General features: G+C 35.0%; 7 protein-coding genes across 9 annotated transcripts in view; 5 read left to right on the plus strand and 2 right to left on the minus strand.

Moving 5' to 3' along the window:
* The window catches only part of LOC132063773 (protein REDUCED CHLOROPLAST COVERAGE 1-like), a 15,123-nt gene extending 13,427 nt beyond the window's left edge, over positions 1–1,696 (minus strand). Inside the window, exons 1-3 of the mRNA XM_059456486.1 lie at positions 1,399–1,696; positions 888–995; positions 704–765 (exon numbers count right to left, since the gene is read on the minus strand). Coding sequence (XP_059312469.1) covers positions 704–765; positions 888–951 — 126 coding nt within the window. The 5' untranslated portion in view covers positions 952–995; positions 1,399–1,696. The remainder of the gene's footprint in view (positions 1–703; positions 766–887; positions 996–1,398) is intronic.
* A 17,716-nt stretch (positions 1,697–19,412) lies between these two features.
* LOC132063775 (histone-lysine N-methyltransferase ATX5-like) lies at positions 19,413–32,300 on the plus strand. 3 transcript variants are annotated; one of them, XM_059456490.1, is made up of 23 exons: positions 19,413–20,801; positions 21,261–21,316; positions 21,389–21,587; positions 21,872–22,003; positions 22,227–22,295; positions 22,398–22,466; positions 22,569–22,660; positions 22,806–22,895; positions 23,357–23,492; positions 24,449–24,521; positions 24,631–24,730; positions 24,843–24,967; positions 25,056–25,201; positions 25,374–25,478; positions 27,736–27,800; positions 28,057–28,276; positions 30,187–30,273; positions 30,371–30,427; positions 30,761–30,850; positions 30,955–31,041; positions 31,367–31,441; positions 31,614–31,714; positions 31,850–32,300. In XM_059456490.1, exons 1-23 carry the CDS (start codon positions 20,037–20,039, stop codon positions 31,938–31,940), a joined length of 3,030 nt encoding a protein of 1,009 aa, XP_059312473.1. In that variant the 5' UTR covers positions 19,413–20,036; the 3' UTR covers positions 31,941–32,300. The 3 variants fall into 3 exon arrangements, with proteins under 3 accessions (XP_059312473.1, XP_059312471.1, XP_059312472.1); XM_059456488.1 differs by having other exon boundaries at positions 19,414–20,801; positions 22,794–22,895; XM_059456489.1 differs by having other exon boundaries at positions 19,414–20,801; positions 21,875–22,003; positions 22,794–22,895.
* A 299-nt stretch (positions 32,301–32,599) lies between these two features.
* Positions 32,600–33,148, minus strand: LOC132062020 (putative B3 domain-containing protein At3g49610). The gene has a single exon (XM_059454676.1). The coding sequence runs from the start codon at positions 33,146–33,148 to the stop codon at positions 32,600–32,602; it is 549 nt and encodes a 182-aa protein (XP_059310659.1).
* A 3,980-nt stretch (positions 33,149–37,128) lies between these two features.
* On the plus strand, positions 37,129–40,934 carry LOC132063779 (probable F-box protein At3g61730). The gene is made up of 8 exons (XM_059456492.1): positions 37,129–37,354; positions 38,871–39,070; positions 39,173–39,217; positions 39,344–39,508; positions 39,584–39,631; positions 39,920–40,090; positions 40,384–40,491; positions 40,575–40,934. The coding sequence occupies exons 1-8, from the start codon at positions 37,260–37,262 to the stop codon at positions 40,655–40,657; spliced, it is 915 nt and encodes a 304-aa protein (XP_059312475.1). The 5' UTR covers positions 37,129–37,259; the 3' UTR covers positions 40,658–40,934.
* Positions 40,935–41,112: 178 nt separating this feature from the next.
* On the plus strand, positions 41,113–45,921 carry LOC132063776 (putative RING-H2 finger protein ATL21A). The gene is made up of 2 exons (XM_059456491.1): positions 41,113–41,942; positions 45,272–45,921. The coding sequence occupies exons 1-2, from the start codon at positions 41,252–41,254 to the stop codon at positions 45,697–45,699; spliced, it is 1,119 nt and encodes a 372-aa protein (XP_059312474.1). The 5' UTR covers positions 41,113–41,251; the 3' UTR covers positions 45,700–45,921.
* A 1,293-nt stretch (positions 45,922–47,214) lies between these two features.
* On the plus strand, positions 47,215–50,317 carry LOC132062593 (putative RING-H2 finger protein ATL21A). The gene is made up of 2 exons (XM_059455132.1): positions 47,215–48,008; positions 49,596–50,317. Exons 1-2 carry the CDS (start codon positions 47,315–47,317, stop codon positions 50,030–50,032), a joined length of 1,131 nt encoding a protein of 376 aa, XP_059311115.1. The 5' UTR covers positions 47,215–47,314; the 3' UTR covers positions 50,033–50,317.
* A 20,859-nt stretch (positions 50,318–71,176) lies between these two features.
* LOC132062021 (putative RING-H2 finger protein ATL21A) overlaps positions 71,177–71,578 on the plus strand; it is a 1,711-nt gene continuing 1,309 nt past the window's right edge. Inside the window, exon 1 of the mRNA XM_059454677.1 lies at positions 71,177–71,578. This exon is cut by the window's right edge and continues 279 nt beyond it. Within this exon, the coding sequence (XP_059310660.1) occupies positions 71,386–71,578 (193 nt within the window). The 5' untranslated portion in view covers positions 71,177–71,385.

A 71,578-nucleotide genomic window follows, 5' to 3' on the forward strand; every position in this document is an offset into this window, starting at 1 on the left:
ACAAAAACCGTTAAAATTATTTAACAAGATATTTTGAAGAAAACAAATATTAATAATAATATATTTAACCTAATAGCAATAGTCGTGTAGCAATGTTGTAGAAAAATCAATGTTAAATGAAAAGGTTAACAATAAAATAAAAGTTGAGCATACCGTATCCATACGCCACTTCATGAATTTATGTTATGTCAATTCACAGAATATTTTATCATCATAAAACACTATTTATTGCGTATACGTTGTTATGACTGATATATGACTCTTGTTTCTACGACTTCTCTTTGTGTATTGACCATATGACCCTTTGTTTATCAACCATTCAATTTCGTAAATTAATCTATATAAAAAGTGAGATTTGAAGAGTTGTGCTTATGCAAGTAACCAATGAAATCTTGAGATGGGTAAGCGACTGTTTGAAAAATATTAGAACTTTAGCTCTTCATATTTTTCTTTTGGAATATATATTGATAAATTAGAAAGCCAAGCTGTCAGAGGCTGAATCTGCTTTTCTTGGAAAACAATAAACTTGGTTGAACATCAACCAAAAACTAACACAAAAGTACTCGAATAAGATAAAGAATTCGAAAAAAAAAAAAAAAAAAAAAAGGACCCAGCTATTAAACAAATTAATGACACGGGCAACTGTAGATATCGTTAAACCTTGTGTTTCATAAGCAATAAAATTGTTTAGCAAATGACAAACCTTTAAAATAACTTGAGTCTCGTCTGGAAGGTTTATCGTAATATCCATTACAACTGGAAGAACTGAGTAGCAAAAAAGAAAATACATATTAGCAAGCAATAAAGATTAATTATCTTCATATAGGCTAAAATGTACACATGCAAATTAAATTCAAATTGTTCTCGCAGAAAAAAAGAATTAATACCCTTCTCTTCTTTCTTTTTCTTGTCTCCCTTGGTCTTGCCACGACCATTCTTGTTGGGTGCCATTTTCCAACTCAAATTTTCGAACTTTCAGATTCTTTAAATGTTACCTATAGAAATGCCACCACAAAATTTCACATAAGACTATTGCAGTACCAATGAGGCGGAGCTAGCGTTTTGGTTACGGGTTTGCTCAACCAGTAATCTTGGTCCAAACCTTATAACTGTATCAAAAAAAAATTATTGAATATGTATGTATTATTAATTTAAAACCTAAAATCTTGAAAGAAGTAGAACCCGAACCCGAAAGTGTCAATATCATGGCTCCGTCTCTGCAATTGTTTTCTTCATTCTTAAATCCAATTAACCAATTAAATACACATAGTCCTTATTTTGGATTAAATAAATCGAAAGAAATGTTTAGAAGTAGAAGCAAGAATTAGCGAATAAATAAAGTATTATATTCTGCTTGTAATTTTGCATGTATGCACGAGCAAAATAGCTGAGAATTACCTGATAGGAAAGCTGAAGTTTCGACAAGTGCACCGCTTAATCAAGAAAGGGGTATTTAATGCTTCATTCAATAACTATGAAAATGAAGTAGACAGCACACACCTGCGATAAATGTGTAGTATAATTAAGTTATTAATATGAAGTATGTGTATCAGTAGCTAGGGATATTGATAGCTCTGGGAATTTTATAGAGAGGGGTTTAAGATAAGGAACAGTACATTCACTAGAGGTTTTGAATATGGAAATGAAATCTCAGCCAGTAGAGGAGAAAGAAAGAAAGAAGGGGGGAAACAATTGTGTGGGGGATATAGAGAGAGATGAATGTGTATGATAAGGAAGGAAGGGTTGAGATTTAATTTCAGAATTATAATGACATATTATGGCAGTTTCTGTAGATTTTATTAGAGTACAAATTTTTTAAAATGAAATAAGGGCTGGTGATATTCCAACTTGCTAGCTGCAACATTTGAGACAGAGAGAAGAAAAGGCATGGACCACTTAGATATTCATCTTTTCACATAGACTTGTGTGTAATTTCCTTCCTATCACTTACTACCCAATTCATCCTATGTGAAAAAAATGACGACTACTAATATTTTGATAAAATGATGAATATTGAGCATGAGGATTTTTCATAGTTATCTAAATAATGTTACCATATTACTATCTATGATTGATCAAAATATACACATAATCTTTCTGTTACAAATAATTTTTTTGTTTTTGTAAGGTGATAGGTGGCAATTGAAACTGATGAGCTTTATGTATGGTATAATAAATAAATTATTTTTGTCACGTAAAAGTAAATGCATTAACTACTACAACAGTAAAAGCAAGAAACTTCACTGATTGTAATAATAAAGTCATAAAATTATTTTTTTTAACAATAGGATAATTGAACTTTACAATTATAACAGTAAAGTTACCAAGATTTACCACTATACTGATAAACCCCATCAAGATGACCTAAGGGTAGAGATATCAAATGGGCTTGACCCAACCTAGCCCTTGATTTGATGGAGCTAAGCTAAGATTTTCGAGCTCTTTTGACCAATGTTTTTTAGCCCTATCCAAGTAAGCTCGCTAGTCTTTGAGGCAGATTAACGCCCGAGAGATTGGAAAAAAAAAATTGTTGATCCAAGAATATAAAAATTGTGGTGTATTACTCTCTATGTGGGATAACAATTATGGATTACTAATTCGAGATAAACCAAGAAATGATACATTTATCCTTCTCTAAAGTTCTTCTACAGGTATCTTTTAAGAAAGGTTGAAATTGAAAATAAACAAATATCTACCAATAAAAGTATATCCACTCTCATCTTTGTTTAATCTTCATATTAAATAATCATAGTATACCTTGTTCACTAACCAAACGATCCTTATTGTTGTAGTTGTAAAGTTTTATGACTTTATCGGCGGAGTAATTGGTAAAGTTCTGAAATCTTAATGTGATCGAAATTATTATTTTTTTTGTGACATTTTTATGATTGTACTCATTTAAAAATAAGCAACACTCAGCATACATTAAATTAACCCTTAAACTTTAAATTAATTTTAATTCGGTTCTCGAATGGCACTTCAGTTCGAATAAACGGGGAAACTTATATTAAAAGTAAGTTTAAAATCACGTTCTGTAAAATGCCCCAAAAAAAAAAATAATAATAAAGCCGGCACTCTCAATCATGGCAAATTGGCAATCCCTCGAGATGGTCCTAGAATCAGAGTTTCTATCGTTTTTTCATGTCAGAGTTTTTCTGTTTTCTTTTATATGCTAATCCTATAACAACCCATATTCCCTACCCCCTTATTTTCTTTTTAATTTTTATTTTTCTTTTGGTTTTAATCCCTTCTAATCTAGGAGGAAATTAATTACTTGCAAAACGAAACTTTTCTTTCATGGTGAAGAGTCACTATATGATATGTTGCTTCTCAAACTGTCTATTCGAAATGGAATGGGATAGCATAGAGAACAAAAAGCTAGTGCTACATGTTGGTTTATTTGGAGATAAACTTGTGGAGAAACAAGCTTAACGTGCATCTATGACCAGCTGCTCGATTTCTTCATTTATAATACTTTGTATTATTGCAAAAATTAACCGCCATATATTTACTAAAATAAAATTAAAAATGAAAGAGATGTGTGATGGATAATGTAACACGCACCACCCGTTTGGAGCTGTTAGCTCATAATTCAACCAAATTTGCCAGTTAGTGCAAATGTTTGTCAAATAGACCAAGTAAATTCAAAGTTGGAAGGCCTACTAGTGTGATTTTCACACAAAAGACAATTTATATAACCTGTCATTTCCCTCTAAACTTTGGTTACTTGTATATTACGAATTATGCTACTTAATTATTTTGCGAGTTGCTTTTCGCAAGTTTATTTCTCTATGAATTTTCTTCCGGATCAAAATTGTGAAAGAATAAAATTTGATTAAACAAAGTTCTTTTCTTCATCTTATTGTTTAATGTATGTAAAATCATCCACCTCCTCTGTATTTTCTCATTATTTCCCCTCCTAGTCCTGGCTATGCGAGGTGTATAAAGTTTGAGGAGGTTAAGGGGGCAGTTCGTAAGATAAGAGGGGAAAGAGCAACTAAGTCAGACAAGATTCTTGCGGAATTTAGAATTGCAACAACTACAAAAACAAGGGCGACATTCAAAACTGCAATAATTACAAGGGTATAAAACTACTTTGCCACACTATGAAAATCTGGGAGAGGGTGATTGATATGAGGATGAGGAAGAAGTCCATCTTCGAAAACCAATTCAGATTCGTATTAGGGAATCATGATACGATATCGGAAAGCTCAATGTTGATAATGACCCGAGTTGGAGCTCATCCTCAATACCATACACTTTAGGGGGCAATTCACGGAGCTTATGGAACCTCTCGAGCATTCAAGGGAGATCAAATGCACATCTTCAAGCTACATACTCCTTAATCATAAAGATGGAGCTCTTGAAGATAACGGAAGGTCAATGTATGGCGGCCTTCAAGATATGGGAGATAGCTTGGATGGCCAAGACCGCTACATTTGAAGAAGAGCCTATCCTTGATAATGGCTAGATCTTAAATGTGGCAAGTTGTTGCAAATGTCAAATGTGGCTAGTAGTTCAATATTGAGGGTAGGACATGTAAAGGCAAAAACTATACATAGTTGCCTTAGTCCATGTTCATTAGTTAGTTTGGAGATTGATGAAACTCTTAAGTGTGTAGTTTCTCCCTCATGGAGCTTAGGTTAATGTTTAGTCATTAGTGGGTGGATTCCCATATCTCTTAGCTTTGAATCTCTCTTGGATAACCTTGGATTAGATTTTCATGTATGAGTTCAAGTCGTCATACCCCTTGGATTAATTCATATATTTGTTTGTTGACTGATAGGTGTTGGTAACTAATCCAATGTTGATTAATCAAAACAGTTAGTTGAATTAGATCATTTCTTTCTTCTGGCTCATCTCCCATTTCTTCTATCTCATCTCTTGATTTCTACTATCGTTTAATTTTCGCATGTTTGATTGTTGTTTTCATACTTTCCTAGTTGGGATCGTATTAGATCGACAACATAAACTATTCATTTTTAAAGGATATTGTTGGATTAGTATATGGAGAGGAAAAAAGACTTACATATGATGTTCATTGATCTGGAAAAGGCATATGATAAAGTTCCGTTAAAGGTTCCATGGAGATGCTTGGAGTCTAAAGGTATACATGTGGTATACACTAAAGTGATTAAGGACATGTACAGTGGAGCTAAACTTGAGCAAGGACAACAGGGTGGAGACTCGGAAGACTTTCCAGTTGAGATGGGTTTCACTTTGAGGATCGCTCTCAACTCATTTTTGTTTGCCTTAGTGATGGATGAATTGACACGACATATTCAAGAGGAAGTACCATAGTGTATATTATGCTGATGACATATTATTGATCGATGAGACACGTGATGGGGTTAACAATATACTGGAGATTTGGAGACAAGCCCTAGAGTCTATAGATTTACGGCTGAGCAGGACTAAAACAAAGTACATGGAGTGAAAGTTCAGAGTCGCATCACAGGAGGCGAATGAGAAAGTGAGGATTGATACGCAAGTCATCCCAATAGAGGAAGCTTCAAGTATCTTGGCTCTATAATCTAAGGAGTCGTCTGGACATGATCTGAAATCATGGATGAGATCATGATGATTTGAATTTGAAGTTTTGTTTGGACATGCAATTTGGATTTCTTAAGTTTTATTTTTTCTTATAGACATAAAAACCCCACAAGTTGTGAAAACCATCAAAACTTTCCCAATTCTTATACAATCTTACCAAATGAGCAAGTCATAGTTCATAACAAAATTAACACGTTACTGGAAGGCCTTTCTAAAAAATACAACATCAATTGATCAAACTTTAGTTCAATAAAATGAAAATTTGAACATCAGTTGTAGTTGTAGTGTAACTACTCCTTAATATAATCCTCCCACACGGTTGGTAAGAGTAATTTGTTATAAATATACTACCAACTTGTAGATCTTTTAATAATTAATATAAAATGGATGTTAAACATGATTGGTAAATATATATATATATATATATATATACCAACTTATGGATCTATTTTTACAAACTATAAACTTATGGGTCAACTTTTACATTTAAAATTTTTAAAATCCCAAATCATGTCTTTTTGGATGATTTGGGATTTTGTCACGCCCCGAACCATGTCTTGGGCGTAACACAGCACTCGGTGCCTGACTGCATGTGACCGAGCGAACCACATGGCTTCGAATCAACATGGGGAATGATCATGCGGAATATAACTTTTTTAAAACATGGATAGTCTGAATAACATGAGTTATCTTAATACTAATGAAAATACTATTTAAACATGATGCTTAAATAATCTGAAAATATAATAAATGTTAAGCCAATACTGGCTATACGACTCTGAACATCTGACATGGCACAAATGACTAGTCTATGAAACCTCTGACATGAGTCTGACTGCTAAAATGTTTACCGAGACAAGGCCCCCAGCATACCTTAACTGCAAAACTAACATGAAATATAAATACTGACTAAACCCCGAATGAGATGGGGCTCACCAAAAAGCTGATACGAGCAGTGTCCTAATGAGCTAATCCGTTGTCCTGTAAATCTGCATCGTGAAATGCAGGGCCCTAGGCGAATAAAAGGGGACGTCAGTACATTCGAATTGTACTTGTATGTAAAGCAACTGAATGAAATAAGCATGACACATGAAAATAATAGAACTAAAATTGAAACTGTATATGTAAGCTGAACATGATATATATATATATATATACACACACACACTAGGGGCGAATGGCCCGTACCAGCACGAGCCCAATATGAAACTGGTAACAATCGACTTTATTTGGAAAAAAAATTGAGTATTATAAAATTAGATAAATTGTGCAAAAGTTGATACCAAATTAAAAAGTGAACAATTCATGTATGTGTTTAAAACTTAGAAATTCTAATCACTTTTGGTTGTGAAATGCAGACATATTAAAATTGAAAAGATAAGTTTACATATTAACAAAATGTGGTGCATAAACTTGAAGGTCAACCAAGATATGTAGTTGTTAGCCTCATCTATCGTGGTCTTGGGCAAGAAGATTACGACCCGTTACATGACGCACTTAAGTGTTCGTAAGAATACTTGAAGGAAAAAACCGTAGCAAAATGTCACGTAGTAAAAGAAGAATCCAAAAATCACCTGGTAATAAAGAAAATGGTAATTTAAATAGAAACCTTTAAATTTTTGATGTACTACCACAAATAACTTTTTGTATAGAAGAGTTGTACCTTTTCTCTCTTTAATTACGCACAAAAAAGCTTTCATTCTTCAAGTTGGGGCTTTAAAGTTTTTTTTTTTTTTTTTTTTTTTTTTTACAAAATTTTAAGATTAACATTTTATATTTAAAAATAATAAAGCAACTAATTGATAAAATAGCAAACATTATCCACAAACACAAAGGCGTTATTATTTTAAATTCTAACTTAATATAAAATGAGTATCTTTGAAATAAAGTTTGTCAATTAAAATAAAGTTTAAAATGAGTATTTTGAGTATCTTTACCATGAGTCCAATAAAGTTTAGTTATATTAATGTATCAATATAATTAAAAAGCAATAAGTAATGACACGTGTATGTATGTGTGTATATATATAGAAATGCTGTCCACTAATTGATGTATAAAGAGTAAAATACTTAATTTTAAAATAGCCCTTAACCTTTCTGCAAATGGCAATTAAGCACACAAGTTGTAATTGATGTATAAAGATTAAAATACTTAATTTCAAAATAGCCCTTAAACTTTTTGCAAATGACAATTAAGCACACATGTTGAAACCCTCTTTTATTATATATAGAATATATATAACATGTGTAAACGCATTTTTAGTAGAGAGAGCATTAATATAACCGACAACGTGAATCACCATGTGGATACGTGAAGTATGGTACATAGCCCAACCAGCAGAGCAATCTCATACCTTGCCAGAGGTATGAGACATAAACATGACATGAAAGGATCCAATCAATAAAACATGAAGGAATCGTCCTAACTGGGCGGAGCGACCTTTATCCTACGGTGGCAAGCGTAGTTTTAGGCTATCTGAGCCTTCTCGTTAATCTATGCAGGTCCCAACAATATGAACATGAAAATAGGTGGCATATGAGCCCATGGTTTTCTTAAACACGATTTGTAGACATGAATTGTAAGTATAATATAACATGAATATATAATTACATAATATACTTGTATGAAAACATGGAGTCATGTAGGATTTTCATGAAAATAAGCATAATGGTTCATATCTTACATTTAAGAACCCATGGAATGCAAAGTATGGATTTTCATGGATTATGGACAGATTTTCAATAACCAAAATGGAATATCAAGAACACAATAACGAATTATTAATACAAACATGGTATATCATGGTACATGTACTTAGAGTTATCATGAACATGTCTAAAACCCTAATTTTTTATGAACTTTCATATAATCATGGAAGAACATGGCGTGGAAAAAAATAATGATGTTCCCACACGTAGATAGAATTCCTACATACCTTAATCGCTCCAAAACTTGAGAAACTCTGAATCTTTGAAGAAGAATTCCAAAATCATGAACCTTGAACCTCGAGATGGGTTTTCTCGAAAACCCTAGGTTTGGAATGATGAACTCTCATTAGATTACGTGAATACATGTTAGAATTGATTTGGAAGGGCTTGGAATGGCTTGCCTTAATGCCTTGGATTGATGGGTGAAGAGGAACTTCGTTCTAGGGCTTGGAGAATGTGAAAAGTGAAAAAAAGAACTTAACATGACGTATTTATACTTAACTGAGTTGGGGGATTATACGGTCAACTTATATAGTCAGTATTTTGATATATGGTCCGTATAAACTGACCTTATTTAACAATGATAGAGAATTTCAAAAACTGTGATTTTCTACGCAATAATTATGGACCGAGATACGGTCCGTATTTCGTTATACGGCCACCAAGTATGGTCCGTATTTAATCATTTAAATAAATTGGCAAATTCTAGAAACTACAGTTCTTTCCATGCTAAAATACGGACAACGAGTACGGTCCGTACTTCATAATAAGGTCCATATAACTGATCGTATCCAACTAAATAGAGAGTTGGATTTTCTGGGAAATAAAATACGGACAAGTATACGGTCCGTATCTATAATTACGGTCCATAATTATTGGATGTAATAGTGACTTTTCTGAACTGAACTGATTTTTTAATCCCAACATTTCCCAACTAATTTTCTAAATCTAGAATCATGAACATAGTTTAGTTTAAAAGTACGAGGTGTTACCGGTTTCATCTCATAAGATGAAATCGCATGTCCAAACGCTGATTTCATCTCATAAGATGAAATTGCATGTCCAAACACCTACTAAGAAAATGGAGAGATCAACGAGGATGTCACGCACTATATTGGAGCGGAATGCATGAAAGGTAGGCTCGCATTCAGTGTTCTATATGATAAGAATATGTCACCGAGACTTAAAGGTAAGTTCTATAGAGTGGTTGTAAGATTGGCTATATTGTAGGGGGTTGAATATTAGCCAGTCCAAAACTCTCACATTCAGAAGATAAAGACATCGGAAATTAGGATACTTAGATTAGGGGTAGGTGTTCAGTTCTTCGGTTCGGCTATTTCGGTTTCTGTTTTTTGAAGGTGGACACCGAACCCAACTAGTTCGATTCGGTTTCGATTTTTTGAAATTCGGTTCGGTTCGGTTTCGGTTTTTTCAATTCGATTTTTTTGATATGATATTAGAAGCGATTCCATTTACACTAATTCATATTCTCGAAAGCAATAAAACATAAAACTGATAAATTGAAATCAAAATCAAACATACAGGATACACAAGAACAGAAAACCATAACCATGATATAGTATTACTAGGTGTTATATACATACAGTAAGAATAACTAAGAAAACTCATAAAGAATATACATTAGTCCTAAAGACACATCCTAGTCACCTTTCTTTGTTAAGGATATTTGATTTTTTCAACTGAAGTGGAAAATTAGGGATACAAAAGCAAAAGAGGGCCTGTTACAATTGGGTTTTGTTTGGGCTTAAACTTAATGGGCCTGGACTATTTTTTTTTTTTTTTTTGGATAATGTATTAAATTTCGGTGGCGTTCAGTCCTTCGGTTCGGCTATTTCAGTTTCGATTTTTTAAAGGTGGACATCGAACACCGAACCAAACTAGTTCAGTTCGATTCTTTCGATTTTGATTTTTTGAAGTTCGGTTCGATTTTTTAGTTTTCAGTATTTATGCCCAGTCCTAGCTTAGATGGATGTGTAAGCGTACTAGAAGAGACAAGATTACAAACGAAGATATGGGGAAAAGTGGAAGTCGCCTCCGTGGTGGATAAGATGCGAAAATCAAGGCTGAGATGGTTCGACATGTGAAGAGAAGGAGCATAGATGCCCATATAGGGGAGCGAGAGGTTGGCGGTAATAGGTTTGAGGAGAGGTAGAGATCGACCGAGAAAGAATCAGTGAGAGGTGATTATATTAGTATATTAGACAAGACATGACACATCTTTAGCTCACCGAGACATGACTCTAGCTAGATAGGAGAGCATAGAGGTCGAGAATTAGGGTACACGATTAGTAGGTAGTTAAATATTTATTCTCTTAGAGTAGGATTCTAGTCTGAAGCACCTACTAGTTCCCTTACCACCACCACCACCATCATCATCATTATTATTATTATTATTAGCATTATTCCATTCTTCAATTTTATTACTACTGTTGTTTCCTTACTTTGGTTATTTTACTATTTTTACTGTCAATACTTTTTTTTCTTCATTATTTTCATCATATCTTTCTACTCGGGCATTTCTTTCAAAATTGTTCTAAAAATGATTATCTTGACCGAGCCGAATGTCTATCGGAAACAACGTCTCTACCCTACGAAGGTAGAGGTAAGGTCTGCGTATACTCATCCTTCCCAAACCCCATTTGTGAGATTATATTGGGTATGTTGTTGTTTTACATTGTTGTAGTCCTGGCAATGCGACATCATTATATTTGACGACCCTTTTTTCATGAAAGTTGCATTCAAATTATAAATAAATACGAGTTTAAATATAACTAACACTATAATAATAATAATTATTATAAGTATTTTGATTTAACTCTTACATCGTGAAGTACGTAAAAAATACATAACCATTTCATAATTAACCCAATTTAACCATTAAACTTCTCCGCCGAAACAAACTCTAATTAAATAATGCATCATATAGTCAAAAATGAGCTGAAGACTACAAGGGAAGTAGCTGACTGCAGTCCCTGAGCCTGCAAGCCCAAAGTTTGACTTGAACCTACCTTTGCTAAGAGAAGAGAGAGAAGGGAAAGACAAATGGCAGAAAGATGTCCTTCCAACCGTGGAATTGAACACAACCAAAGTCAGCTAGTGGGCACCAGCAACATGCAATTTTATCATGTCATTAAACCACTAAACATTTAAATCAAAATTGGTAATTGTATTAGATTATGTTAGACACTATAATACCCAAAAGAGTAGGATTTACAAATTATAACAATATATACTGGTGTTTTAGGAGCCAAACCAGATTCTTTTTACCTGTACTTTTTTTCACACATAACGTAACATATGTATAGTAGTATGAAAATACACTATTTATATTACTAGTACTTTTTGATGTAATTCTAAAATATATAAATTTTTTTTATCTAAAAAATGAATGTCCCAACTTACATCGACAATGAAATAATGCATTCAAGACATTTTTTGTTCCTGAACGGATCACTAATTACTATCTATACGATGGATACTCCAATTATGTGTTTCAAGGAAATTCCGTCCAGAAAAAAGGCTATGTTTATCTTTTTCTTTTTAATGCTCCGTCCAGAAGAAAAAGAGTCTATGGCTATCATCAATATTAAAAAGCGGAAGCCTTTTGTATTTAAATGGATAAACATACTGTTAGGGTCTAATTTGAGAAACGGATAAACATAGCCTTTTGCAATTTAAATAGAAGACAGTGACTTTGCAAAAAAGTTTGTGCATTATTTTCAGATCTTTTTTGTGTAAAAATAAATATCTCTTATAAAATGAACATAAAATTCAAAACATATTTGTAAAGAATTACAAAATTAAGTGACCCATCCAATCCATGTATCATTTGTGTAAGCTAAAACTACTTTCAACAAAATAATGCATTCAAGACATTTATGTCATGGTAGATCATTAAGTAGCCAAAAGATAAATTTAATTGAGCCTTCAGTTGTATATCTTCACTCGTTATTCTTTATGGGAATTATTTTACTCCCTCCGTTCACTTTTTCTTGTCCACTATGGACTTTGCAACTTGTTAAGAAATAATAAATAAAGTGTGTAATTTATCATGATATCCATATTAATTAGTGCATATTTTTAATGGACTTGAAAGATGATTTGAAAAGAGTAATTAATATTATGGGAAAAATAGAAAAAAAGAAATTGTCTTTTCTTGATATGCTAAAAGTGATAAGTAAAAGTGAATATTTATTTTTAGTATAGCGCATAAGTAAAAGTGAACGGAGGGAGTAGTTTGGATATCTAAACTCAGATGTCATGGTTGGAGTTTGTAAAACCAATAAAATCATGTGACAAATTATTGGAATTTTTTTTCTCTCTCTCTCTAAAGTGTTCCATATGTAGTCAGATTTTCTGAAGGGAAGTGGGAAATGAAAAAAAATGAATCTTAATGGAGTTAGCCAATAAGAAAGTACAAAAAGATAAATGATGGGAGTGTGGATTTCTGCTCTAGCCTGCTGATTACACAGCAGCCAAGAAACTGTTATCCATTCTCCAGACTTAAAACAATTTTTGGCCCTTCATAACTGTTGGTGCCGGTATTATATTAGTAGTTCTATCTAAAGGTGTCAACCGGTTCGGGCTAACCGGTTTTAACCGGTAACCGGACCGGTTAATAGGAACCGATAAACGGGTTAACCGGTTCCGTTAAGTTTAATTGTATCTTGAGTCAGGATTCCAATATTTTAGGAGCGGAACCGGTTAAACGGCTAAGAAAGGAGCCAGGCACGTTTAACCGTGAAAATTAAAAAAAAAAAAAAAAAAAAAGAGCCGTTGGGCCAGTAGTTAATGGACCGTTGGACGGTCCATTTGCAAAAATGGCCGTTGCTAAACGGCTATTTGATAATTTTGGCCCCCAAATTTTTTTTAACACTTTAACCCATCCCCCACCCCTATATAAACCCTTCTTCATTTTCATTTTAATTCACACCAATTCACTCTTCTTCATCTTTCTCTCAAATCTCAATCTCTCAATTATAATTATTTTGCAATAACTAGCCACAAAGTCTTATTATAGTTTCAACTTTCAATTATTAATTTTGCAATTATAATATTGTTGGTGGAGTTGGTGATTTTGCAACAATCCGAAGTAGCTTTGGTGGATTTGCAATTCCTGCCTTGACTTTGCCGGAAATTAATGATTTGGTACCTTCGTTAACTCTATCTTTATTTTTTCGCAATTTAATTCTAGCAATTTAATTTACGCAATTTAATTTGTTGTAATTTATTTTCTCGCGATTTATTTGATTGTGATTTAAATTAATTCTATTTAATAATGTCAAAGAGATTAAGCACGTGGTGCCGTAGTAGTAGTCGTATTGTTAGGCGCGCTTAATGAGGAAACATTTGTGGAAGAAACACCTAATGTAGGTATTGATGTTGGTGGAAATAATCCACTTGGGTCAGGGCAATGCAACAACATTTTACCGACACTTTTAATGAAGACTTAAATGATGATGATGAAACACAACCCCTCGAAAATCCCATGTGAGATACATGTCCCGCACAATCACATACACACAAGACAAACCGCCTAGAACTCGTAAACCATGACAAAATTTGGAAATTTATGACTAAGAATATGGAAAGCCAATCACTACATGTAACATATGTGGACAAGTATTTAGTTTTAAGTGCTGGTAAGGATGGTGGAATGGGTACACTAAATTCTCATACGAGAACCAAACATATGGATGCTGGGAGAGCAAACGGGTTCAAATGTGGGGGATTCAAATGACGATAGACCCACGAACCGGTAGAAATTTTAAGTATGACAAGAAAAAAGAACGCGTAGAAATAGCTAAAATGGTAGCTTATGATTGTTTACCATTTTCCTTTCCCCTCGGGTTTGGGGTTTGTTACTTACATTCAACGTTGTTATAATCCGTTATTTGAGGGTATTCCTAGAAGTACTTGTAGAGCCAATGTTATAGATTTGTTTAAAAAATATAGATTTTATTTGCGCCACGTATTTAATTCTTTAAATTGTAATGTTTGTCTTACGCGATTTGGGTCTTAGTATTAACCATTTAGATTTTTTGCTATTACATGTCATTGGGTTGATGACAATCGGTTATGCAAAAAGAATTATAGCTTTTTTATATGACAAAGGAAAAGGTCGTCACGATGGAAAATTTTTAGCCGATTCAATGTCTACTATTATGAGATTTTTTAACATTTATAGAAAAACACTTTGTATTGCTTTAGATAATGCTTCTAATAATTGAATGGTCTTTTAAAAAAGAAATAAACCCTCCTCTAAAAAATATTTTTCATGTAAGATGTAGTTGTCACATTTTAAATTTAATTGTTAAAGATGGTCTTGAGCATTTTGATGATTCATTTCAAAAAGTTAGAAATGTTGTTGCGTTTCTTTTTTGTAATGCTAATAGGGGAAGAATTAGAGATTTTAAGAATGCTTGTGTGTGGAAAATAACCTTAGACCTAGGAAAATTCAAATAGAAATTGAGACTAGGTGGAACTACACTTACATTATGCTACAACAAGCATATGAGTATAGGATTCCCATACAACAAGTTCACAACAAATATAATACCGAAGGTCAGGATTGGTTAAATTTTATGCATTGGGAAGATGTTAAAGAATGTATTGAACTCTTAAAATTTTAATAATGCAACTCTTGCTTTTTCTAGACAATTTTATCCCACGGTAACCGGAATTTTAGCCTACTTAGCTTTAAATAGCTAGAGTTTTACAAGAGTATAAACATAAACCCGATTATCAGTGGCTATTTTTGAAATAATAATCAAATTTAAGAAGTATTTTTCCCATCCCAACTTTATTTATATTGGGTTCCTTTTAAATCCTTGTTTAAAAGCATTTTATACTAAAAATTTGGTTAGTCAAATTTATACATTTTTAGAAATTGAAGCGGGAACTCAACCATCTTTAGTCGAAGCCGAACTCGCTATTGATGATGAGTTTAGAAAAGTTTTACTCATTATTCTAGTTTGGAAGAACGCAGAACCACCGTTGCTCCACGCCCTACTACTTCTCAAAGTAGCAAAAAAAGGGCTTGTCGGGTTTAAAAGTTTTACATTCATGACTCAACTTCTTCTTCTTTGCGCAAACTTTGATGAATATAACTTTTATTTGATGCACCCAAATGTAGATATCAACCAAGCCCGGATGAGGTGGACGTCTTAGCATGGTGGAAGAAGTACAGAAAGCTATCCGGTGCTTTCAAGAATGGCTCGAGATATCCTTACGGTTCAAGTATCAACCGTGGGCTTGGAGAGCGCATTTAGCCAAGAAGAAAACTGCAAATTGGAGACCATAGACATTCATTATCATTTTTTTAGCTTGCAAGTACTAGTGTGCATTCGAGATTGGATTAGATCGGGAGCGACGCAACCAAAACTCGAAGCGGAGGAAGGCGAAGAGGAAGAAATTGAAGATTTGATAGCTAGTGGACCGGACCAAATGGAAGACTTTGAAGATATTTCCATGACCGAATATGATGTGGGGAAATTAACGAAATGGTTCAAAATTGGTGATTTTATTATTCTACTATTTTTGTACAACTCATGTATTATTTGCAAGTTAAAAAAAAATACAACTTGCAAATAAATGTTATCCAAGAATGAATAAAAATATGGCTCATTGAGCTTACTTCTATTTACTTGTGTTCATATTTTTACTTTTATTAAGTTAGGAATATACCTAAAATATACTAAGAATATACTTATAAGTATATTAAGTTATATAGTATACTTAAACATATATAAGTATATATATATATATAATATATATAGTATATATATTAAGTTATACATATATTTATATATATATTAAGTATATATAGTATATATGTATATATAGTATATATATTAAGTTATACATATATATAAGTATATGTAAGTTATACATATATATGTATAACTTAATATATATATATAGTATATATATTAAGTTATACATATATTTAGTATATATATATTAAGTATATATAGTTATACACATATTTAGTATATATATATAGTATATATAGTATATATATATATATTAAGTTATATATATATTTAGTATATATATTAAGTTATACATATATATAGTATATATATTAAGTTATACATATATATAAGTATATATAGTATATAAGTATATATATATTAAGTTATACATATATATAAGTATATGTAAGTTATACATATATATGTATAACTTAATATATATATAGTATATATATTAAGTTATACATATATTTAGTATATATATTAAGTATATATATATATATATATATATGTATATATAGTATATATATATTAAGTTATACCTATATATAAGTATATATAGTATATATAGTATATATATTATATCCACATATTTAGTATATATATTATATATATATAGTATATATGTATATATATTAAGTTATACATATATTTAGTATATATATTAAGTTATACATATATATAGTATATATATTAAGTTATACATATATATAAGTATATGTAGTATATAAGTATATATACTATATATATTAAGTTATACATATATATAAGTATATGTAAGTTATACATATATATGTATACGAAAAACACTATTACGTATTCGACTTGTCGTTGGTCGTTAGTCGGTAAATATTTAAACTTTAATTATAAAGTTGTATAACATATGTAAATATACCTACAATATACAAATAAATACTATAATGTATATATATAATACAAAACAAAAAAAAACATATTTTAAACACTCCAAACCCACGGTTAGGTTAGGTTTTTTAACGAACCCGGTTCCGTTTAATCGGACTCCATAACCGGTTCCGGTTGGACCCGGTTGACACCTTTAGTTCTATCTTTGTTTTCCATGACAAATCATTCCGTAACACAATTTTCATCTCCTAGTATCAGTACCTTATTTCATATCTCATTCACGTTAGGGTGCGAATGAGATAAGATCCCTTCACGATTAATTAGAGGTTGTAAATTTGAGTATTCGAAGTGAAAAATTTCTAATGAAGAAGCACTTTACTTCTTAGTGAATGCAACTAACGTGAGTTCAAATTAATCTAACAAGGAAATTTTAAAAAATTGGATGGTCCAACCTTAAAAAAACTCATCCACATCTTTATGAAGAAAGCTTTCAAGTGAATCCGTACAAGTGTGAGTTCTTTTATCAGAATCATATACTCCCTCTGTTTCAATTTGTTTGAACTTATTTCCTTTTTAGTCCGTACCAAAATAAATGATCTATTTCCTAATTTGAAAACAAATTCACTTTATGAATGATTTACAGCCACACAAATTTTCAAGGCTTATTTTAACCACAAGTTTAAAAAAAAGTTTTCTCTTTTTAAATGTCGTGTCGGAGTCGAATGAGTTCCTATTGGAGTGTGAAACCGAGGGAGTATTGGTTTTCATTGAGTGTGAAAACCCTATTGGAGTTACGCGAAGAAATCCCTAGTGAGTTTGCAGGATTTGGGCCTATTTCAGTTTGCTAGCCCAGTTATGAAAAAATTGCCAAAACAGCCACTTAATATTGTTAATCAAATATTAGTCATCATTTTTTTTTTTTTGACATATAGTCATTTTTTTGACACCAAAAATATTTGAGCAAACACATTCTTAACTAAACTACGAGGAACTGACTACCCGAGTTTGAACATTCAGGTATTGTTTCCGGAAATGAAATGTGCAATTTGAACTCCTTGAAATTTTCGTAAAGTTTAAACCTTTATTAGTTTAAACTCCATAAAAACTTGATAGAGTTCAAACTAACGTTTGAAAAGCAAATCTCTAAGCCAGTTTACTCGCTGATTTAGTACTTTTGCTCATACTTTGAGACGTCACATACAAGAAGAATCATGTAAGTTTTAGTGGTCATGACAGATTAGCATAACTTGGTTTATCTCTATATTCTACTTATCTTTTCATATTGTTAACAAGTCATAAAAAAAATAAAAAATAGCTAGACTTGATATTCGTGTTCCTCTCACCATAATATCAAAATTGGACTTGTATGGTATACTTTTGCAGTGAGAGAGAACAAAGAATATCGAAAACTAAGAAGGAATTTTAGTGACGAAAGCAAAGAGTGATTGTCGAGCAAATTAATTTTTGCAGCTACAATAATTAAAGAATATGTCACTTTCTGAAAGCATAAGTCAAGCACTAGAGCAAATTCTACAACACCTGAAAATGGTTGACTTCCTCATTCCAATCGATTATATCATGTGCACTCCAAAGAAAATTAGGCGATAACCCATTACTTGCTATGACAAAACTTGTTGGAGCACAATATATTTTGTTATTTAGGTTTTTGTAGAAGGGGAAATTGCAAGAGAAGAAGAGTTCAAAAATAAGAGGGAGAGTAATTAAAAAGATAGAAAGTCAACTATAGTGAATATCAACAAAATTATTTTTACAAATATTATAAAACGATGACAAATATTGAATATCAAGTTTGCACGGGGACACCAAGAATCTCTTAACATGACTTTCAAAGCGGAGTACCCAAATCTATTTATCTTTTGGGGGTTCATAATTTGATCGACACACTAGACTTTTATCAATCTATCCTCATATTCTAATCATACTCTTGAATAGTGCGAAGAAAAACACAAAGAAAAAAACAACATATACTAAAAATCTGTAAATAATTTTAAATTTGGTTCGTAATAAAAAACAAGAATTTCTAGAAAAAAGATTTTAGAATATATGTTACGCTACACTTCATTGAACAGGTGACCAGAGAAATTTGATCTTTTAAAAAAAAATATAGGTCATGATATAAAACCAACCAAGTAAAATACAGTTTTTTATAAAGTGCAAAACAATTCACATGGATTATGGTAATTGAAAAAGAGACTATTAGCGAGAAAGACACACCAACCTTCCAAACTAAAAGCGGGCATTACAACTTACACATTACATAACATCACCCCACCACAACTGCTCTTTTGCTACTTTTTAGCCACGCATTAAAAAAAATATAAAACCATCCAATTAAAAAAAGACACGTGGAATACCTCATGAGATCACTGCCGTCAATAAAAAACCTTTGTGATCACAGTTTCATCATCCTAAAAAGTCTTTTTTGCCCCTTTAGGAAATTTCCATTAATATTTTTAATTTCGCGCTTCCACGAAGCCCTCATCTCCCTCCCAATTTTTGCTTCTTGTTTCGAATTTCGCAACAATCTTGGAGCCAAAGCTCCCTAAGTTTTTTTAAACCGAATTTAATATTCTTTTTTTATTTAATTTTATAAAAAATAATTAACAAAAATATACTTTAGTTTTACTACTTTACAGACAACATACTAATATATCCCCTCTAAAACATATACACTATATAACTCTAATTTCATCTGTATATCTCTGAAATTTGTTTTCCGTGACTCATAAATTTTCGATACATCCGATTCCCACCAATTTTAGAATCTTCAACTTTCCATTTTAATTTAATTTTGTTGAAATATTCTTTTCACCGATTATAGAATTCTTCTGATTTTTGCTTTTGTCTGGTCTCGATCTTTGAGATTATAAGTACAATTGGAAAAAAAAATTTGTCAATGTTATTGGGTTGTGTTTCGATAACTGATTGATTTGTTGAGGCGGTGAGTTTTTGGAGCAATTGATGCACTGAGAGATTCGCATAATTGGGGATTTTGGTTTTGACGGATTTGTTGTTTCAATTTAGGGTTTTGGAGATTTGGGAATGGGTGAGGAGGATTTTCTAACGTACAACTTCGCAAGCTACGAGTACAACTCCAGGTAACGCGAGAAAGATGATGGTGAAACGTACGGTTAAAGTGAAAATGCCGAAACTCAATCGACGCAAAGCTGAGGAAATTGCCGAGGAATTGAATAGTGATGAGCTATTTACGGTGCCTATAAAGGAATTAGAAGATTATCGTACTAGTTTAGTAGATTCATTTTGTAGAGAAGCATTGAGCTTGGAAAAAGCTTTTGAAGTTCATAGTAATAGTAATAATAACAAGCCTCCATTATTGAAGTCTTCTCGTGGTCGAATTCAAGTGCTTCCTTCAAAGTTTAATGATTCTGTTGTTTTGCCTTCATGGAAGAAAGAACAAGAACAAGAGTTGCACGACGAAAGGGGAGTAGTTTTGCCTCATAAGAAAAGGTTCAAGCTTGATGAGTCGTCGTCGTCGTCTAATGTAGTAGATATGCATTTTTTTAAGAATCAACTTATTCATATGCCTAGTTCGGAGTTTTCTTACATGGGAAGTAGTAAAGATTGTTCTAGAAGTTGTGTGACGTCATTAGGTGAAGGTAGTTCTTTGGAGAGTGGTGAGTGTGAACTGAGGGCGAAGAGGGGCTATATGAAGGAGGTTGGAAAGAAGAAGGATTTCTTTGAGCCAGCAGATTTTGTTTCGGGAGATATAGTGTGGGCGAAATGTGGGAAGAGTTTTCCTTCCTGGCCTGCTGTGGTGATTGACCCGTTATGGCAAGCACCTGAGGCTGTTTTAAGGGCTTGTATTCCAGGCACGATCTGTGTGATGTTTTATGGCTACTCCAGAAGTGGCCTAAGGGTAATCTTTCTTTCTTGATTAGTACTCCCTTCGTTTCAATTTGTTTGTCTGGTTTTGACTTGGCACTGAGTTTAAGAATGTGAAGAAGACTTTTGAATTTTTTTGTCCTAAACTAAAGATATGTAGAATGTACCAAAATGTTCTGTAATCTTGTGGTCTTAAACGTGCTATCTGGAAAGTTCAAATTAAAGAGTTTCCAAAAGAGGAAAGAGGCGTTCTTTTTTAAACGGACTAAAAAGGAAAGTAAGAGAAACAAATTGAAAGAGAGGGAGTATAATTTCTATTGGTGTGGCGGGATGATTCTGGGTATACAGTGATATAGGGAAAAGGCTAATATCTTTTATTTTTGTAAACCTCAACAAGATAAAGTGAGCATTTTATGCCTTTGGTACATTGACATACTTGTATACATAGTTATGGTGATTGGATTTGGAACTTCAAAGCTATTGTTGTTTGTAGGATTATGGGTGGGTCAAAGCTGGAATGATCTTCCCTTTCCAAGAGTACATGGACAGGTGTGTGATATTTCATTTATCAATAACTTATGGTAATTTTGGATACTTGAATTTCATCATTACTCTGTCCAGATTTCAGGGGCAGACTAAATTGTATGGCAGCAAACCAAGTGATTTTCAAATGGCAATAGAAGAGGCAATTCTAGCTGAACATGGCTACACAAATAAAGGCCCTGAGACGGAACAAGAGACACCTCTGGCAACTAATGACAGTGGAGCTGAAGAGGCTACTGGATCAAATCAGGAGCTGGATTTCTGTTTCCCTGACCAGGCAAGTTTTTCAGAAAGCGTCCTTTCCAGGAATAAGGCCTTAATCTAGCCTGTTCTCAGCCTTATGCTATTCTTTTGAGCTTTATTCTTTAGGTTTATATTAATCTTCTTACTATCCTTGTCAAAAATTAAAGATAGGAGCAAACCTACCTTTTCACTCTTAGTTGAAGTGTTCAAATTTTTGTTGTTGGAGCATTTGGGTTTTGAAATATGATCTTACACTGCCATAATGATTTGAAGAATCTCTAATGGTTCCATTCCGATGACTTCTGGTTAATTCTTCAGCAGGATGGATATGATAAGAGGAAAGACACTCGACCATGCGACAGTTGTGGTTTGATTGTTCCATGCCGAACCATGAAGAAAGTTAAAGATACAACGTCCAAGGCCCAGTTTTTCTGCGGGCATTGTACTAAGGTCATCTGCAAAATCTTTTACTATACTATTCCCTGTATTTACATGTATTTCCTTGGCGAAGAACACTATTTTTTTTTTTTTTGAAACTGGTGAAGAACACATGCTTTAGTTCCAGATTTATGCTATTCAATTGATATGTTGCGTGTTCCTTCTATTAGATCTTTATAAGGCAATACTTCTTTTCTGCTCCCCACTTTCTTAAGATTTTTTTTGTGTTGTTCAGTTGAGGAAATCAAAGCAATATTGTGGCATATGCAAGAAAATTTGGCATCATTCAGACGGTGGGAGCTGGGTGAGAATTTTCTTTTTGATTTTAGTTTTTGATTCCTTTTGAGTCCTTGGCTGGCAAACTAGAACAAACTAAGAACCCTTCTTCACGTGATATTCTTATTAGGTGTGTTGCGATGGTTGTGATGTTTGGGTGCATGCGGAATGTGCAGATATTTCCAGCAACACTTTAAAGGTATTTCCATATGCATTTCAGTGTATTGTCTTCCCTCCTTTTTCGTAACTTGATTTTGGTAAAGTGCATGGGAGATTTATCTTTTATACTAACCTTTTGCAGAAATTACAGAACACTGATTACTTTTGCCCTGAGTGCATAGCAAATTTTAACAAAAAATTGTTGGTCTCAGAACAGTGGGGACCAAAATCGAGGTATCTTCTGCTTATGTTGCATTTTGGTTGATGTATCCTATCAAATGAATAAGTTGGACTTGTGTTTGGTCGGTTTACTACTTGCTCTAGTGTGCTGACTGCCTGTAATGTTTTGTTCTTTGAAATGTTGAAGTGTTTCAAACAGATTAATAAAGAGCAGTGGAAGTGTGATGCCCAACATGATTACTGTCGTGTGTACTGGAGTCGAAGGGATTTATTATCCAGATATTCACCTGTAAGTTTTGGAAAGAGAATTGGGGGTAGAAAAGGCTATCATGAAAAATCTTGAAGTTCATATGAAAAAAGAAATCTGGATAGGTTCTTGTGACTGCTAAGGTCAACTGCCTGCTGTGCTCTGATAGCCGATCTATTTTGATCGTACTCTTCTGTTTGAAGCATAATTCATGAACAGTTTTTGGCATTTAATATTCAAAAAAGAATTCTAGTACTAGATGAGAAAAACTATTTTCGGTTGGTAACAAGTGTGAAAATCTTATTTTCGGTTGGTAACAAGTGTGAAAACTTGCTTGGAGGTAAGGGCCCTCTCTCGCGATTCAACCGGTCTGCTGCAAAATATATGGAGCACTTCTAAGCTTGATTACTTCATACTTGGCTGCTTTAGATATGAACTGCTCTAGTTTACCTTTTTTGCTTTAAAGAAAGTGCTCTAGTTTACTTCCTTCATTGTTGTCACAGAGTTCAGTGCAAGTGTGGTTCTTGTGGAACAAAGAAGCAAACACTTAGTGAGTGGGAGAAACATACTGGTTGCAGAGCAAAGAAATGGAAGTGCAGCGTGAAATTAAAGGGCTCAACGATTACACTTGACCAATGGGTGTGTACCAGTTTATGAAGTTTCTAAATCATATGTCATCTTCTCTGATGTTGTATCTTAGTTTATCCATGGGAAAAGGGTCAAAAATACCCCTCTACTTTGGAAAAAGGGCTAAAAATTTCCTCCTAACTTATTTTGGGTCAAAAATACCCTTCCCATCCTTAAACTTTTCAAATATACCCCTGCCTTGATGGAAATTATCCTCCAAAATAACCCGAAATCATTTTTTAAACCTGCTCCATAATCTAAACCCGACCCAACTAAATAATAACCAATAAGATCCCCCAATTCCCTCAAATTTCATACCTACGTATTGGGGGAATAAGGGGATCTTATGGGTTATTATTTAGTTGGGTCGGGTTTAAATCATAGAGCGGATTTAAAAAATTATTTCGGGTTATTTTGGCCAATAATTTCCATCAAGGCAGGGGTATATTTGAAAATTCTAAGGACGGGAGGGGTATTTTTGACCCAAAATAAGTTCGGAGGATATTTTTAGCCCTTTTTCCAAAACAGAGGTATGTTTGAGCCTTTTCCCTTTATCTATTTCATTGCATCCTGTCACTGATCACAGAGTGGATCTACGACAGATGGGATTCTTAAAGGGTTCTATTGCAACAGTCGTCAATGGTTCATTTTTTGGTGTCAACTTCAGGAACATTTTATGTTGTTGGGTAGTGATAGACTAAAAGAATGACTAATAAAGAAATGACTGATATTCGTTTTCATTTTGCAATATGCTTCTTTTTTTTTATTGGTGCAATATGCTTTATATAGATCATGATACTATTACCTCAACATTACTTTTCATGGGTGTTCACTTCAGTTTTTGGTCTAGAATTCAACTAACTTGTAGTGCTTCACACCAATAAAACGTAGTGATTTTCTTCTGTTCGTCAATATTTGGAGTAGGTTGTGTTTTATGTTCTTTAATTTTAGTAGTATTGATGCTGCAGCTTTCGGACAGTAATGGTTATAATGTTAGCTATCAGAACTTAAATCAAAAGCAGCTGTTTGCATTTTTAAGAGGTAAGCTCTGTTCCTTCTCTGCTGCTTTACTGGAGTTTCAGTGCTTGAGTGCCTCTTTTTGTGTGTATCCTGTTGAGCAAGCAATCATATGTCTCTTCTTTTGTCGCAGAGAAGTATGAACCTGTTCATGCAAAGTGGACTACAGAGAGATGTGCTATATGTAGATGGGTTGAGGATTGGGACTACAATAAAATAATCATATGCAATAGGTATTCCTGTAAAAGAACTATCTAGGAGAAACAAATATCTTTGAATGGACATGTTCCTTTGATTTGGTTGGCGGGATTTTGTTTTCTAGTGTAACTAATGCCGACGATTCAGGTGTCAAATAGCCGTCCATCAAGAATGCTATGGAGTAAGCAATGCTCAGGATTTTGCTTCATGGGTCTGTCGAGCATGCGAAACCCCTGAAATTGAAAGAGAATGTTGTCTTTGCCCTGTCAAAGGCAAGTCATATGACACCCAGCAATTTTAGTAAAATATTTTTCATTAATGACTTTCTAATCTAGATTTTGTTGAATGATGCTTTTGCAGGTGGTGCGTTAAAGCCAACTGATGTTGACTCCTTGTGGGTTCACGTTACATGTGCATGGTTTCGGCCTGAAGTTGCTTTCCATAATGCTGATAAAATGGAGCCTGCTGCTGGGCTTCTTAGAATTCCTCCGAACACTTTCCTAAAGGTACTTTGGTATCTATATGGGTATCTTTATATTCATTTGGTTGGTCTTGATCATTCTTGGATTTCTCAAGTGTCTGCTGCTGATCTGGTTGATGCAATAAGTAATTTCCTTTTTCTGTCAAAATATTTAGTTATTGTCGGCTAAAAAAGCTTGGTCATAAATAAATTTGCAGGCATGTGTGATCTGCAAACAAGTTCACGGATCTTGCACTCATTGTTGCAAATGTGCCACCAGCTTTCATGCTATGTGTGCTTTGAGAGCTGGATATCATATGGAAGTAAGCTGCCCACCTTTTTCCTTGTGTATGTTATTCTACAATGATAATCTCTATGAAGAGATGCATTCAGTAGTAGAAGGAAGATAATGTGATAGTTTAGTGTAAAATCCAAATATCATTCATCAAAATTCAGGCTTGGAATGATTGTGCTACGGCATTGCATTGCAAAGCTGATGCATATGAAGATTGTGCTGGTTGTCCTCACTGATGGATCAGATTTCATGTTCACAGTTGCTTGCCTTAAATATAGGAGTGATAACATCTAGACAGCTTTTTATTTGTTACCTTGTAAGGGATGTACTCTAGCTTTTGTGACCGGCGAGGTTTATAATTCAGTTTCTTTCTAAACATTTTCTTGATAGTTGTGCGCACTTTAACTTATCTTTTAGGTACTTGCCACCTTCCACCAGGTGTAAGGCAGATGTGGAGAATTCACTTAGAGCCCGTTTGGATTGGCTTATAAGTTGCTGAAAACAGCTTATAAGCTCTTTTCAGCTTTTTTGAATGTTTGGCTGGCCAGCTTAAAGCCATTTTGTGGTTAAAATAAGCCCAAAAATTTGGCTGGCCAGCGGTTTTCGGTTTTTTTTAATAAAAAGCCATTTTGAATTTTTTTTTTTTTTTTTTTTTTTTTTTTTTGAAAATTTACTACATGAATACAATTTTTTTTTGGGAAAAAAACCGATAATATTATAATATTTACATAAAAAATAATTGATCCATGACAAGTTAAATGTTTTATAGTAAATCGCTATATATAAGGAAACCCTTGAATAACTCCAATACCTATTTGTTGTTCCTTAGTATAACTGCTGCTTTTATACAATTTCATACTTCCTCCTTATTACTGATTTTTTTCCAACGTTTTTTTCTTACCTTTTCTACTTCCTCCTTATTCTCAACTTCTTTCATTGTTCCATAAAAATAAAATCTCGGTTTTCATTTAACAAAAAATTATATATAAAAAAAAAGTTATATGGAATAATATTCATATAATTTATTTCACCTATTATAATAAATTAGATATAACTCACATAATTTGATTATACACTATATAAAATTTTATATACGTCGTATGATTTTATTATACGTTATATAATACATTATATTTTGTATATAGAAGATATTATCTTGTATGTGTGGATGATCACTATGGTTGGATTCTAAAGTCATCCTTCAAACACAGGTAAACCTCTCGAAGCAATCAAGAAGGAAAAATGGAAATAAATGGAAAGATGTGTAATTGCTAAAAAAATCGAATTAAAAAACCGAAACCGAACCGAACCGAACTTCAAAAAACCGAACCGAACCGAACTAATTCGGTGCGGTGTTCGGTGTCCACTTTCAAAAAACCGAAATCGAAAAACCGAACCGAACTTTGAAAAAACCGAACCGAAAAACCGAACGCCCACCCCTACTGAAAATTTCTTGAAAAATGCTTTTTTTTGCCCATCCAAACAGGAATGGAATCGAACCTTGGTATCAAGTCTGTTAGTCCAACTCTTCGATTACTAGGTCGCCTCTTGGAAACATGAGCAAAAATAATAATTTCTTATCGTGGTCATAAAGTTTTGGAACTCCATTATTTTTCCTACAGTTGCGTAATTAGGCCATTGGTAATGATGCATATATGCTATAGGCCTTAAGTGCTGAAAGTTGCAGTCTCCCAATTTCTTTCCCTGTTTTCTTTTCCTTGTGTACGTAAATGTTACACTCTGGAGCTGCTTTAATTGATCATTTGAATGCACTATGTGTTTCTTCTCCCTTCACTTGCAAGAAGACAAGGCACATGAAATATTTATTATTCCCTCTATCCCATTTTATGTGACACTTTCCTTTTTATAGTTTGTCCCAAAAGAATGACACATTTCTATATTTAGAAACAATTCAACTTTAAACTTCTCATGTTACCCTTAATGAGTTGATTTATGGCCCCACCAATGTTTATGACTTGTTTTAAACAAGTTTCAAAAGTCTTTCTTTTTTCCTTTAAAAAGGGGACTGAAGGAGCATGTTTATATAATGGTTGTTGTGTGTGTGTGTGCGTATAATATAATTGTTTGCATATGTAAGACATTTTCCTATCAAAAGAAAGTCATTTTCCTATTTTTTGTTTTTCGTTCTCCTTTTTTTCTTTTTCCTATCAAAAGAAAGTCTGTTTGTATATGTGCTTCTATTTTTGTTTTTTTCGTTCTCCTTTTTTTCTTTCTCCAATTGGAAGTAATTACCTGATATGATACTTCAAAATTCTGAATATCAGTTGAACTGCTCAGAGAAGAATGGGATACAGATAACAAGCTGGTTATCATATTGCGCCTTTCATAGGTAACGTTATTATATTGTCCTCTTATTGTTTATCTATTTTCTTCTTGCTTTGTTTCTTATCTTTTGAGATTAACACCTATGGCATATAAACAATTCTCTCTTCTATTAAATTTCTTCTTCTTTGACATTATACCTAAGGTTGATTCCATTAAGATTTCCTATTAATTTTTGTCGGGAAGCAGTTTCGACATTGTTCATTTTTTCCCCATGGTTTTGATGTTTGTTTACCTAGATATGTCATATGCTTGAATTTCAGGGCTCCAGACAGAGACAATGTCCTGGTCATGCGGACTCCGTTTGGAGTGTTTTCTACGAAAAGTTTGGTAGAAAGACAAAGTCAAGAACATTGTTCGGGAGGCAAAAGGCTCATCTCATCTAAGACTGTTGAACTCCCTGATGCATCTGATGCTGGAACCACTAGCTTTGATCCTCTCTCTGCTGCAAGGTGTCGAGTCTTTCAGAAATCTAGCAGTAAGGTATTATGCTCTTCTATAGTTTTTAAATATGGTACAAAATTACTTATTTGCCTTTTGCGCCTTATTCTCGTTATTTCAACGAATATTGCTTTATTACTTTTTTTTTTTCTGCGTGTGTTCTTCTTGATCAAGTGAGTACAAATTTTATTAGTAAAAGGAAAACCCCCGTGTACAAGTAGTATAACAAACCCAAAAAGGGAACCTACAAAATAAATTGTTCTCTAAAAAAGATATCCATTCCTCAATACAAATAGGAATTTCGTGGGTGCACCAAAAAGATACGAGGGATATATAAAAGGCTATTCTTCAAATATATAAATGAAGTTCAATTCCTCCAAAAGCTCTTCTATTTCTCTCTCCACACTACCCACATGAGAGCTATGGAGCAATGTTCATGCCATGCGCCTTCTGTTGTCTTCTGAAAGCCCAAGTTAACAAATCATACTTATCGTCCGCGACATAGTCCACAAAATAGTCTACATCATCTCAGAGTCTCTCACAATATCCATGAATCTACCTGACAATGCAGTAGAAGGTGATCCATACCATCTCCCGAGTTTTTGCATGTAAAACTTTAACTAATATAGGTGATCTTCCTTTTCCTCATATTTTCGGCTGCCAAAGCACTCCTGTTGCCGTCAGCCATATGAAGAAACATACCTTTCTTGGTGTTCTGGTAATCCAGACTGCAACGTGCGAGAAAACCGTCACATCTCTTGTAAGCGTCTTGGCATAATGGGATTTAAAACGACCAGTCGACCACCATTCCCTAACTCCCATCTCTACGGATCTTGATATCTGAGGACACAATTTGTTTGTAGAGCATCTCAAGCAAGTTTTGAAATCTGTTATCTCCCAATCCTGAAGATCTCTCCTGAATTGGAGATCCCAGAGAACATTTCCTTCTTGTGTCTTTCAAATTTGTTGGATTGTCATCCCCTTTTTGAATGAAATACTATCGATGTTTGGGTATATGGCTCTCAAGATGTTATACCCACACAACCTCTACAACCTACCCCATCCCCTACCATCTTACCACTAAAAAACTTACCCTACCCAAAAACCCCATGCTCCCCTACTCATGAAAGTTGCAAACAATGTTACCGGACTAACTACTAAGTTCCTGCCGAGGCTCGTGCACATGCACCCCGGGATTTTTCAAGAGATAGTTCTCAAAAAAAAAAAAGATTGCACCCAAAAACAGTAATGTTTCTAGTTCTCCACCCCCTTCAGTAACTCCATATTTTTCTGCTCTCACCTCTCTCTGCTGTCTTGTTGCACTAATAGTTCAATAGAGGCACACCACCCAATCTGTCGGACTTTTTTCTTAGAACACTAGAAAATCCTTGTTTGCCACATAAAAATCTTCTCTCATATGCCAACTGTGAATTTTGTGCACGTCTTTCTGATGAAACTTGTTAAATTGATGACACACACCAAGTGGGCTGTATCATTTGCTTAAATTATCTTCGAAGCCCCAAAACATGGGTTGAATATATTCCATTGGAAAATATAGTACCCAACTCTGTTCCATGTAACATGGTCGTTTGCTTTGGAACCTTTGACTTTGCTGTTCAATGAAGACATTTTTGCTGTTGACAGACACACAAAACACTTGATTTGTTAAAATAATTCCGTGTAAGATGGCCTGTAACAAGTAACTAATGTTAAATTTAAAAGTCTAAACCATGGAGGACACCTTATGATAACAAATGAAACGGATGAGAGCAAGTGTATGAGTTGGAGATGCTAGCAAGAAGAATACATTAATTGCAGGGAAGTGACCAACTAATTTTATCATTCTCCATCGTTTTGTATTCTTTGCATCTAATTTCTTGCTCTATCTTTATGAGCAAGATTTCTTGATCTGTTTTTTGCTCTTGCCTCTAATTTGCTTGGGTTTTGTCTAGAGGGCTGGACAAGAGGCAGTTTTCCATCGACTGATGGGGCCAAGGCAACATTCTTTAGAAGCAATAGATTGCTTAAGCTCACAAGAAGTATGTAGTACGTTTCTTCTCGTGTTTTAGAATCCATCTTGTGTTGTAACACAATCTAATTGATTAGTTTTTCCTTCTCTTATTTTTATGTGTGCAGTTGGCTAGAGATGTGAAGGCTTTTTCAACACTCAAAGAGCGGCTGATCCATCTGCAGGTAAATAATCCTCTCTTTGTACTGCATGAGGACTGATTGCTTATTCAATGGAATATCATCTCTGTTAATGGGCAACTACTCAAACTAGCGAACTTGTATTCCGAGTTGCATGATACCTGTTGACTAAGCAGGTTCACAACCCCAATCTTTAGTACTCCAAAACTAAATTTCACACACTCAGTTCTTACTGTCATCGCTTAAGCAACTATAATTGTAGCAAGCTATTTTTCAGAGTAGAGGCAAATAACTGCAGATAATATAGTTTGCAGCACATGCTTCAGCAACTGCAAATACATTTGAAACCAAACTTATTGTCTATTTCTTGTTAAATAGATGCTGGAAAATCGGAGAGTTTGTTTTGGTAAATCTGGAATACATGGATGGGGCCTCTTTGCACGGCGAAACATTCAAGAAGGAGAAATGGTACATCTCATGAATGAAATGTTTTAAGGGAATTCTTTTTGTTACCGTTATGAAGGTTTAATTTTGATTTTTAAGTGATACACTGTTTTTGTCTACTTCTCTAGGTCCTTGAGTATCGCGGGGAGCAGGTGCGGCGTAGTGTTGCTGATCTAAGAGAGGCACGCTATCGGCTGGAGGGAAAAGATTGTTATGTGAGTCAATTTCATTACTTTTATGTGGGGTTCTGTCATATGTGTACATGTGCCTAGGCCATGGGTTGTCTTGAACATGCAAAGATGACTCTGATTAGTCTACTACACTATTTTTAAAATAGGCTTAGACTTTAGAGGGAATCATTAGTTAAACTCTTTGTAAGGATGCTAAAGATCTCATATTGCCCCCTGCTATCCTATCATCTTTACTCCAGTCAAAGGATTTGTTGAGCCCATAAAATCAATGATCTCTAAGCTAAGATCTGTTGCTTCTTCTGGTTATTTGTCTCAGCTGTTGATGCTAACACATGTTCTCTCCATGCAGCTGTTTAAGGTAAGCGAAGAGGTCGTGATTGATGCGACAAATAAAGGGAATATTGCACGCTTAATCAATCATTCGGTAGGCTGTTGTTCATTGTCAAACTTCCGTTTGAGTTTGTTCTGCTGTCTGGGCTAATTTGGTTTCTCATTTAACTACCGTAGAAGTGCCTCTTTTTCTGACAGTTTATTCAAATTCAGATTACGTACTTGTTCATTTTAGGTGGTTAAGCTTTTTCCGTTATCTCATGTAGTGCATGCCCAATTGCTATGCGAGGATCATGAGTCTGGGTGAAGAGGAGAGTCGGATAGTCCTTATAGCTAAAAGCAATGTATCAGCTGGTGATGAGTTGACGTATGACAGTTTTCCCCCTCTTCTGTGGATCATCTCTTCGTTCATTTGGTTTCTGATTGGGTTTTCCAATCTGTTAATTTAGTCTTGCAGTTCTCTTCTAAAAATAAATTATATTCTGCTTATCTTGTTTAACAGGTATGATTATTTGTTTGATCCGGATGAGCATGATGATCTTAAAGTGCCCTGCCTATGTGGAGCTCCTAATTGCAGGAAGTTTATGAACTAGTGTAGCTGATGTACAGGATTTCTCGTACAGTGACATGCTAACGTGAATACAGCACATCTCTCCTCTATTTTTTTTTTGTTTTTTTTGTGGGTTTTGTTTCGTAATAGCAGCCAGCCATTTTGTCATATTCTCTCTCCAATTGAATTTTAAGTTGCAAATAAAATGTATACACCAGCTATTTAGCTGGCATTTGACAGCTCTTCTCCTTCATGTCATGAAAGCTTCACCAAAGGGAAAAGGAAAAATTGTTGAGTTTTGCAACATGTATTGAGTTTATTTGGCAGAAGAGGGCTAAAGTGCCATTGTGCCTTTTGAATCTCTAGCTCTATATTTCAGGTGACATTTATTCTTTTTGTCTCATTTACTTTGACCCACATTTTTATAAGTTCTTCCAATATATCCGCTCTGTATTAGTTGATTATTTCAATTCCAAACTTAAAGAGAGTTAGACGTACAAAAGTTATTGCACGTTGTAATTAAAATTCAAGAATTATGTTGTGCATAGTTTAAACTTCAAAAGAGTAAGACAACAGACGGACAATACTAATAGAAACCGGACCTTAATTATAAACTAGGCATCAAGAGTACAATTACCTCAAAATGATATTTACATCCCTAAAAGAAAATGATGAGGGAAAGAATTTACAAGAAAATCCTAGTTAGTTCTTAATGATATTTATAGCAAAACAAAGTTGAGAACCTGTTCTGAAGTGCCACAGGTCAACTGTATCCCCCGTTAGAAGCTCGTTAGCTGCCACAAGCTTGTTCCATCCTCTGTTAAACACAAGTCTATCCAAGCTCTTCCATCTGGTAAAGTTCATGTCATGAAAGTTACCCAATGGATCCATTATACTCACTTTAAGGCCTTTCTCATTATCTTCGTTCTCTATCTTTTTTCTCTCTGACTCGGTCAAGTCGTTGAGTATTTTCATGGTGTATGTAGCAGGAATAAAGAATCTGGCCAAGTTTCGGTTGATGTCTGAGTTCTCTGCCTTCTTCCTGCCTATGTAAACCAGTCGACTCCCTCGAACAAATTGAATAGCCTCAAACATATTTGGTGGAGGCAAATATATGCATCTATTGTAATGCTGTTGATTATTATTATTGTTCAATGTTGCATGCAGGAAAATCCGTTGTCCGAATAGCTTTATGCTCTTCTGCTCCTCCTCCGCTTCGATGTCTTTGCCAAAGAGTCTTATTGTAGGCATGGTTCAATTGTTGTTGTTTGGACGTATAAACTTTGCATGTTATTATTTATAGAAGGAAAGCACTCGTTTTAGCATAATGTTTTCTCCTATTTGAGTTGGGATTTGGACAGTTTACTCTGAATTCTTACTTTGTAGTAACAATCAGGTACACATTAGGATTCCTTAGTAAGTTTACATTACCGGCCCAAAAAATTCCTAACTAAACACAAAAAAGGAATACCTATTTTTAGAAGTTTATTGCTGAAACAATACATCCTTAAGAATGTTATTTATGACACCATATTCATAATACTCTACTTCGCGAATATTCGCTCACTTTCCGGTTACCAGATTCATTGTGCAAGAAATAGTATTAGGTGGTCATAGTGTTGGGGAATTAGTATTTGTATTAATGTAAGACGCACAATTGGGTTTCTCATTATATTTTGTTGAAATTGTTAGTTTTGTTATTGTGAATATTTGATGGAATAACAACATAGTCGAAAATCACATTTTCTGGAACATATTGTTTTACTTTTATATTCAATGAACATCTGGCAGGTTTATTTGAACACTAAATAATTCACGATATACTAAGGTTATAAGTATATAATATATATCAGAAATATACACAAGCATGAAGTTTCAACTCTACAGTTCGGACTTCAAGACACAGTGTCCTGAAACTTGTTATAGTAATTTAAATTTCATAAAATTTTGTCCCATAAATCATTTGTGGAAGTTCTAAACTTCAGGACACAATATCTTAAAATTTACTTGTAGTGGTTCCAACTTAAGGACATTGTGCTATGACGTCCAGTTGTTCAAACTTCAAAATACCATGTAGTGAAGTTTAATCGTAACGCTCTAAACTTCAAGGCAGTATATCTTGAAGTTTGATTATTGTATTTATGAACACAATGAAAAGATCACGTCAAAATCACTAAACCTCTGACGACAACTGTCTAGTAAATTACTTTTTTTTTTTAAACTTCTCTTGTAACTTGTGGACTTTCAGACCAAGGTCTAAAGATTTCTTTTGAGCCAACTGACAATCTTATGAGAAAACATTATACGACAGTCTAAAATTTTGTAAATTATTCCAAACGTTTTTGCTCCTTAGAAAAGATGATAAAGGCCTCTGTAAGGACTGCAAGGTCATTCCGAGTGAGAATCTTACGACCCAACATAAGCTATTGGTGATGGATTTGGAGATAAGGAGGAAGAAGAAGAAGAGGGTCGTGGATGACCGACCGAGGATTAGGTGGGGGAGTTTGACTTTGTCTAGTGCCCTAGAGATGGGGGAGAAGTTGATGGCTATGGGAGCGTGGGATAGTAGGGGGGATGCGAGCAGTATGTGGGATAGGACGGCCAGTTGCATTACGGAAGCAGCTAGAGAGGTATTGGGGGTCTCAAGAGGCTGCCGTGGTGGGCACCGAGGGGATTCTTTGGAATGGAGAAGTCCAAGGGAAGGTGGAAGCAAAGAAGCAGACATATGTGAAGTTGGTAGATTGCAAGTATGATGAAGAGAAGCGGACGAACAGGGAAAAGTATAAGATGGCGAGAAAGGAGGCGAAGTTAGCAGTTTCGGCGGCAAAAACAGCAGCCTTTAAACGCCTTTATGCAGAACTAGAGGACAAAGGTGGGGATAAGAAGCTGTTTAGGCTGGCCAAGGCGAGAGAGAGAAGGCACGCGACTTGGATCAAGTGAAGTGTATCAAGGACGAGGATGGCCAAGTATTGGTACAGAAAGCCCACATTAGACAGAGATGGCAGTCATACTTTCATAAACTCTTGAACGAAGGAGGGGACAGAGACATTGTGTTGGGAGATTTGGAGCACTCTGATAGGCGTCGCGACTTTGGATATTGTAGGAGTATAAAGGTTGAGGAGGTTAAGGGAGCTGTTTGTAGGATGCGCAGGGGAAGAGCGACCGGACCTGACGAGATTCCTGGGGAATTTTGGAAGAGTGCAGGCAGGGTAGGCTCGGAGTGGCTGACTAGGTTGTTAAATGTTATTTTCAAGACAACGAAGATGCCGGAAGAATGGAGGTGGAGTACAATGATTCCCTTGTACAAGAATAAGGACGACATTCGAAAATGCATGACAACTATAGAGGTATCATTTTGCTAAGTCACACTATGAAAGTGTGGGAAAGGGTGGTGGAAATGAGGGTGAGGAGAGGTGTTTTTATTTCAGAGAACCAGTTTGGATTCATGCCGGGGCGCTCGACTACAGAAGCCATTCGTATTATAAGGAGATTGGTGGAGCAGTACAAGAAGCGGAAGAGGGACTTGTACAAGGTATTCATTGACCTAGAAAAGGCCTATGACAAAGTGCCAAGAGAGGTCCTATGGAGATGCTTGGAGGCTAAAGGTGTACCTGTGGTGTACATTAGAGCGATAAAGGACATGTATGATGGAGCTAAGACCGGGGTAAGGACGGTAGGAGGAGACTCGGAGCACCTTGCTGTTACGATGGGGTTGCGCCGGGGATCGACTCTTGCAGTTTTATTCGCCTTGGTGATGGATGAATTTGACGCGACAAATACAAGGTGAGGTGCCTTGGTGTATATCGTTCGCGAGATGACATAGTTCGATTGACGAGACTCGCGACGGAGTTAACGATAAGCGGGAGGGTATCGGAGACAGACGTTGGAGTCTAAATGATTTAAATTGAGTAGGACCAAGACAGAATACTTGGAGTGCAAGTTCAGTGGCGTACCGCATGAGGCTGACGAGGAAGTGAGGCTTGGTTCCCAGGCCATTCAAAAGAAAGGAAGTTTCAAGTATCTTGGGTCTATTATACAGGGAGATGGGAATATCGACGATGATGTTTCACGTCGTATTGGTGCGGGTGGATGAAATGGAGGCTCGCCTGCGGGTCTTTGTGTGACAAGAAAGTGCCACCAAAACTTAAAGGCAAGTTCTACAAAGTGGTGGTTAGACCAACTTTATTGTATGGGGCGGAGTGTTGGTCAGTCAAGAATTTTCATGTTCGGAAGATGAAAGTCGCGGAAATGCAAATCTTTGCGATGGATGTGTGGGCACACTAGGAGGGATAGAATTAGGAATGAAGATATCCGGGATAAGGTGGGAGTGGCATCGGTGGAGGACAAGATGCGGGAAGTGAGGCTGAGATGGTTTGGGCATGTGAAGAGGAGAGACACAGAGGCTCCAGTGCGGAGGTGTGAGAGGTTGGATATGGACGGTTTCAGGGAGAGGTAAGGGAGGCCGAAGAAGTATTGGGGAGAGGTGATTAGACAGGATATGGCACAGTTTCAGCTTACCGAGGACATGACCTTAGATAGGAGGTTGTGGAGGACTCAGATTAGGATAGAAGGCTAGGTTGCTTATCCTTTCACCATAGTAGTTGTAGTTTTGCTCATTCGTTTATTGCCATTTGATTTCTGCTTATATTTGTTGGGCCTTTGTACTTTGATTATCTTATTTATCTATAGTAATTAATGCTCCTCTCTACCATGACTTTCTCGCTTTTGTTATTCCTCGTTTTCATATTGTTTTTTATATGCTTGGCCCTATCTGACCTTTTGTCTTGTTTTCCTCTTGTTCTCCTCTCTTGAGCCGAGGGTCTTTCGGAAACAGCCGCCTTACCTTTCAAGGTGGGGGTTAGGTCTGCGTACACTCTACCCTCCCCAGACCCCACATGGTGGGATTCTACTGGGCTTCTTGTTGTTGTTGTTGTTGTTAAATGATGGTCTAATATTTTGTCCGTAAGATAGGGCTATATTTGCACAACTTTAAAAAATAAATACAAAATGTAATAAAAGGAAACCCAGAGAAGGGACATTTGGGGACAAAATTCGGGTCATTGACCCTATTTTGTGCTGGTCTTTAATTTTTATCCTTCAAAATCAAACTTATCCATAGAGAGGTATAATTTACTCATCATAATATTCACAAATTATGCCTGTGCCATTAAAGACTAGTTCATTTTGAAGGACAAACCGTGCAATTACTTCCCAAAATCCGGAACTATGGGCTTGAGGCCCAGTACGCAATGTACTTCAGCTCCAACTGTAGTTTGAATCCATGCATTGGCGCGCCTATAAATAGCTAACACGACTTGCAGTTTGAAGTTGGCAACAGTCAGTCACATTTCAAATCACAACAATGGGAAAGCGTATGAGAAGAACCAGACCTCTATGTTGCTGTGTATCTCCTCGATTAACAACTACATTTCTCACTTCCCGTTCTATCTTCTCCTGGTTCTCTCTCTCTCTCTCTCTCTCTGCTTTATTTGTATTTGTGTATATCTAGTAATTAATCCATTTGCAACAGCATTTGAAATCGAGGATTTTTTTGCTTTTCTATTGTATCAGTTTAATGCATGAATAAACGAATTGATTTTGTGAGCTAATTTTTCAGCTGCTCTGATGCCCGCAACTGTCAATAATCTATTATATTTGATTGAGATTTTGAAGTTCAGTGCTCTCTGATCCAAAAGTTTACCGTTGAATATTAGTTAAAATTGTTTGCTGAAATTATTATTCATGTAGTTGAATCTATTGCTTTTGTAAGCAGGCAATTTGATACTGTATTAAGAGTTCAGTCACCTATCTCTCTGCGTATTTTATTGTATCTACAAGATAAGTAATCCGATTGAATTTTTTTTAGCTAAAATTCTCAGCTGCTTTGCTTTTTGCCATGTGTCTTATGCCGCAACTGTTGAATGCGTTTATTGTATCAAACAGTTCAATGCTCTCTGATCCACAAATTTGAGTTAGAAATCGATTCATATGTTAATATTAGCTAAATATTCATAACTGATATATTACGCCTCCGATCAATATACTAATTGCAACTTGAGCTACAATTTAGCTGTTCTGTTTATTACAATGCGTATTAGTAGCAAAACTGTCAAATGTGTTTACTGATTGAGGTTTAGCAGTTCAATGCTCTCTGATCCACGAATTTGAGCAAGGAATGGATTTGTCTTTGAATGATATTACGTCTAAGAAGGCGATGTTATACTGTATTAAAAGACAGTATTATTAGACTCTCTGTGTTGCTGCATATTTCTATTTTATATATCTATAGAAGACACGAAACGATTGGGGATACATTTGAAATCAAGTTTCTCTAATTTCTCAATCACTTGTTTGCTCTATGTTCCGTGGATTCAATAGTGAAACATACTATTGATATTTGAGCTAAAATTCATCTGCGATCCGCATATTGCCATGCGTGCTGTGCTGCAACTGTCGAATGCGTTTATTTGTTGAGGTTTTGCAGTTGAATGCTCTTTGATCCACAAATTTGCTAGTACTCAACTCAAACTCGAGTATTAGCTAAAATATGATAACTGATACTACACTATCTTTTCTATAAGTAGGTGTATAGCTGTATTAAGAGTCTCCTTAGACTCATGCAAATCCGATCTTTAGCTTCGAATTCAGCGCTTCAATTCACTTTATGAGTTCAAGAATGAGTTTAGAAGTATTCTGGGTAGTGGATAACCGTAAGGTTTTGAATATACAAGTTCAAGCGAATTGCTATTGCCTGTCCTTCTTTTGACGTCACTTTATTCTCTGTAGTACTGCGAATCAAAATCACATAGTTTGCTATATCACAGAAGCCAATGCTATCAGCTTCTTTGTTTAACTAGTATCGTCTGCATGGCCATTAACATTACTGAGATTATCTTTGATGTGTATCATATGGTAGTTATCAAGTTTTTCATGGATGATGAGACTGAGTTTATGCCTATTTGAATTCCATAAGGTACGAAGAGGACCTGTGGACAGAGATTGCTAAGCTCTTGGATGGAAAATCTTTGGTGATGCTTGCAGCAACTAGTAAGTGGTTCCATTGTATCATGATGGAGGATAGCATATGGAAATATGCATGCTTGCGAGACCTCCAGGTTCCTGATCCTGGAAAAGTAACATCCAAATGGATCAACTTATATGCAACAGCCTTTAGTAAGCAATTTCTCGTTTTACAGCGAGTTTGACAATTTAACTCAGAAATGATATTGAAATTGTTTGGTTCTCTACTGTAACAAATTAATTTATTTGTTGCAGATGGATGCCACTCTTACATGTTTCGCCAGCAGGATAAGCATATCGGTATAACCCCTTCTCCTGTTTTGCTTTTATATGGTGAATTTTGGTATTAAACACATAGCATTGAGGTGGTAACAATTTCTGTCAATGGTTGTTGATGCCTTTAAGTTGTTTTGAACGAATGATCAGACTGGATGCGCATTGGAGCATTTTCCTTCGACTCGCGAAATGCACTCCTGACAAGGAATTTGATCCCTTCCTTGAAATTCCTTAAGGAGAAGACAACTGAGAAGATGTTGGAGTTAAATGGGTGCTGTGTGGTCAGAAATGTCAAGAATGGAATCTGGATTGCTGGTAAAATTCGTGATTATTCAAAAGAATTTCTTATCAGGGTGACCCTTAAATCCCTTTGTTCATTGGTTCTTCCAGATTTGCAGCTTGTTCGTTGCCCAGTCTGTGACCTCAACACATGTGATGGTGAGCTTATTGTGTTTTTTTCATGTTCTAGAAAGGAACGACAAGGTTACTGTACCTTTAGGAACTTAATCAGTAAGGAGGGTTTTCTACTAATTGAACCATTGGCAGCAGATTGAACCGTTGCCACTTCATGTTTGTGCAAATTAAACTATTCCACAGTCACCCCTTTTGGTTTTAGTCCATTCCCCAGGGTCTCCACCCCCAAGATTAATCCCCACATTTTTTTCCTGTCTATCCAAAGTGATAGCAAAGCTGATTAAAGATTTAATTATGTGTTATTCTATGCAGGAACGATGCAGGTATTAGACGCAAGACATATTGAACTGTTTCTAAATGAAGGATACCAGGATGGAAGCTGGGACTATGAGTTGCTAGGTTCCCAAAATGAGAATAAGAAAGCTGATGGAGCATCTGCTGGTATATTTGATGTCAAACATCTCAAAGATTGCTCAACTTCTGGTAAGTTCAACAGCTCAATTCACTGACACCTATAATTTAATGTTAGCTTTGCACTGCAGTCTAACACCATCAATTTCCAAAATATAGAAGCTTTTATGCCGTTCCCTGGTTCTTCATGAATCAGTACAAGAACTTATCAAATTTTCAGAATGTACATAATTCATAGTCACGTGAAATCACTGGAAAGACAACTCCTGTTACTTTAGACCCTGATAAAGAACAAAGGACAGCGACTTATTCTTGATATCATGAGATTTAATTCTGTCCTGTGTCATTTGTAAATGCATGTTCAGCTGTTCTTGATGTCAAGTCATGGGTAGGAAAGTCCAACGATTGGCAACCAAAATCTATGATAACCCCTTATGCAGTAGCAATCAACACAAACTTGCAAGAGAATGAAGGTATATTTACCCCCGCAACTTTCATGAGTGACAAACTGTACCTTATCTCTCACTCATTACTTACTGTTATATTGTGGTGGCAGGTCTTTGCATAAAATTCCATGTCATGAAGTCCGGGAAGAATGGTGAAATTGTTTCGATCAGAATATCAGAGCAGCTCCTGTGATTTTGTCGAATACTATCAAGTATAGTCTAACAAAACCTGCCAAGTATAATCTTACTGTCTACCAAACCAGAGCTCATTGTTTCAGCAAATATTAGATCTAAGCCTATAACTCCATAAATACAACAATCAGCCCACTATCAATAAGTTTCAAAAGGGTTGTACTCCAAGTTATACCTAGCAAATTCAAAAAATGTATAATTTTTTAGTAAACGATTCTTGTTTGTAATATATTACTTACTAGCCAATTAACAGGCAAATTCATGATGCAGCCTGACTTTTCCTTATGGCTTATGCTATCTTGTCCTCTAATAGAATTGACTTAATAAATCAATGGAATTATTAAGCTTTCATTTGCTATGAGTTCCCAAAGGCAGTATTTTAAAGGAAGTTGAGCTGTTAACATCTTCTTTATATAGTGCATTATATAACCTGGATTTTATAACATCTTTGTCGTGTCAACCAATTTCAACTTATGACTTTTGAAACAACTAATAAGTTAATAAAATTCTGTATGGTCTGAATCTTTGAAATACATGGGCAAACCACTATTTCTGATGGCGCTTCGTACTTATCCAAATTGACTTTCTGAAATACATGGGTATTCTGAACTTCATCTCTTTCTCTTTTCTTCTCTGTTCAACTGTCTATGCAAGATACGATTGCCCAGATTCCATTTGTGGGAATAGCCACTTTGATATACGATTTCCTTTTGGAATAGAAGGCCAGAACCTTCACAACTGTAGTTATCCTCGTTTCAGTCTTAGATGCAGCAATCAAGGAAGAACAGTTCTAAGTCTTCCAGGTGCAGGTGATTACTATGTACGTGATATAGACTACCGTACCCAAGAAATACAACTCTATGATCCATCTAATTGCCTCCCAAAACGGCTGTTCGATTTCAACACTACTACTTCTCCTTCTTCACCTTTCAAAGCTGTTTCCTATCTGAACTATACTCTCTTGAATTGTTCAGCTAATATGGTTTTCTCTCGGTTGAATGTCATTGGCTGTCTAAGCAATTCCATCACTTCAATATTAGCTACTTCTTCTATGAGTATTGCAAGCCAAATGACAAGTTTGTATAACTGTAGCATAATCAACAATTCGTCCGTTCCTGTTTCATGGGCATTTCAATACGAATCAGATTTTCTAACTGACCTTAATACCGATCTTGTGTTAACCTGGGATGAACCAAACTGCAAAAAGTGTGAAGCAAAACATGGTGTTTGTGGGTTCAAGAATGCCATTAATGGAGAAATTCAATGCTTTGACGGTCATGGGACAGGTAAATATTTTTTCCATTAGAGTCTCCTTCCGTTTCTTCTTCTGTAAGTTCGTTTGTGTGAGAGTTGATTTCTCAGATAGTCACTCAACTAATAGTTATTATCTCAAAAAGTCACTTTCTTCGTTAAACAAATTGGAATCAAGAAGAAATGTGACTTTATGAGATAATAACTATTAATTGAGTAACCATATAAGAAAACAACCCGGTTGTGTAGCTAAGAGTAGAATCAATCAATCAATTATGCCTCATTTGTTGGGGTTGATAAAACAGAGCCCCTGTAATTGAAAGTACCGGGGGGAGGGGGGTGAATTGTAAGCCTGTTAAAAATTATAGTCGACTACTATTTGGTGCCAGTCGACTGATGGCGAGACAGCCTGCACAAATTTGTTAGTCCTTCGATTTACACAAGTATAAACCACAATAATTAGTAAGGGTGTAGAATATAATATGAGAGGAATAAAAATAAATGATACGAGGATTTTTATAATGGTTCGGAACCAATGTGGTATCCTAATCCAGTCCCCTCGGGTTGCAAGGAGATTGTCTCTTTAAGCTCTTTGTAGTTTGAGTTGAGTACAGCCTTTGTGGTTTTCCACGTTCACCACCAATGTTTACAAGGTTGGTTTTCACTCGCTCACCAACAACGAACAAGGGTTGGTTTTGACACGCTCACCAACAACGCACAAAGTTGATTTTTCACTCGCTCACCAAAGAAACGAACAATGACACAACCTCTCAATACAAAGCCTCACCAACTATACTATATCTCTCATTTTTTTTTTGTTTACACAGTAAATCACTCAGGATTACAATGCTTATGAAAAGTAGAGCAAAGAACTTGAGAAGGTTGAGACGAAAGTATAAGTGGCTGCGTAAATTAAATTGTTGCACTTGCTTTGTCTTTTATACTTGGTCTTGAATAGTCTAGCCGTTGAACTGGTCTTCTAATTTTGGAAAAGAATTTCCTTTGCTGTTGACTTGATGTGTGACTTGATTCATGCTTCCAGATTCATTATTAGTAAGGAAAGAAATCCTCATTCCAAAAAGACTTTTCCTTTTGTAGTAAAATGTTAATGCTCCATCAATATAGTAAGTGCTCCCAATTTCAATTCTTCTCCACGTGAGATCCAATCAAAACAGATCCTTTATATTTACTTCCTTGATGGCCTCTTTGCTTGAAACTTCTATTCCATTTAAGTATTAATTCAATCAAAAGTCTTCCTTCCAAATATAAAAATCAATCATCACAACTTCCTTTAAGTCAATATATGAAGATCTCTTATATTACGAAATGAATATTTACCATCCCTGGCTGATGCAATAATATTCCTTTCCATTTGTGCCAATCTTCTGCATAATAATTTATTCCCTAAGTGCTTTCCTTCCATGCATAGATCTTGGAAGTAAAATTTATTTCCATAAAGAAACTTGTAGCAATTTACCAAATAATCTGAATAGTCTTTCCTTATTATTGTAATAAAATCCATCCACCCTCTTTCCAAGCTTGCGGTAGATATATTCAAATTTGAATATCTTCTTCCCAAAATAACTAATATTCTTCCCATTAGTTTCTCTGCACTCTTCTTCTGATTTTTACAAATATGAGCTTTTATTTAGGCAACCCAAGAGAATTTCAAGATCCTCTTCATTCAACGTGGATCTTGATTAGAATGTAATCACTTTGGGCTTCTTGAATTTGGACTTTAATCACTATGAATATGGACTCCTTGTAAACTTGAGACTTCTTGTATATCTTGATACTACATACATTTTGGATCTTCCTTAAGTACCAAATCAATCTTGATCTTTTCCTTTTGTAGAATATTTTCCTTCCATAGGATCGCAATAAATATTCTTCCCATAATTCTTGCACCTTGGTTTGAGTAAGCCTTTCTTCCATAATTCCATCTTGTAATATCTTCTTTTCCATATTTGCTTGTATCTTCACCGGATCCGTCTTCATCAAACAAGCCTATACCAAAAATAAATTTACCACAAGTAAATGTTCTTTTATTAAAACTTATGTTGGTTTGTTATCATTAAAATTAATAGGTGAAACTTTGAACCTAACAGTATTTGTGTAAAGATCCCTTTATGGGAAATTACCTCTATACTGGCCATCAACCTAGTGTAACTTTTTTTTTTATTTTTTTTATATTTTTTTAACTTACCTAGCTGAGGACAAACTATGCTAGGCAATCACATAGGCGGAGTCAAGGATAGGTGAGAATATTCAAATAAAATAATCCAATGTGGTTAAGGGCTCTTGACTTTGATTAGTAGGAAAGCTTTTGGAGTTGGTTTGGTTTATAATGTGAGCTATGGATAATGCAGAAATATATTATAGTACATATCATGATGCTATATGAATCTAGTATTGATTGTCTCACTGACAATAAACATTTTTGTATTCGTCACAAATATCGATAAGTGCATTTGGCAAAATTTGAAAGGACAAGCTGCCCCTTTTAATTTTAATATAGTACTCCCTCCTTTCCGATATAAGTGAGTTTTTAGGTTTATGCATACCCCTTAAGAAATTCTTTCACTCTTAGAAAATTAGAAGTGTTTTTACTAACTTACCCCTAATCAAGTTTTACTACTTTCTAGAAAAAGAAAAGATAGTTAATAAATCTTGACTATTTAAATTAGGGTAATCTTGGAAGAATCTGCCCAAAGCCTTCTTGAAATCCTAAAACACCACTTATTTTAAAAAAAATTGAAAAGCCTAAAAAATCACTTATTATGAAATGGAGGGAGTAGTATTCAAATGTCAATCCTTATGGAGAAGCTGCCTCCAATCCAAGTGGTATTGTATCATTCCGCAACTTGCAGATTGATTGTGATCGTGCAAATGAAAATGTATCGTGTGTGTCATTCTATCAATTCCTTGTAGATCCTAACAACTCAATAAACTAATTAGTTAATAAATTTATTTGGATTATACCATTGGCTTGTGAAAGAAAATAACGATTCAACTATTGACATATAAAATATGTAGTAGAAGTATTACGTTTGGATCCAGTATTCAACGCCTTGCAGTATATATAATCCAATTATGTGGTTTACTCTTACGGGTGCAATGACATGCTTACACAAAAGTTTATTCTAATAATTTGAGTATCAAATTCAAAACTTTAAGATAATTAGTTCAATAGTCCAATACCTTCGTATATGACTCAACATGGCTGAGTGGCTGAGCCTCGTGTATTAGCAGTTTAAGTGAATCAAGAATAATAAAGTCTATGCTACTAAATTTTAGGTAAAATAAAAATAGGATCCAATATGACAACATTTTCGTCTCAAAGTTACCATAATTTCACTTGCAGGTAGCCAAAAAGGTCGACAAGTTTTCAAATTTATTGCAATAACCTTACTTATTCCAGCCATCACATGTATAATTGGCGTATCCTGTTACATCTGCTTGGATTACAGCCGATTCCGCCTCGCTGTAGATGCAATCCAAAATATCACCACCACAACAACCGTAGCACCACAACCGGCATCGTCCACCGGCCTCGACAATTCGACAATCGAGTCATACACAAAAGTAGTGCTTGGAGAGAGTAGGAGAGTTCCAGGACCAAATCATGAAAATTGCCCAATATGCCTGGCAGAGTACCATCCTAATGAGATAGTGAAGTGTATACCTGAATGTGAACATTGCTTTCATGATGAATGCATCGATGAATGGTTAAAGATCAATGGTTCTTGTCCTGTTTGCAGAAACAATCCTTCTCCTGCAACATTATGTTAGTTCTTCATGGCACGTAGTTTGTTTTACATTTTGCATTTTGAAATTAATGTTGTAAATCCCAATTCAAAGTTGTACATATGCATATTGGGCGTTCAGTAAGATCATTGTGGTTTAGTGCTAGTTTCTTTACTTCTGTAGAAGCTTAACTAGTTCTTGTTATTCAAATATTTTGTTCACGTGCCCATGTCCATGGATTGAAGTTTTCACATGATTTTCATCAAAGTCTTCAATTTGCTTCTCTTTCATGGGCATTTGATTTTCCCAGTGTGTCCTATTTTTGTCCGGCCTATTTTTTTTTTCTTCCTGTTGATCAATACAACAACAATAACTACCCTTCAGCCTCAAACAAGTTGGGATCGGCCATATAAATTCTCACTTCTTCATTTAAGTCATATCATCATCATACTAAATAAAATTTAAGTGAAAATTAAGTTATTAATAATATTAGCAATAAAAGTTCTGTAACAAGTCTAAAGCGTATCCTCAACTAGTGGCTATTACCCGTATAGATTCTTTATTTCAGTGTATCTTATCTTTAGTTAAGTCTGCATTAATACCAAAAATTTGTAGGTCTTTCAAGGCAACTTTCTTCCATGTGATTTTAAATCTGCCCCGTCCCATTTAACACCTTCACTTACCATAATTTCGTACCTATGGACTGATAGGTCGAGTGTACAAGTGCAAGACATATCAAAACGACCTTCTCACATTTTATCCTAGTGCTATTTGCACCTTCTAGCGAATGTGACCATTTTTAATCTGATCTAATCTGGTATGACTGCACACGGCATATCAATCTTAGCATCCACATCTCTGCAACACTTATCTTGTGGATATGTTGAACTGTAGCAGCCCGACATTCACCACCATATAACAATGTTAGCCTTCTAGCTGTTCTATAAAACTAGTCTTTCACTTTGATAGGCATTCTTGAATCACATAATACCCCAGTAACACTTTTTCATTTCAACCATCCGATTTTTATCCTTGTATTGATCAATACAACTTTGATAAAAAAAGATGTACCTTGATTATATCTCGTCTCATCTACAAGGCTTCTATGATTGGCAACCAAAAACTATGATAACCCCTTATGTGGTAGCATTCAGCTTAAATTTGCAACAAAACGAAGGTGTTAGTCCCATTCACATTATTCCTTATGGTGTGTGCTTTCTTGTACTCCCACGGAAGCAACTTAAAGACAAAGTAACGTAACTATTTAAGCATTTACTTGCTATGAGTTTCCAAATACATTGTTTTAAAAAAGATGGGAGTAGTTAAAATTATTTCCAGTTGCAAGTGTATCATTCAATTAATAAATTATTATCATTAGTCTTTATCCATCCGCTGTATTCAGGCTCCTATATGTCCTTATGAATTTGTATTCGGTTTTTTCCCCTTACTCTAGCGTTAACCTGAGACAACACGTCCTTTTAACTCTTTTGTACAAATTTGATTTTATATTTGCTGTTTAATTGGCTCATAACATCTTTGGCATGAACCCCAACTCAAACATTTGACTTTTGAAACAACTAATAAATAAATAGAATTCTCTACATCATAACTCTTTCTAATATAAGCTGGCTGTCCATATCGAAATTGCTTCTTGAAACATATGGACAATTTGCTAATCTTCTTTGTCTCTTTTCTTCTCTTTTCATCTATCTATGCAAAACATGATTGCCCCCTGGATTCCATCTGCGGAAATAATCGCTTTGACATACGATTTCCTTTTGGATTAGAAGGGCCAGAAAATCTTCAGCACTGTACATATCCCGGTTTCAATCTTAAATGCAACAATCAAGGTAGAGCAATTCTAAATCTTCCAGGTGCAGGGGATTTTTATGTACGCGATATCGACTACCTCACACAAGAAATTCAACTCTACGATCCATCTAATTGCCTCCCAAAACGGCTTATAAATTTTCAATTTCCTCCTTCGTCTAACTTCAAGGCTGTATTTTATCGGAACTATACTTTCTTGACTTGTTCCACAGATTTGGTCACGTCAAAATTCAGTGTTATTGGTTGTATGAGTAATTCTACTATCTCAACTTTGGCTACTTCTTCAATGAGTCTTGCAAACCAAATGAAAAGTTTGTATAACTGCAGTGTACTGAATAGCACTTTGCCTCTTCCTGTTTCGTGGACTCCTAAATATGAGGCAGTTTTTTCAAGTGACCTTAATAATGATCTTGTGTTAATATGGGATGAACCGAATTGCCAAGATTGTGAAGCGAAACGAGATTTTTGTGGGTTTAAGAATTCAACTAATGGAGAAATTCAATGCTTTGATGTTCCTGGAACAGGTAAATATTTCTCCATTTGCAGTCTCCATTCGTTTGTCCTTCAATATTTTCCCGTTTAGCAATGTTAAATAAGATTATTGATCAACTTTGCCCGTATCTTAATTAGTTGAAGTTGGCAATGAACATTAAGTTTGTTATTTTTCAATAACTCTGTGTGTTTGGTCTAACTCAACCTAAAGACACTATTAATATAGTATGATACTGTTTGCTTTGGGCTAAGTCCGCAAAGTTATCCTCAGATAAAAAGCATCATACGTTTTATATGTAGCTTTTTGTATCAACTTCTAATGTGAGATTTTGTTTGCATAGGATTCCTTATACTTGTTAATTAGACTAATCAGTCAATCTACCGTAACACTCTTTCTTCACTCAAACTTTGAATTGATTATACTTTGCGAAGTAATTAATTAGTTACCAGGATTAGCTTAGAGTATTCAATGAAAACAATTTATGTCGCTAGGAGATTTGACTTTGACTGGGTCAAGATATTCTAAGGGGAAGGAAAACGATAGCTGAAGTGGCCTTGAGCCTGAGGTTTTGGGGTAAGGTCGGGTTTTAAGGCAAGTGATGGATAATGCACAAATAAACTTGTACTAATCATCACTATTATGATTCTTACAGTTGTAGATCAACTGTGAATAACTGTCCTTGTAGTGACCAAACATATTAATTTCATTTTTGAAATGTCAAGTTGGCCCTTCTTATTCTGTATAGTAGTCCAATGTCAAACTTTATGGAGTAAAGACTTATACTATTTTACAACTAATGTTCTTAGCAGCTATGATCGTGCAGAAAATGATGTATGTCATTATATCACCTTAATTAATAAATTCAGAAACTACATTTGGAATATTGAGAATCTGATCTAAATTTTAAGCTAAAGGGTACGGTTATGTCACTGCACACGTCAGTTGTTTGTGGAAATGGCTTCAAAACTTAATATAATTTTGTATTGTTATTTTCTTTTTAAACTATCTGTATAACTCGAGTAGAAGACACTAAGCACACCCCGCTTTCACTGTCTGGAATAAGCAATTGATGTGTTTGATAAATAAGTGCTATAGCTACTTATAAGCTATATATTATTTTATTAGACTGACTAAAATATTCTTAAAAAATTTACAAGAAAATCTAAATTTAAAAGTGTCTTTTCTTTTGAAAAGGAGGAATGACAAATATGAAGTTGAGAGGAAGTTAGCGGTTTTTATTTTCTGAAAGATATTTCGAGATTTAAAATAAAAAATAAAAATAAGGATAAGATAGTAAAAATCTTGATCTAATTAAAAGTGCTTACAATTGAAAAGACATAAGTTGGAGATAGCTAATTTATGATTTTCTACTTATTTTGGTATATAAGCATTTGATTAATTATAAGCACTCGTTGTTTACCAAACATGTAAATAAGCCAAAAGGTTCTTATAATCTAGTTTAACCCGCTCATAAACTGGCGTATTAGCAATATGAAGTTTAGTAACAGTAAAGAAGTCTACGACTACGTTTCAAAACTCTTAGCCCAATAAAAGTAAAAGCAACATGACAAAAACATTCTTTTGCCTTAACGTTATCATCATTAATTTTTGGTTGCAGGCAATGCAAAAGGTATACAAATTTTCAGAATTGTTGCACTATCCTTAGTGATACCAGCCATCACATGTTCAATGGCTGTGACATGTTACATCTGCTATGAGCAAAGCCGAGACAGCCGCCGAGCGGCGGCTGCTCTCCAGAATACTACTGGCGGAGCAGCCATAGCACCACAACCGGAAACGACTAATGGGCTCGACGATTCGACGATCGAATCGTACACGAAAGTTGTCTTGGGAGAAAGTCGGAGAGTTCCAGGGCCAAATCATGGAACATGTCCAATATGTTTGGGAGAGTATCATGCAAAAGAGATAGTGAGAAGCATACCTGAGTGTGAACATTGCTTCCATGCTGAATGCATTGATGAATGGTTAAAGATTAATGGTACTTGTCCTGTTTGTAGAAATACTCCTTCTCCTGCTCATGTTAATTCTTCATAATGCACTTGTCTGTATATGCATTTTATCTTTCTAATCAAACTTTTTTTTTTTTTGGTTACTTACATTGTTTGACACATTCTATTTTTGAAATTAATATTATATATCTCAATTCAAACTTGTACATATTCTCATTGAACGATTGTTAAGATCATTGTTGTAAGATGCTAATTCATTTATTTGCGTGTGAAGAAGTTTGGCTAGTTTTCCTTGCTCGGATGTTTTATTCACATACTTATGTGCTTTAAATTGAATGTATTCGGAGAATTTTTATGAAAGGCTTTTATTTACTTCTCTTCCACTGAAGTTAAATAGTCCCCAAGTGTATCAGTGTGTGCTAATTTTTGACGTATTTCTTCTTCTAATATTTATACTAACATATTTAGAGAAATATAGGAGTACTTTGGTTTATTTCATCTCTTTCGACAGACTTCTAAATTTCAGTTTAGCCCCAACATATAAAGGAATACTATAGTTTGCTGAATACTATTAGAAAGTTGTAGCAAAGGACGTCCTGCATGAAATTGTTATCTGAAACACTATGTATAGTTAACCCTTAATTGTTTGGTTGGTGGACTAATTTATCTCATTTCTATTTATTTATAAACAAACTGGGGTTACAAGGTGGGGAATCGAACTCTCGCCAACAAGGTGAAAGTTCAGGCAGCCAGCCAACTGAGCTATTAAGATTGCCCAGACTAAGTAATCTCAGGATTATAGTCCTGAGATTATAATTTGGACTAACTTATCCCACTTGAGAGGAGGGATAAAATAATATCAAGTTTGATGAGATAAGGTGGGAATTGGGATATCCTGGACTAAGTTTGAGAATAAAAGAAAGTATAAATTTATCTTGGTTGAAGGTATAAATTTATACCTTCACTCAAATAAACTACAAATTTAGTCACATACTTAATTCTGAGATATCCCACCTTATCTCATGAATCAAATGACAACAGTTGCTCCTACTTCTTTGGTTAACATTCTAACGGGGAGTTCACAAATGTAGTATTTCTAATTCATGTATTATTAATATGTGCATTTTATTTCTACATTCTATCTCACATAAAATATAATATATAAATTCTCGAATCACATGCAGGCATTATTAATGATTAAAAATAAAAGTCGCAACCAAACAGTGTCGGCTTTAGGGTAATAAAGGAAAGACCTTAGGCCCCAAAATTTTTAGGGCACCATTTTTTACTATTCTAGGTTTATAAATTAGTTTTTGAAAAAAATGAGTGTTTTAAAGTATAAAGTATAAATTTTTAATGCAAATATAAAAGAAAACTTTAAAGTAGATTTGAACTCGAAGCATATGAGAAATTATAACTACTGCTATCCAGAAACTGGTTGGTAAAAACAACGATGTGTACATTTCATGCACGAGAAATCGTAGTGGCCATATTCCAACTAAGTTTATTTCATGGGAAGCACGTGCGATACACGAGATATACGTGCGGCCCACGAAATGCACGTGCGTGAGCTAGTTTTATTGAATATACTTGATACCACTTGTTAAGATTTGACTTTAGGTCACTAGTTCTATTGAGCCGCGCTTAAACAATCATCAGTGAAGTAAATTGGATTCCCACTGTATTTCCCCGAGTCCTTTGCCAACAGAGATTTTGAATGTTTCCACCCACGAATAACAACGAAAAAACAATGAAATCATGTATCTAAAAGTTCATTCTACACAATTAGCGAACCACGAAATCATTTCTTCATTTAATTGCAAAACTCATGACATCAATGAACAGCTGAAATTAAACCAAACTAGAAAAGGGTTGTTCAAATTCAACACAAGACAACTGAAATTGACCACTCTATAAAGCATTCGATTAAACACCCACATAACATCTTCAATTTCAAAAGCCAAAAGAAAAACGGAAGAAAAAAAGAGCGAATCCCTATTACAAAATGTAACACAAAAAAATAAGGACGGAAAATTATTACACAGGGAAATCTACTATTTTCCAGACATAAACTACACGTCAATATCTCCATAGAGCCGACAACAGATAGGACACGACTGGCTACTTCCTGTTTCCGTCCAGCCTCGAAAGCACCAATCATGAAATTGATGACAGTATGAGGGAACAACTCCGACTGCTTCTCCAACCTTGAAGGTTTCCAAGCATATGGTTCAATCCTCCGGCCCAGAAAATGGTGCGAGGGGGAATGAGCTGACGCTGACCAGACTGTAGTGGTCGACGTCCTCAATGCCTTTACTTGACACGCGGGTTGATAGAGGAGGTGTTGCCTCATAAGAGTCAGCAGTGCCATCCCGTGTAAACCAGGCGTATAGGAGATACCCGATGATATAAAAGATAACTACCCCCTGTAACCAATAAAAGCTTCCGTAATAGTTCATATTTGGAGCCCTTATCATCTCGATTTGTAAGGGATTGTGCGTCCGCCAGCTGAGACACGAGAAACAGAAAGGTGAAAACTGCCACAGTATGTATAGCCAATAATAGCCATAAGAGAGAACAGTAGGTTTTTTAGCTATAGATTTGGAGACTGGTTTGTATTACATTAAATATCCCTATATGAACTGGAGTAGTAGCTATAGCTATATGTGTCGTATGAAGAGGGATGTTGAAAAGATATGGCGTCTGTTTGTATTCAGCTATATATCTAGCTTGTGTTACTAGTATATTAAGAAAAAAAATGGCAAGTTGTTATGCCTGTACCGAGAATGATAGTCTGTTAGAATTAACTTTTTCATAAGTATTCCATATTAATGGAATTATAATAATCTTTCATAATCTATTTTTATGGAGAATAACGTGTCCCATTCATCGATTATGTTATTAATTTATGTAAGTTAGACACACATACTGAGAACAACAACAAAGAACAACAACCCTGGTAATTTCGTTCGTAGTGTCTTTTTACAAGTTTTACCATTTCTACACTTTGCATTTAAAACCCACCATTTGGCTATAGCTATAGAGAAGAAAAAGTAAAACAAAATTAATCTAAGTCTTGTGTTGAGAGTTGGGGGAAATCAGACGATGTGGATTTGGGGATTTTAGTGCATGCATCCGCAACTTATGTACGTTGTTATCCGACTACTTAAACAAAGAACAAAGTTTGGCTAATATCAAACAATTTTTTCTTTTCATATTTTTCCCTAACGAGTGCTAACTGAATTTTTTGTTTTATTATAATCTTTATTATTAAACATGTTAAACTATAATATACTACTCTTTTTTTGTTTTGTTTTATGAATTTTTTATTGTATTCGACTAAACTTGCACAGTCCACTAATTAAATAGGAATAAGAACGAAAGTAGGCAGCCAATTAATTGAAAACAAATAAAGCAATTGAGAGTTAAAGTGTGTAAAGTTTGAATTGGCCTATGTTAATAGAACTCTTGAGAATTACGAAATATTGTGTAACAGAACGTTTTACATCGTTGACGGTTTAAGGAATTCAAACGTTAAGTATTCCAAGTAAGGATAAGACAATAGGATTTAGAGAAGATATGTAAAGAAACAATAAAAAATTACTTGATGCTAACTTATTTGTATTATTACTTCCGCTTTGTGAAATAATTCAAATGTTAAGTATTCCAAGTAAACTTAAACTTCAGATTTATCTGAGTTTCAATTTTGAATAAATTTAATTTCAAAAATTAGACAAATACAATTATTTAATACCATTACTATTCTAAAAACATTTTTCATTAATAACCTAAAATTTACTTAATGCAAAGAGATACTTAACTGTTTTTAGAGAAAAACTGGACGGAATTGATCCAATAATTTAAGAAAAACTGATTTGATTTTTATTGAAACAAACTGATATAACAAAAAGTGAATATCCCAGATTTTAATAAAATGAAAAAAAATGCAGGTCTCAAGAGGGGAGAATCATCTTCAGAACTCATGTCTTGATACTAACAGTCGAACAGGTCCAATTGACAAGTTGAAAACAAGAAAATCATATTAGTGCTCAAATATAGTGGCCCAAGCTATTTTATAAGGATATCAGGTATACTATTAGATTTTTGAAAAAGAACCAAAGTAAGTCTTCACAAAAATAAAAATCTTCACAAAAATAAAAACATATGTTCTCTAAACAAAAGGTCGGTGCTGAAAAACTCTTTCCCTTTGGTCCACAAGGAAGCTAGCTCATAAGCTACTTTTTTTAAGCTAAGCCAAACAGGCTCTATATCATCTTCTCTCTAAGATCAAGCACTCCCAAAACTTTTAGCTGCTATCATGCATTTGATAATCCCAATAAGTCAACTCTCACATTGTCAGCTTTAGGGTAAAGTCGATAAAGCAAATGCCTTAGGCCCCATAATTTTTGGGGCCCCATTTTTTACTGCTATAGGTTTATAAATTAGTTTTTGAAAAAAATAAGTATTTTAAAGCATAATTACTTTAAAATAGATTTGAACAATTCGAAACATATGAGAAATTATAACTAGTGTTATCCAGAAACCGGTTGGTAAAAATAACGATGTGTACATTTCATCCACGAAAAATCATACTGGTAATATTCTAACTAAGACTATTTTATGGGATGCACACGTGGCGCACGAGATGCACGTGCGTGAGCTAGTTTTATTGAATATACTTGAGACCTTTTGTTAAGATTTAACTTTATACCACCAATTTTATTGAGCCGCGGTGCAACCAAATATTGTATTAGTAAGGTTGGAGTTTATGTGGAGATTATTATATGTACCAGCAAAATGACCTCTGGCATCATAGTTGCACCACAAGCATAACAGCGCGAACGTTCCAAGTGAAAAGCAGATAATAAATTCTTGGATTATGTGGAAAAAGCAGCTCAATGTACAAGCAGATGCCCATATGCTTCTATGCGTTATCCGATTATTTCAAGCCAAAATCATCCAAATAATTTATTTTTTTGGTACATCTCGAGCAAGTCTACAGGTCACAAATTTGTTGTTTCCTTTATTTTTCCTTGGGTTTTTTTTAATCTTGACTTGGCTTTTGGGTAAAGCTGCTGAAGCTTGGGCTTTAGGCCCCCAATTTTTGTTGGTTTTTAATTTTTGTCCCTCAAATTGGTGGTCTTTAATTTTTATCCCGTTCGTCTAATATCATGAGATTTGGGGTTCGAACCCCGGCTCCGTAAAAAAAAAAAAAAAAAAAAATACAATTTCGCAAGGCAGAGTTTTGTAGCAAAGTTAGGCCTGTTCGTGCCAAAGTTAGGCCTTAAGGCAGAGTTTTGCCTTCAGGTATAAGGCAAAACTCTGCCTTAGAGTTTTGGCATGCCTGAAGGCAAAACTCTACCTGATCAGGCAGAGTTTGACTCAAACTCTGCCTGATCATCTGGAGTTTGACTGCAAACTCTGCCTGATCATCTAGAGTTTGACTGCAAACTCTGTCTTAAGGTAAAGTTTCACACTCTGCGAAAAGTAGCAAAATTCTGCGTGAGGCAGAGTTTTGTATGCAAATCTCTGCCTTGCGAATCCAAATTCTACCTTACGAATTTTTTTTAAAATTTTTGATCGGGGGGTTCGAACCCGAAACCAAGAATTCTAGCGAAGGGCAAAAATTAAAGACCACCAATAAAATAATTAAAGACCACCACAAAATAAGGGCATTCCTGCGAATTGCCCCAAGTAATTTCTTGGGATTGCCTTTCGCTGGGGTGGTCTTTAATTTTTGCGCTTCGCTAAAAATCACTTGGTTTCGGGTTCGAACTCCTGCTCAGTCAAAAATTAAAAAAAAAAAAAAATTCTCAAGGAAGAGTTTTGCACCTCATGCTTTAGGCAGAGTTTCAAACTCTACCTTAAGGTAGAGTTTTGGGCAAAGCCAAAACTCTGCCTTGCGAATTCAAAACTCTGCCGTGCGAAACTCTTTTTTTTTTTTTTTTTTTTTTACTGAGCAAGGTTTCGAACCCAAAACCTCAGTGTATTAGGCGAAGGCCAAAAATTAAAGACCACCCCAAAAGAAGGTCAATCTGGGCAAAAAATGTATCAGAATAGTTATAAAATAAGCTTTTGTTTTTTTAAACAAAGTACTTCATGTTTTTACTAAAAAAGAAATGTATTGTTTGTACTTTGATTTGACATAAAGGGGACCTTAAATAAAGCTTATACCGTGTAAAACAAAGAATTTATGGAAGAGAAGTTAAAAAGTAATCATTAATTTCTCTTTTTACCTTTTCAATGAAAATAAGATTTTTCATTTCCTTTTTTGGGCTTTGCAAACTCACTCCTTTTTCTAAGGGAAAAGGACATTGTGTGTCCACTCAGCTAAACTAATCCCACATTTAACTATTGTTTGGGCTTAATTCCACTAGATGTCCGTTCGGCCCAAAATAATGCCAAGGCTGGCCGGCCTAACAACCCAGGCGCTTAAAAAAAAAAAAACTTTTTAGTCGCCACAAAAAGTCTCCACTAAAGGGCTGCTACAACATATATACATATGTTGGAATTATATATACACTTTATATACAAGAATTATATATTTTATATACATATGCTGGAATTAATCATACATTTATTTTACATAAATTATACGTTAATTATACATTTATTATGCACATATTATGCAATAATGATATGATATTTTTTTTTTACAAATACAATAGTGATACATATTATATACCACAATGATACGGTTTCTATTATACATTTTTATACGTATGGTACACTTTCTATACAAGGTGATATGCTTTATATACACATCTTCGGAATTATATATACACTTTCTATACAAATAATAATATATATTATATACAAAAATGATACAATTTTTTATTCTATACGGGGCTAGCATTCTTGTTTTTGTCGATACACATTATATACACAAATGATACATATTATATACAAAAATGATACATACCTTAGTGATTCATATTTTATATCGTTTCTATACATCATAGATAGGTACTGATACATATTTTATACACGAATGACACGTTATATATAAAATCGCCTCAAACATTTTTGTGTTTGGGTTTTTATTTGAAAATTATCTTATTTAAGTTTTGGCTAATGGATGGGATTAGTTTAGTGGGTATAATTTGGGTTTGGAAAAAATTGGGTTAGAGGGTGAGATTATTTATGGCCTACCAGCCATATATGTCCTTTTCCCTTTTTCTAAATATCAACGTAAACTTCCTCTCTTTTTATATTTTCTTTGTTCCTTCAACCTTCAAAAAAAATTCTCTTTAGCAATATTATTCTTGAAACAATAAAGAGCAAAAGTGTGTGGCAAAAGAAATTAGTGATCTTCATTTTCTTGGATATCAAGCATTATTTAAAGTTTATGAAGCAATAAGTTTTTATTTTGAGATCAAGTTACTTAAATCAGGTTCTGTTTCTTCATTTTTTAGTATTATTTTTTCAATTAAAGTTTATTGTGCTTGATATTTCTATTTACATAGGCATATATTGTTCTTTTTATATTATTAAAATTTAAATATGTCAACTAGAAAATATGAATCGGGTTATTCAAAACTTAAAAGAAAAAAGAAAAATGAAGCTTTGATACAATCCCAAAAAGGAGCTCTTGATAAAATTTTAATAAACAATAAAAAATCAAAAAATATAGGAGGATGAACAAGTTACAAACCCCGTTGAATTAGATGATAATACCATTCTACAACAAGAGGAGGAAATGAGTGAGAATGAGAAATCCGACATAGATCCTCAACGAAAAGAAGTTTTTAAAAACTAAAATTGATAAAATCTTACTTAAGAACAACCATGTCTCAAGAGAGATTGAATGAATTAGGTATATTATCCATTGAAAAAGAATTATTAGAAGACATTGATTATAAGACGATTATATATAGCTTTGCATCTCAAAAAGCTAGAAAATTAAATTTTAAATACAAACTATATTTAATATAACTTGTTCTTTAAATAAAAATATTAAGGCCTCTCATCGAAGTTTGGCTTGCGCAACCAATAGTATTGAACCGTCCTTGCCCTCCCCCCCCCCACCCCACCCCCACACACAAGGTGCTAACTGGCGACGCAACTTATATAGACACATATATATTTATTGATTTTTGCCTTCTTTTTTTAATTCCTCAAGTTTAGTGATGAAGCTTGTTCCTCAAGTTTTTAATGATGAAATATTAATAATTGATATCAAGGGATGGTGACCCTTTCATTATTCAAAATACTAATTGAGTTCTTACATTAAACAATCGAAATTATTGAAGGGCTTTTGGAGATGAGACGAGAGATTGTCCCAGTAGACCATTTAAATCTTAACTCCGTTTAGTTTGGATTCTTAACTCCGTTTAGTTTAGATTACGAAACCAGTTATGATTATTGAAATAAAGAGAGCATACAATACATATCTTACTTAGATAAGCATATACACATGCTTTCCATACATGGTAATATTCCGCGAGACAATATAATTTTAATTTCCCTTATGTGTTGGTTAAAATTTCTTTATTTTTCTTAATGGAAATTCTGTACTCCCATCCCAGTTTTCTATCAGACTAACTGTAGTTAAATCGTTCCATCAAATTAAAAGAAAAAAGAAATAGTGGGGGTGAGGTGGAGGAAGTTCTCTATAATTGTCGAGCCTCATAATTAAATGGGAAAAAACGTGCCAGGGGTAAAATTGACTTTCCAATTATTAAATAACTTACTACAATAAGCATCACATTAGAATTAAAAAAATTCAATTGGATGAAATTATTATAGCGTGTCACATTATTAACAATTTTTTCTCTCTTATTGCCCAAAACAAAACACAAACAATTTTTTCTTAACAACTAGTACATGATCATATGATCAGAGAGTTGACTTAAATAATACTAAATGCCATGGTATGTTGATGTTCTGGCCGGCATATTCATGGAATCTAATCAGAAACAGATTCAAGATTCTAACTTGAAGGAATATTTAATTTTTAAAATTTCTAGTATTGAACTCGTCATATTTTTAAAAAATTATTGATTAAAATCGACTATTCCTTGGGTTTCAATTTATTTCTGATTTTGAATTGATAAGGAGTTTAAGAAATAAGACTTTGAACCTCGTGCTCTAAAATTAAATTTATGTAGAATGTATCAAAATGTCCTTTAATCTTACGGTCTTAAACATGTCATGTGAAAAATTGAAATTAAAAAGTTGCCAAAAAAAGTAAAGAATCATTCTTTTTCAAACAGACTAAAAATGAAAGTAAAACAAATAAATTGAAAAAAGGGAGCATTATATACACACACATACATATATACATATACATATTATGCTTAGGAATAAACATGCATCACTGAATCTAATATATATAAGCATGCGATTTAGTTGAATATCCCAGAATCATGGCAAGTCATCAATTAATTATCTTCGTCCTAATAGTTACGGTATGTCTGGTTGTACCATCCACCTTGTTAGTACTCTGTATAGTTTTTCGTTTTCGCGCGGCCGGTATTCACCGCCAGCATCAACAAACTGGCAGTGTATCAGCTGCCGAAGCAGGTGCAGGCCGCGCGATTGGTCTTGATGAGGCAACGATTCAGTCATATCGAAAAGTTGTGGTTGATGAAAGTGGGCAACTTGTTCCGGCTTGTAAGGATGAATCGAGTTGCCCGATATGTCTGGCTGAGTACATAGCCGGAGAGATAGCAAAGTGTATGCCTGAGTGTCAACATTGTTTCCATATTGATTGTGTTGATAAGTGGTTGAAGATCAATACTACTTGTCCTGTTTGTAGAAAGTGTCTCCTCTTCTCCAAATTGCATGATAACTTCGTCCCTACTTTGTAGCTCAATGCTCATACAAATTTCTTTTTGGTACAAGTTATGTTGATCTATTGTCATAATTTGACTTGTACGCATATTTGAATCAGATCGATGGGATTCTAAAGCTTTATATCCTATTCCAAATTGATTTTCAAGCAGTATTGTCTATGCATATATTTTTTTCTTAAATTTTTTTTTTTTTTTGACCTAAGTTGTGACGAGTAGCACTCTTTATTCGAGGTGTCTACTATTGATCATCCATGGCAGAGAAGGCTACCAGGATTGGCGATAGCTGTTGACTTTTTTGCCATTGTTGTTGTAAGCATCAAGCAATATTTTTGCGTTCAAGGACGTGGTTTAATGGTCAATAAAGTGGGTTGAAAACTATGAGGTTTCATATTCAAATTCTAGCGAACAAAACATTAGGATTTCTTTTTATCATTGCCACAAGCCACGAATGAATAAACGCGTACACCACAATTATTAAGCTCCTGATCTGTAACACAAAAGTTATACATAATTTTGTCTTGATCTTTGTGTTGTTTCCTTCCACCCTCCTCCCAATTTTAATGAAGTAGTAGTTCTAGTTCCAGATGATAATCGAGAAATTATGTTCTTGAAAATCCATTGTGACTCATGAGGTGTCTTTTGTTTTTGAAAAATTTCTCCTCCCAGCCCCATTTCTCTCTCAGAAAACGAATTGTTAGATGAATCAACTTCGATTCTTGAAACTAATTATAAGCATTTCACTTCTCCTCGATGGAAGCTTGGTATTTCTAGATATAATATTGTGATTTTTGATTTAGTTCTTTGGATATACCTTAGTGTATTTCATCTCTTTAAAAAGATTCCTAATTTTCAAGTTAGCTTATGTTCTCACTAAGAAGCACAACAAGCGCGAGCGTTCCAAGTGCAAAGCTGATGATAATACTTGGATTTTGTGTGAAAAAACAGCTCAAACAGATTTAATTAGTCCATTGCTTCCTTGAGTTTTAGCTTCTATTGTAATCAGCGTTTTAGCAGTAACTCCAGAGTCCTGACCATAGTTATTGATTTGAAAATTCAATGGTTGCTAATATTTAATTTCAAGCCAAAATGTAGTAATTAATCCAAAGAGATCGAAATAGGTTTGTGGTAAATTTTCGAGAAAGTTTACAAGACAAACTTATCCGGTGATTCGGTCAATACTCTATGTCTCTTTCAATTTGTGTAATACAATTCAGATTTCGAAAGTCAAAATTTCTTTATTTTGACCTTGAATTTATAATTTTAAGTTTTTTTTAAAAATAATTTACATATTTAGAAACTATATAAAAAGCACTTTAAGTCATAATAATTAACAACTTAAAATATTTAAAAAGCATATGAATAAATCACGGTCAAGTATTTTCTTATTTGACTCTCAAAATTCGAACTATATCACATAAATTTACTTTCATTTGAGTTATATCTTGAATTGAGTCATCACATTTGTTGTTCTCTTTTACTTTTCCTTGGGTTTTCTCCTCGACTCTCCCCCACCAACCTCACAACCCCCCAAATGAGTGACGACGCAACATATGTAGAATATATTAATTGATTGCTGCCTTTTTTTATTTTTTATTTTTTTTAATTCCTCAAGTTTGGTGATGATGAAGCTTGTTCCTCAAGTTTTAATGAAGATATATTAATTAATACCAAGAGATGGTGACCCTTTAGTTCATTATTCAAAATAGCCGAGTTCTTACATTAAACAATCAAAATCATTGAAGGGCTTTTGCAGATGCACACCTAAAATCAACTTTTACTTATTTGATGAGACATTATCCATTTAAATTTTCACCAACGTTTAATTTGGATTATGAAACCAATTATGATACTGAAATAAAGAGAGGATACTATACATATCTTACCCGAAATTTTGGGTTGTAATATACTTATAAAGATAGCTCCCTTATGAATTCCAATATTAGATAAAAATACATGTTTTCGTACACTGTAATAAGCTACTAAACAAGCAAACTTTCAATCAGACTAACTAACTGTTGTTCAATCGTTCCACCAAATTACCCCCTCTGTCCCAATTTATGTGGCACTTCTCGCTTCCAGTGATTCAAACTTCATGCACTTTGACCAACATTTAAGATGTATTTTTTCACCAAATTGATATGGAAAAAGTTGCAACTTATAGTACTTTTCATATAGTTTTCAAATATATAAATTTTAATCTTAAAATATTGAGTTAATCTTAATCCAATTTAGCTTCAAAGTTTGGTCAAATTGACTCTGGAAAAACGAAAAGTGCCACATAAATTGGGACGGAGGGAGTAAAAGAAAAACTTGGGGAGGTGTTATGGAGGAAGTTCTCTATAATTGAACAAACAAATATAAAAAAAGGTTCTCTATATATAATTGTTAAACCTCAAAGACATAAATAATTGACATTAATTTTTTTATATAAATTACAATAAGCATCACACAACAATAAAAAAGAAGAAAGAATAATACCACTTTTGGTCCATCAATTACTGATAATTTTTTATTTTCTCCTTGTAATATTCAATAAAGTACATTTAACTTTCAATTCATTGAAATATGTGTTTTTGGTCCATTTAGGTAAAAGATATGTTTGGACTGTTTTTAGAACTATATTCTTTGTCAAATATGAAATAAAAGTTTACAAATTTAATATAACACATACAATTAATTAAGTCCCGAAAGAATTGGTAATCATGGTAAATTTGTGAATATCCACAAGCAAATGGATAAAAGTAGACGTTTCAGTTAATTCAAGGTCAAATGTACTTAGTCAAATATCACAAGGAGTAAAATTAAACTTTAACCACCGAGGGACTAAAAGTGTCATTAACCTTTAAATAAAGACCAACTTGATGATATATTATTGCGTTGCCCATTATTAATAAAAGTACACAGAGTTGACATAATTATACTATACCTAGTACTGCATATGAGCAGCCTGCGATTTAGTTAGTTGGAATAACCCCACAATAATGGCAAGTCGTCAATTAATCATCTTTGTCCTAATAGTTACCGTCTGTTTTGTTATACCAATCACCTTGTTAGTGCTCTGCTTAGTTTTTCGTTTTCGCGCGGCAGGCATTCACCGCCAACATCAACAAACTGGCGGTGAATCAGCCAGCGTGTTAAATTGAAGATGAAGACAACGTATTTGGGAATTTTTTGTGTAAATTTTTATTCATCAAGATGTCCTCTCTTTATACACAAAACTATGCGTGACGAATGTGAAAGAAGAGGAAATGGACAAAACTAATTACACACATCCCTATTCTAATTTGTCCATTGTATAACAAATTTTATTACTTCTCGTGTTGGTCACATGACCATATTTAAATCGCCATGATTCTAATCTAAGGGTGGAAGATTGATCTATCATGTGTGTGTGTTGTATGGGTGAGATTAATCCACAGCGGACATTTTATGTACCTTGTTCCGGTCAAAGTAAAATGAAGTCTTCTACTTCAAAAAACGTCAAGCTGTTTCTTCAATTCTCTCTCGTTTTCTTTGTACATCATAGGCATTTCTTCTTTTCTCTCTCTCGTTTCTTCAATTCTCTCTCTCGTTTTCTTTGTGTTTCCATGGAGGGTCGACTCCAACATCCCCCTCAAGTTGGAGGGAGAGTCGTGACCCCAACTTGGTCAAAATCGCTGCGTGAGAAACCCCGAAAGGGCTTAGAAAAGATCTCGCAGGGCGATCTTTAGAGGGAACAAATGAAGAGTAATTAGACCGGATTGGAACTGTGGGCGCACAAAGTGACGGTCCCGATTCAACATGTTTGGTGCGCTCGTGGAAGACGGATTACGAGCTATATGGATGGCGACGGGCGTCGGAGTGGAGCGGAATCGGGGTGAAATTGGAGCGGAAAGATCCTCGAGGAGACGAATCAACCAAGTAAGTTCAGCGGTAACACGGCGCATGGATCGATATTCGCTGCACGGGAGGACAAAGAGATCGAGATTTGTTTCTTCGATTTCAAGAAATCGAGCACGCCAAGGTAATGAAAAATCCACTAACCGATTTACGAGAATCTTGAGACGATGCCCAGTCCGCATCGCAAAAAGCCAGTAAAGAAAAAGATGGATTGGAAGATAGTAATATGCCTTGACCGGATGCACGAGGTATCGTAAAACTCGTAAAGCGTCGAGAAATGTGACAAGCATGGTCGCTGCATGTATTGACTTAGAGCGAAAACGACGAAAAGACGGATACGGGCGAGTGTTGGTCAAGTAATTCAACTTGCCGACCAAGTGACGATAAAGCGTGGGGTTATCAAACGAGGACTATCATCCGCTCGAAGTTTGGAGGAGGGATCAATGGAGAACCAACCGTAGGCAAATGAGAAACATCGAACTCGTAGGCGATCCGAGGTAAATTTTCGTTGATTGACAATAAATCCATACTCTTCTCGTAAAATTTCCATGCCAAGAAAATAGTGAATTTCTCCCAAGTTCTTAACTTTGAACTCGTATTGAGAAAACATTTGATATTCTCGAGCTCACTCAAATCATCCCGTTGGGAGAATATCGTCCACATAGACTGCTAGGATGGAAATTAGTGACCCGTTCCGCTTAAAAACAGAGAATAATCGTTTAAGGAAGAGGAATAACCTTTGAAAGCTAATGCTCCTGCCAAGCCGAGCATACTGCTCGCGCGTGAAGCTTGCTTTAAACCGTATAAGGACTTTTTTAGAAGACAGACATGGTTAGGACTAGGAGGTGTCAGTCCTGCGGGAAACTTCATAAAAACCTCTTCTTGGAGGTCACCATGCAAAAACGCATTGTTGACATCTAGTTGTGGAAACGTAGACATTTCGCTTCTTAGGCGCAATGGTAAGTAGGCATGGGATAGTGGTCATTTTCACAACGGAGTGAAAAAAGTTTCTCCATAATCTATACCTTCTCTTTGGATATCCCCCTCACCACTAGTCTTGCCTTTAGTCTTTCAATATCTTCCATCGAGAGATGCTTTATCTTGTATACCCATTTGCAAGGTAAAGCTCTTTTCCCTTTAGGTAACAGCACAACTTCCCAGGTTTGATTGTTTTCCAAAGCCTTAATTTCTGAGTTCATGGCTTCTCTCCAACCTGGATGTTGGGAAGCCTAGTTGTAGCAACCAGGCTCAGTGATGTTAGAAAGGGAATGAAGTAGAGTCTTGATTGTTGAGAGATAAGGCGGAGAAAGCATAACTCTAGGCTTAGAGAGTGATCAAAACAAGTTTTCCCTAGATCGGTGAATATCACACTATTGCAAATGTAGTCTTTTAGATAACCGGGTTCATGAGATATCTGCTAGACCTTCTTGGTGGATTGGTTATAGGGACAGTAGAAGTAGGAATAGAAGGCTGTTGGTGTAGGAGAACTTGGATAAAGCGAGGTCGAGTTGGGGTAATATGGCATCCGTAGAATTCATTTGGTGAGGGAACTTAGTGGCGAGAGAGAGAGTGTAGAATCGAACTTCTCCAATGATCGAAGTAGTATGGTGAGGTTCAGGTGTAACTTCGAAAAAGGATCATGACTCGGTGGTGTTGATTGTATCCGAAATGGACAATCGAGAATGATCATCTAAGGAAGAAGGGAATTAAGGAAAATAGGTGTGTGTGAGTTATCGGATGAGTTGAAAGGAAAGTGTGATTCATGAAATCTCACATCTCGGATACGAAACACTTTCTTTGTATCGGGACAAATGACCTTATATCCTTTCTGTTTGTAAAGGATAGCCTAGTAAAACACAAAGCAAAGGCTCTTTCATCAAACTTGTTCCTTCCTTGTCCTAGGGTGGAAGCATAGCACAAACATCCAAAATTCCTCAAATGATCATAAGTAGGCTTTTGTCTAAACAATACTTCATAAGGTGTTTGCCCCTGAGCACACTAGATGGCAATCGATTAATGATGTGTGTAGAAATGAATAGACTCTCCCGCAGGACATATAATTTGGATTGGAGCATCAATCCTCTAGCAATCTCTAAGAGGTGTCTATGCTTCCTCTCACAATTCCATTTTGTTGAGGGGTAGCTACTCAAGACAATGATTGATGCGTAATCCCTTGTGAGGCTAGAAAAGCTGATTCTTGCGTGCCTCTTCCCAACTCCAAGGCATTATCGGACACCGATCATTTTAACTCTCCATTGAATTGTCTCTCTACCATAGATAGAAAGCTCTTTAAGACAGGAAAAGCATTACTCTTAGTGCTTAGTAAGAATGTCCATGTTCCTCTCGAAATCATCTACTATGGTGAGAAAGAACTCCGAATCCATTATAAGTATTACACTTGTAGGGTCCCCTGAGTGTCTATATGGATGAGATCAAAAATGTGTGTGGACTTTTATGCTACTAGTAGGAAAAGGTTGTCTAGTTTGTTTAGCTCTAGGACAGACATCACAAATAAAATCGAATTGAAATCACAAGGAAGAAAACTTAAATGTTTAGATGCTTTGAAAATGGAAGGTGTCCCAACCTTACATGCCAAAGCTTTACATTAGGAACGACACATTAACATGTCTTTGGATTAGAGGCTGAAACTGATTGTGAAATGGAATTTCTTCCTTTTGGAATTGAAAATACATCATTGGAATTGAAAATACTTCTAGATTTGGCACTATTAGGCTCCAATAGATAGAGTCCCTCTCTAACTTCACCAAAAGCTTGGGACTCTTCATTGAAAGGTCTGCAACAAACATCGGAAGAGTTGTGAATAGGACATCATATTGAAAATGGACACAAAATTTGTGGGTGACAGAGATTATACTTAAAAATCTGCACAAGAAGCACATCAGTTTATGACATGACTGGTAAGATAGAGACACTCCTATGTGGGTCACACTTACCTTGAAAAATTAGGCAAATTGATATTCAAAGGCATAGGGAGAGAATTAAAAATAGGAAAGAATTGGGGTCAAAACACATGTGTTCTCAAGCTCTGAATCAAATGATCCAAGTATTTTGTTTAAGACTAGTGAACACGGAACTTGAGTATTTAAGAATGGTACAGCCACTTTGCATTTGCATTGATTCCCATCTTTCCTGCTTGTGTCAATTTACTTTGCTTGTACATTTGCATCATTTCTGCAATCTGTTCCTTGCTAAATTGCTCTTGAAAATTGCCATCATTGACTCCAAAATCTTGTCCTCCCATGTTTTCCTCTGCCTCATGAGTTAGACTTGCATTTGCTTTAATCTGGGGTTGATAGTTCCTGGGATTAGTGAACTCAAAATCTGCAGGAAATCCATGCAGTCTGTAGCAATCATCATACATGTCTATTTTTCACAATATGTGCAAGATACATTTGGATCATATTTCTTCTTGCCTCTAAATTTGTTACGTGACACTTGGCGGTCCTCGATTTGAGTTATTATATTTACGATATGTGTTTGGCCCTCTCATTGCTTGACTTTTAAGTTTCGTGCATTTCTTCCCCCTGTCCATTCGCCATGAATCTTTGCGCAAACTCGGCAAATAATGTGTTGTTTGGTTGTTTTGCTTGTCCAACTGCCATAAATGATCCAGAATCGGAGGTGAAGTGTGCATTTGCATATACTTCCTCGGTTCTCATCTGCAAAAGCAAGGAATATCGACATCTATACCGAGGCAAAGGATTCATCATAAGTATATTTCCCCTTGCACGAGCATACACATCATTTAGTCCCATTAGGAATTGAATTAACTACGATCTTCCGAGGATTTTGTTAATTTTGCTTTCCCTCACAAGTGCATTCACGTGAACAAACCAAACAATCACATTTATCCCGTCTAATTCATCCATAATCTCTTAAGTTTGGTGAAGTACCCAAGCAATGTCACTATTACCTTGTACTAGTCTGTCAATTCCTTTTGTAGATGGTAGAGTTTGGCACCATTTGACTTGCCAAATCTCTGTTCTAAACATCCTAAAGTTCTTTTGCGATCTTGGAATTCATCTGTTTCGCAATATCCTTAGATAATGCATTTGATATCCGGATATAACCATATCATTGACACAACTCCATTGCTCAAATTCCCAGACTTCGAATCTTCAGTGCTTTTACAAGCTCCATTGATAAAGCCAAGTTTCCTCTTGGGCGATAGAGATAGGAGAATAGATCTCCTCCAACTTTGGGTATCTCTTCCATCAAAAACAGATGTTGACTAGAGTCATACTGTGAGTACGAATTGTTTAGGTGATAAGGATGTCCATTTTCATATGTGATTCCTTTCTCTCCTTTGCTGATTCTGTTTCATTTGTTTCAGGCATTTTGGTTTACCCGTAATTTGAAGATGATTTTGATGTTTTGACACGGTATCCGGATCGAGAGCTTAGAGATGCTACGATACCATGTTAAATTGAAGATGAAGACAACACATGTATTTGGGAATTTTCTCTCGTGTAAATTTTTATTCATCAGTATGTACCTCTCTTTATACACAAAACTATGCAACGTAATGTAATGAGAAAGAAGAAGGAAATGGACAAAACTAATTACCTGTCCTATTCTAATTTGTCCATTGTATAACAAATTTTATTCTCTCTCGTGTTGGTCACATGACCATATTTAAATCTGCCCATGATTCTAATCTAAGGGTGGAAGATTGATCTATCATGTGTGTGTGTTGTATGGGTGAGATTAATCCACCTCCGGCCGGACATTTTATGTACCTTGTTCGATCAAAGTAAAATGAAGTCTTCTACTTTAAAACGCATCTGTACCATTTGTTTCTTCAATTCTCTCTCTCGTTTTCTTTGTACATCATAGCTGTCTTCTTCTTTTCTCTCTCTCGTTTCTTCAATTCTCTCTCTCGTTTTCTTTGTGTTTCCATGGAGGGTCTGTACTCCAACACCGCGCGATTGGTCTTGATGACTCAACGATTCAGTCGTACCAAAAAGTTGTTGTTGATGAAAGTCGACGACTTCTTCCGGCTTGTAAGAATGAATCGAGTTGTCCAATATGCCTGGCTGAGTACTTTGCTGGAGAAACAGCAAAGTGTATCCCTGATTGCCAACATTGCTTCCATCATGATTGTGTTGATGAATGGTTGAAGACAAAAAACTACTTGCCCTGTTTGCAGAAAGTGTCTCCTCTTCTCCGAATCGCACGATAACCGCGTCCCCATTTAATTTGTAGCTCAATGCTCATGAAGATTTCTTTTTGTAATAAATCGTGTCGATCTATTGACTAGTATGTAGATTCAGATATCGATAGGAGTAGTTGACTTTTTCATCATTGTAGTTGTGATCCATGAAGTGTCTTTGTTTTTTTTTTTTTGACTTTTTTTCTTACTCACCCCTCCCCCCAAACCCATTCTCTATCGTAAAAGCAATTTGTTAGATGAATCAACTCCGCTTCTTGAAATACTTCTCCTCGACGAAAGCTTGAATTTCAAGATATATAATATTCTAATTTTGGCATAGTTCATTTGATATACCTTATTGTATTTAATAGGCGGATCATGTGTAAAGCAGATGTAAATTAGAGGTCCTTATGCTCTTAAATATTTTCCAATTTTCTCATGTTCGTTTGGTCAAAAATTTTAGAAGACATTTTCTTTTGCAAAATATTTTTCTCAAAATTGGGGAAAATGACTTCCCTAATAAAAGTAGGGAAAACAAATTTACAAGTTCATTCCACCAACCACCCTACCATCACCTAACCCAATCCCAATCCCAACCCCAACCCACCCACCCAACCACGCCACCCCGCCCAAAAATAATTTTTTTTTTGAAAAAAAAAGTTTTGACATTATTTTTGGTTTTTTTCACCCCACCAAACCCCTCACCCTACCCCCCCACCCCCCCCCCCTCCCAAAAATAATTTTTTTTTGGAAAAAAAATTTGACATTATTTTTGATTTTTGCACCCCACCCAAACCCCGCACCCTACCCCCCCTACCCCCGGCGCGCAAAAAAATTATTTTTACCCCACCCCACCCCTCACCCCGACCCACCCCCTCCCCGGCAAAAACAAATTAATATTTTTGAAAAAAAGTTTTGACGTTTTTTTTGGTTTTTTGCACCCCCTTACCCTAATCCCCCCCCCCCCCCCCGCAAAAAAATTATTTTTTTTGAAAAAAAAAGTTTTGACTTTTTTTTTTCCATCCCCACCCCACCCCCGCACCCCTACGCCCTCACCCCCCGACCCCGCAAAAAAAAATTAATATTTTTAAAAAAAGTTTTGACTTTTTTTTTGGTTTTTTTGACCCCAACCCCCAACCCACCCACCCCGCACCCTACCCCCTTCCAAAAAAATTAAAAAAAAGTTGACAATTATAAAATTGAATGTTTGCATGGTTAAAAATTAAAACTTTTGGAAGGGGTGATGGGTATTTTGGGTGGGGGGGGGGGGTGTGTCTTGAAAAATTTTTTTTTGGGGTAGGGGTGTAGAAACCCGCAAAAGACAAAAAAAAACTTCAAAAAAAAATGTTGGGGTTGGGGAGGGGGGTGTTGGTGTGGTAGGGTTCCACGCAAGGGGGGAGGGTGATGGGAGATGTAGTCGTGTAGAAAATTTAGAAAAAATTTAAAAATTTCAAAAAAAATGTTGTGGGAGGGGTGGGTGAGTGGGGGGTAGGGTGCGGGGGGAGGGGGTGGTGTATGGGTTACGGGAGTGGTTGGGGGTGGGGGTGCAAAAAACAAAAAAAAATGAGGGGTGGGGGCGTAGGGGTGGGTGAGTGGGAGTGGAGTGTGGGTGGGGGTGGGGGTATGGGGTTGGGTTGGAGTTGGTGAGGGTTGGGGTGGGGGTGCAAAAAACAAAAAAAAAATCAAAAGAAATTTTTTTTGTAGGGCGTGGGTGGGGGCGTAGGTGGGTGGGTGGGAGTGGGGTGTGGGTGGGGTTGGGGGGTATGGGATTGGGTTGGAGTTGGTGAGGCTTGGATGAGTATTTTCCGGAAAACGTTTTTTATCAACCAAACGAACATGAGAAAATAAGTAAGAAATTCACTTATTTTTCACTACCCAAACGAACATGAGAAAATAAGTGAAAATTCACTTATTTTCTAGAAAAACATTTTGCAGGAAAACATTTTCCTCCATACCGAACACACCCTTAATAACAATAACATATGGAGTAATATGTTTATCGCTTTTTCCCCTCTGCTCCGCGCCGATAGAACTTCCTTGAATTATATTGAGGTTCCTGCTTTAGAGCTTGGTCTTTTCTTTCTTAGCTTGGTACTTAATTTGTAACTCAAGGGGCAGAGTATTTTACTTATGCTTTGCAAATATATTCTTTTTTTCCCCATCTTCTCAATCCACAAAGGGCTATATCTGGAAGCAATTGTTAGATGGAGTAAAGGTCTTATTCGAAGATGCAAAGCTTACAAATTCGAGATATAAAAAAATTGGACTTTTAATGAGTACAAGAGTTTGCTTTTTCTCATCTATATAGTAGTGTGAGTATTTCGAGGGCTTGACAGAGAGAGGAAAGTTGATTGTATAATTTACCACATAAATGTAAAATAAACTGTAGTCCAAGTCTTCTATGTCTTGCTTTGCTTGAGAAGACCAAATTACATAAAGTATGACAAATACTAAATTCATTGATTAAAGTTAAGGATTCGTCAATTTCTATTGATAATGGTTTAGAGATATACACTACACTATGTTAAAGTAATCACTAGTGAACTTCCTTAATTCTTTCTCTTAACCAAAAAGTCAAAATCTCAAGATATGAGATCACCTAATATGATGGGCATTTTGAGTCTCTTCTTCTTTCTTGTTCTCCATAATCATTCTGTCCTTAGTACTACACAAAATTTCTCTTCAAACATTTCCATTTGTGGGAATCTCACCATACAATACCCTTTCCGACTACAATCCCAAAACACTCAACAAAATCCAAACTATAATAGCTTTTCCCTAA

Source organism: Lycium ferocissimum, chromosome 7 (assembly GCF_029784015.1).
Source record: "Lycium ferocissimum isolate CSIRO_LF1 chromosome 7, AGI_CSIRO_Lferr_CH_V1, whole genome shotgun sequence".
NCBI classification, from domain to species: domain Eukaryota; kingdom Viridiplantae; phylum Streptophyta; class Magnoliopsida; order Solanales; family Solanaceae; genus Lycium; species Lycium ferocissimum.

Excerpts from the sequence above, each read along its gene's own strand:
- LOC132062020 (XM_059454676.1), bottom strand. The coding sequence starts at position 33,148 with ATGCCTACAATAAGACTCTTTGGCAAAGACATCGAAGCGGAGGAGGAG.
- LOC132063779 (XM_059456492.1), top strand. The coding sequence starts at position 37,260 with ATGGGAAAGCGTATGAGAAGAACCAGACCTCTATGTTGCTGTGTATCT. Across the intron at positions 39,218-39,343 it reads CCAGCAGGATAAGCATATCG|ACTGGATGCGCATTGGAGCA; the intron begins GTATAACCCCTT and ends ACGAATGATCAG. Across the intron at positions 39,632-39,919 it reads TGACCTCAACACATGTGATG|GAACGATGCAGGTATTAGAC; the intron begins GTGAGCTTATTG and ends TATTCTATGCAG.
- LOC132063775 (XM_059456488.1), top strand. The coding sequence starts at position 20,037 with ATGATGGTGAAACGTACGGTTAAAGTGAAAATGCCGAAACTCAATCGA. Across the intron at positions 22,004-22,226 it reads TCTGCGGGCATTGTACTAAG|TTGAGGAAATCAAAGCAATA; the intron begins GTCATCTGCAAA and ends TGTGTTGTTCAG. Across the intron at positions 22,296-22,397 it reads ATTCAGACGGTGGGAGCTGG|GTGTGTTGCGATGGTTGTGA; the intron begins GTGAGAATTTTC and ends TATTCTTATTAG.
- LOC132063776 (XM_059456491.1), top strand. The coding sequence starts at position 41,252 with ATGGGTATTCTGAACTTCATCTCTTTCTCTTTTCTTCTCTGTTCAACT. Across the intron at positions 41,943-45,271 it reads CTTTGACGGTCATGGGACAG|GTAGCCAAAAAGGTCGACAA; the intron begins GTAAATATTTTT and ends TTTCACTTGCAG.
- LOC132062593 (XM_059455132.1), top strand. The coding sequence starts at position 47,315 with ATGGACAATTTGCTAATCTTCTTTGTCTCTTTTCTTCTCTTTTCATCT. Across the intron at positions 48,009-49,595 it reads CTTTGATGTTCCTGGAACAG|GCAATGCAAAAGGTATACAA; the intron begins GTAAATATTTCT and ends TTTTGGTTGCAG.